We start from the raw sequence: 72,089 nt of genomic DNA, 5'->3' as shown, positions 1-72,089 counted from the left end.
TTTAGGACCATAATCTTAGGGCTAGATGTACATGACTTGTACACAAGCTTTCCCTATGATCCTTAATTTCTTGAATTAGGGTCATCTAGGTACAAGGACTATGCACCTTGATCCTAACTCATGATCCTAATATCTCACACACATCTAAAGTGTATCAAACACATCCAATTCAATTTTGATATGAGATATGAGTTTAGGTATCTTAGACTAAGGTCTCATGCATTTTCTAAACACAAATTTGATCTTAATATCAAAGTGTGTTTTTCATCCTTAAATCAATTCAATTGATTACTAATGCAAGAGATGATGACATGGCATAAAATGGTATCATAAATGAAAACATGTGCCAATGTCATGATGTCATGGCATAAAGTTTGAAACGAAACTAACACATGACATATAGATAACCTAAGCATTATCATGACATTTCAAATGATAATAAAATAAATATGATGTCATGGCATGGCATATGGCAACCAATCATGGCAAGTTAGCACAAATAAAATACCTAAATTCCCTATCTAAGTATCCTTAGCCTTAGCTAACTTAGAATCTAACCCTAGATTGCCCATATATCCCTAAGAGACAACCAAAATCCCAATTATGGTATTTCTCTAGGTTTTCTTAAATTTTGCCAAATAAGATTAAAATCGATATTTTTCAAATATGGCACAATTTACTCTTTAAGGAGTAAATAATAATCCTTTTTCATTTTCAAAAGTTATCAAAACCTTGAAAGTGCTCCTTGAGTGTCAATTTCCTCAAAGTTGGGTTAACTACCCTTCTAATTGGAGTTGACACTCTCTAACCCATCTATGGGGTAGAGAAGATGCTCCTAGGAACCCAATACCTATTAGAGCTCATTGGGTTCACTAAATATTCACTAGGGATAACTTCCCTAGCAACCCTCCTAATGACCCTCTTAGGCTTTGAAGCCTTGGTCATTTGGGTCTCATCAAGGTCAACTATAGGGGTGACTCCCCTTGTAACCTTGGTAATGGTCTTCCTAGCCCTAGGATTTGTTCCATAATCAAATGGAACATTGTGGTAAGTGGGCTTGACCATTTGGGACTTAGGTTTGTGACCCAAACCTTTCTTGTCCTTGGACTTGGGTTTTTGACTCTTAAACCCTAGAGATGACTTCTCCATGTTTTTAAGAGTCTTTTCTAAATTATCAAGTCTTGACCTCAAGACTTGATTTTCCCTCTCCAATACCTCAAGTTTTAATTTGTCATTTTCTCTTGAGATATTCCTAGGCATGTGTCTAGTCTTCTTGGGATTTCTACCTAGGTTTTCCTTAACTTTAGAAGTGTTAATCCTAGGGTTGGTATTTCTAGTGTTATCCTTACCTAGGCTAACATGTTTAGCTCCTAAGCACATGTATTGGTTCCTAAAGTTAACATGCTTATCATTATTAACAATTGCAACAAAACTACTAGCATGAGTTTTATTAGAATTGCAATAATGAACCTTAGAGGTTACCTTAGGGTTTGCCTTAGCTCCCCCTATCGATGTGCCCGGTCTCTTGCCCTTGTGAGGTTGCCTCCCCCTCGGACATTGGCTCCTATAGTGTCCCCTTTGCTTGCATTGGAAGCACACCACGTGCTCCTTGCCTTTGCGTATCGGGACTCCGGCTTCCTTGACCTTTGGCGCCGGTGGAGTCTTTCTTACCCTCTTTGGACACTTACTCTTGTAGTGCCCAAATTCCCTACACTCAAAACACATTATGTGCAATTTACTTGAACTTAAAGTGTTTGAGTTACCTAGGGTTGAGGATGAATGGATGCTCTCTTCTTCATCCCTCTCGGAGGTAGAAGCTTCTTCTTCGTGCTCCGATCTTGAAGAAGAACTCACTTCCTCTTCTTCTTTAGATGTTGAGTAACCCTCAACTTCCAATTTGCTCTCTTCATGATGTGAGCTACTTGGCTCACTAGGCTCCTCTTCATGGCTTGAAGTGGAGCTCTCTTCATGGTACTTGGCCAAGTTATCCCATAATTCCTTGGCATTGTTGTAACCTATCTTACACAAGATGTTAGTAGGCAATGAAAATTCAATTATTTTCGTTACCTCTTTGTTGATTTCGGATTTGTGAATTTGTTCTCTTGTCCACTCCTTCTTCTCAAGTGGTTTTCCTTCCTTATCCACCGGAGGAGTAAATCCTTCTTGTACACAAAACCAATTCATTATGTTAGTCATAAGAAAATACTTCATCCTTACCTTCCAATACGCGAAGTCGCCGCATTCGTAGAAGGGTGGAATGGTGACATCTTCTCCATAGAGATCCATTCTCTAGCTTTGCTCCCACGGGTGTTGATCCGATGAAGAGCAACCCGCTCTGATACCACTTGTTAGGATCCTTCGTACGCGGCTAGAGAGGGGGTGTGAATAGCCGACCCCAAATTACTCGCGTTTCTTCCTACGATTAGGTTAGTGCAGGAAATAAATAGAAAGAAAACAGGAGAAGAAATCAAACCTCAACGCAAGGATGTAACGAGGTTCGGAGATTAGGGCTCCTACTCCTCGGCGTGTCCGTAAGGTGGACGAGTCCAGTCAATCCGTCGGTGGATGAGTCCCCGGAGAACCGGCTAATACAATATACTCCTTGTGGGTGGAGAAACCTCGCCACAAACGTTTGCAACAGCAAACAAAGAGTACAAGTACAAAGAATAAGCAAGAAATACAAATAAGAATACTCAAGCACTCTACCAATCTTGCTTTCTCGTCGACTGGAGTCCGGATGAAGCAGCAGCTTCAAAAACTCTAACAGCAGCAGCTGTTCCAGTCGGGGAAGCTCACGCGAAGCTTTCGACGAGCTCAACAAGGCTCAAGCAAATAGATTTGAAGGAGGGAGGAAGTTGTTGCCAGAGACAGAAAATTTCAAAAGAGCTAAGAAGACATGAAAGGGCCGCGCTATAGTTCGATCGGTCGTAGACCGATCGGGAGGATGCCTGATCGGTCTCATCAGGTACAACACCTAATTCGGTGCTCACTCGACACATTCCTAGAACAGAGTGGAGGAAAATTGAGCTCGATTGACCTTGAGGTCCGAACGATTCTGACCGCGGATCAGGGAAATTGTTATTTACCGATGAAAAGAGCTTGTCGGTCCACGGTTGCTATGCCAACTCCAATCGAGCTGGAGGCCCAGGATGGTGCCGACAGTCTAGTTTTCCATACCAAGCTAGAGGCCCAGTCGGATAGTCATGTTCGATCGATTATGTAATCTGATCAAGCAGCCCATAGCGTTTGCAGGATCCTTTGACCCCTATTGACTTTGACCTCTACATCAATCGATTTTCACTACTTTTGACCCACTTTTGGTGGGTATGTCTTTATCACTGTATCACAAGTCTTTCCCTCAAATCTAGTCGAAGGAGACTGCAAGTCCGACCAACTAAACAATTAGTATTCTTTGCAACTCTTCTTCCTAGTTAGGCGTTCTAGGATTTAGAACCGCCACTCCGCTTGGACTTTCGTGCCAAGCTCCTGCTTGGACTTTTCCATACCAAGTCTCCATACTTGGACTTTTCGCGCCAAGCTCCCGCTTGGACTTTTCGAAGCCAAGTCTCCATACTTGGACTTTTCTAGTGCCAAGCTCCCTGCTTGGACTTTTCCGTTGCCAAGTCTCCATACTTGGACTTTTTCCCGAATCAGGTCAACCAGGTCAACCTTGACCTACGGTTGCACCAATAATCTCCCAAACATCTATTCTTGTCCCATATCAAGAATACAACTCTTCCACGAGTGTCAAACATCAAAATACAACTCAACTAGGTCAACCTTGACCTAAGGTTGCACCAACAATCTTCCTAAGTCAAACATCAAAATATAACTCGAGTCAGGTCAACTCGAGTCAGGTCAACCAGGTCAACCTTGACCTAAGGTTGCACCAACAGCGAGTGGTTGTCGGATCTTGGGAGAATTTTGCCGGAGAGCCTCTGCACCGTGGGCGGCAATAAATTCTCTAAAGACAATCGGCACGCCGATGCTTTAACCGGAGATACCAATTTCTTAACCTTACTCATCTATTTACCTGTTTATTGCATGCTTGCTATTTTGATGCAATTACTGTGTTAGTGCTCTCTTTAAACAACAAAATACTCCCAATCATACATTCTAATTTCTATCAATTAAATTTTATCCTTTGAATGAAAAAATTACTCTCATCCATGTCTTTATTCTTATCCATTAATGGGTTGGTATTGATCTTTAACACTCCCTCTCAACACCAACCCTTTGTACTGTGCTGAGTTGATAATGGAACATCTTAAATTTGTTGGCGCTCAATCCTTTTGTGAACACATCTGCAACTTAATCATCTGTACTGATTTGTCTCATCTCAATTTCTTTTTGCAGAACTTTTTCTCTGATAAAATGATAATGAATTTCAACATGCTTAGTTCTTGCATGAAAGATCATATTTTCGGCCAAACGAATTTTGATTGATTATTACAATATACTGGAACTGCATAATCTACTAGTTAATGTAGACTATTCATTAGTTGTATTATCCATGTGCTCTCTTGAGCTGCCATTGCTGCTACCCGATACTTAGCTTCAATAGTTAACAATGATATAGTTGGTTGTCTCTTACTGCACCACGAGATCGTTCCAAAACTAAGCTTGAATACATAACCAGTTGTTGATCTTCTGGTGTCACAATCTCCTGCATAGTCAGCATCGTAGTAGCCAACTAACTTGTAGTCTTCATTTCTTTTGTACTAAAGGCCATAATCAATTGTGCTCTTTACAAATCTTAGTATTTGTCGAGCTGCTTCCAAATGAGGCTTCTTTGGATTTTGAATGTACCGACTTATCACACTGACTGCATAAGAAATATCAAGTCAAGTTAAGGTTAAGTAGATGAGACTGCCTACCAATTGTTGATACATAGTTGCATCTTCTAAGCTTTTTCCTTCATGTGCACACATTCTGACATTTGGTTCCATAGGTGTCGAGATCAGCTTGCATTCGAGCATTCCAAACTTTTTCAACAATTCTTTGGAGTATTTTTGTTGATAAAGAAATATTCTATTTTGTGTGCGATCAATCTCTAAACCAAGAAAATGCTTAAGTTGCCCAAGTTCTTTCATTTGAAATCGAACTGATAAATTCTACTACGTTTGAAGAATTTCTGCTTTGTCATCGCCTATAATGACTAGGTCATCCACATATACTAGCACGATAGCTAATTTTCCTTTATTTGTTTTGATTAATAAGCTGGAATCTGCAGATGTTACTAAATAACCACTTTGAGTTAGAAATTCAACAATCTTACCATACCATGCCCTGAGTGCTTGTTTCAATCCATAGAGCACTTTCCGTAGCTTACACATATATTCAGGATGATGTTGGCTCTGAAAACCTATTGGTTGGATCATATAAATTTCCCGATCCAATTCTCCATGAAGAAAAGTATTTTTCACATCCATCTACCATAGATTCCAATCTTTGTTGGCTACAAGTGAAGTAGGATTCGTACAGTTGTAAGTTTTGCTGCTGGACTAAATGTTTCATTATAGTCTAGTCCATTATGTTAAGAGAAACCATGAGCTACCAATCGAGCCTTGTACCTCTTGATTGACCCATTTGAACGACGCTTTATTTTGAAAATCCACTTGCAAGAAATGAGTTTCACATCTTTTGGTTTTGGTATAAGATCCCAAGTTTGATTTTGCTACAGTGCATCAATCTCTTCTTTCATAGCTATCACCCACTCAGGACTTTGCGACGCTTCTTCAAATGTCTCAGACTTTGTTGCTTCTTTAGCTATGGCTGCATTGGCATATTTTGGATTTGACCTTCATGTTCTTATTGACCTTCGGAGTTGAAATTGCGGAGTTAATTCTTCCATTTCACTAGGTCTCTCTTCTTCATTTGGTTGTTGATATATGATGGTTTGCCAAGGACTCTGAGCCACTCTTTGTTCAATATCATTGTCATTTGGATCTCCTGATTCATCTGAACTTGGTTGAAGTTGAACAATATGCTCTCTCATCTTTTGTTGCACTTTGACTTCGAGATCTTTAGAATCTAATAACACCTCCTTAATTGGATTCCACCAAGAAGATGCTTCATCGAACACTACATTTCGCGAAGTGTAACATCTTCCACTTGTTGGATCGCAACATTTCCAACCCTTTCTTTGGCTATCATATCCCACAAAGATACATCTAATATCTTTCTTGTCGAACTTGGTTAGTAAGTGATCAGAAACAAATACATAACATACACAACCAAATACTTGAAAGTAGCTAACTGTAGATTTTATGTTCCATAATTTTTCAAAAGGTGAAATGAATTCTAACCTTGGTTGAGGAAGTTTGTTAATGACAAAACCTACAGTCCTCATTACTTTAACCCAAAATCATCCAGGTACATTCTTGTTGTGCAACATGCTCCGACAAATTTCTACAAGATGTCAATTTTTTCTTTCCGCTACACCATTCTGCTGTGGTGTGTTGGCACATGTATACTGATGATATATTCAACTTTCTCTTAAGTATTAAGAGAACTCTCTTGAGCTATATTCTCCCTCGTTGTCTGTGCGTAGACAACAGATCTTTGTTCCCAATTCTTCTTCGACTGACTATTGAAATATTTAAATTTGGAAAATGTATCATATTTTTCTTTCATAAATAAGATCCAGACATACCTTGAGAAGTCATCAAGAATGTCACCATGTAATGACTCCTTTGCTTTAAACTTTGACTCTTGATATGGTAATTGGTGTGCTTTACCATATTGACATCTCACACATACCGTGTCTATTCATATGTCTAGTTGAGGAACCCCCTTAAGCATCGACTTTTTCATTATCATGTTTAACTTGGAATTGTTAACATGACCTAATCTCATATGTCATATGTTTGATGTTTCACTTTTCCTTGTCTTGTCTATATATGCAGACTCTACTGACATCATGTATACCGACTCTAGTCGTTGCCCCTCCATTGTCGGTGTTTCTGATATTTTGACATTTCGATATACCTTTACATTTTGAGGACCAAAAGAACATAGTGACCTGATGATGTTAATTAAGCTACAGATAATAAATTTTTCTTCATTCTTGGGACATGATAGACATCTTGAAGTGACACCTTGTTAGAATTATATCGAGGCGTAATTATTGTCTTATCAATGTGAGTTTTTAGTAACCTTGAGTTGTTGGCTGTCACCACCATACGAACTCTCTTGTATTCAGACAAGTTTTGTAATTTTTCTTTGTCACCCGTCATGTGATTTGAGTAGCTTAAATCTACGATCTAGTCATCTTTGTAGTTAATCTTGTTTGGCATTGTTGTGAAAGTTATTTCATTTTCCTCTGCAACGAACAAGGCTTCGACATCCTAGTCATCTTCGCTATTTTCCTTAAAATTAGAGGTAGCAGTATTACCCTGAACAAACTTTTTCTTGGCCCAACAATCTTTTGCTATGTGGCCCACCTTCCCATAGTTATAACACTCGTCAATAAACTTTTTATTATTGACATGATTATTTGGGGCTCTCCTTGGATGATGGACTCCATTCCTTGATAACTCTTCACTTTGTCATCATCCTTTTTAGATCCATCCCTAGTGTGCCGCTTGAAGTTGCCCTTACTTTTATTGGTGTAGAGCGCTTCCTCCTCACCCTCTAGCGAGACTTCTCCCATTTGCTTAGCCATAGCTTCTTGGTCCACAAGTAAATTTTAAAACTCAATAAGCGATGGTTGTGTTGGCCATCCTTGTATAGCAACAACAAATTCTCGATATTCTGGTTGTAAACCTTGAATAATTATTCTCTTTATCCTGGTTTCCCAATAGGAGTTGTTGGATCTAATTCTGAAATTTTACGACCTATCGACTTTACCTTGTGGAAGTATTGGACAATTGTTTTGTTGCGTTGTCTTATTGCTAGTAGCTCATTCTCCAGGAGTCGCAATCTTGCACCATTCTTCTTTGAAAAGAGTGTAGCAAAGATATCCCATACTTCTTTTGGTGTTTTGGCATCTCGGATGTGCTCCAACATTTATTCTTAAATTGTGATTTTTAAAGTAAACATTGCTTTACCTGCTTTGATCCTCCATTTTCGCAAGATGCCATTGGCATCTTCTGTCGGTTGCATGGCTTCACTACCACTAACAACCTCTCAAAGATCCTAACCTTGTAGGTAGGGTTCCATGCATGTTGTCCACGTATTGTAATTTTTGTTGTTGAGCTTCTTGACTCCTCCTACCACTTGAAGGTCACCCATCGTGTCAGAAAGTTTTTGATTATACTAAACAAGTTTGATTAACAAACTTGTACAATATAAACCTCCTCACGATTCAAGATAACTCCACTAAGAACAATCCGTGATCGTTCTGCTCTGATACCAATTGTTGAAAAAATTAGACTATAAACAAGTAAATAAATTACTTGTATTATATCCACACTTCAAAGATACTACAATACTTTTGAAGATTACTCATAATTTTAGAGAGAGAAAAAAAAGGAAGATGAAGAACAACTTCAATTTGAAGACTACACTTTTATTTTTCATTGGATGATTGAACATGAATACAGGGGGAGTATTTTGTAGTACTCACCATGCAAGATACATAGTTATTAGAAAACTAAATTGTATCCACAAAGAAATTTTATCCCTATCTATTGAATGAGAGAAATACTTCCAACCATACATTCTAATTTCTATCTATTAAATTTTATCCTTTGAATGAGAAAATTACTCTCATCCATGTCTTTATTCTTATCCGTTAACAGGTTGATATTGATCTTCAACACCGTAGCTGAGATTCAAACTGTGGGTGCTTCGAAAATTACTTGAGCGCCTTGCACCATGACCCGAGGGCATGTAAAGCGGGGCATAACTGAGATGGTAAGTAGATGAAGATTTATCACTTGAGGTTGAGGGGTCAAACTTTGAGGCTGGCGGGGTATAAATTCCTACATCCCATATATTTTATCTTTCTATCCACTTGTCTTCTCAATCATCATGATTTATCTCTTCCATATTAGTGTTAGACGAATTGATGAGAGTGCTGCTATGAGTACTTCGTCTTTTACCATAGGGGCATGTAAAATGTATCTATGTATACTAAGTTGATGTACCTATTTGTATTAAATTAGCTCACATGCATTAATTAAAGGTAAAAAATTGTTTTTGTCGAGAGAACATTCCATTTTGTTTAATGTCAAAACGATGTGCTTCCTTAAAATATTCTTATTCTAAAGTTGTTAAAATAGCTTTCATTCCTAGCAAAGTTACTCTAACTATAGTGTGAATTGTTATATCAAAATACTATAACAGTTTTGAAGTGACCCCCAGGGCGTAGTACAGACGATGGACGCATGACATCTTTAGCGTAATGGCTAGGGGTCAATTCTTAGGAACTGACGACCTAGGATTTATCCCACCATGCGCCTGACATCTGTGTATCTACATGTACCTCTCTCCATATCCGTAGGGCCGACACTAGAGCGACTGTTAATATAGTAGATTTATATTTTTTTTGAAGTGATTTTGATAAACTTAAAATTAATTTGATCAAAGCAAGTTTGACCGCAGATCCTGTCCGAGCGTTGAATCGATGGACGCTGGGCACGTGACGCTCTCCGAACCGGTGACGTGGATCTCTGACTGGCCGTATGGAGCTCCGACGAACCTGCAAAGAAGTCGGGCTGGGAAGGGGTTTCCGGCGACGACCCTCCGACGCTCAAGTCAGGCAAGAGGAAACTAAGGAATTGGCTTCGAAGATATGAGATTGTGTACCTCCGGCGAAATATGAGGACCCTTATATAGAGCTATGAGGAGGAGGATGCACACATACCGAGGTGAATACGTGTCCTCTTACCATACCTCAATATGGGCTTGTCAGAGGAGCTTGCCTGACACCATACCGCTACAGTCCAAGCATCTCTCTGATGGGACGTCAGAACCTTCTGTCGTAAGGTTCAACATAGGGCTTGGTCACTGGACATGCTTGTTGTCAGAAGATGTTTCCCGATGTTGCCCTTGCCCTTTTGTCTCTTCTACTCCTGCGCCGAGCGTCCGGCCGCTCAGCATTCCCATCGCGTCCGACCGGACGTAGGTACGGATCTGCTCGGGAGATTCCAGGTCGGGTGCTCGGGTGCCCGGATGAAACTATTCACAACATTACTGCATTATGCCTCGGCCGAGCAGGCTACTTATACCCGCTCGGCCCGGCGACCTAGCTTACCATGAGCGTCGGAGACCCGACTCCCCGTCAGGTTATCTTCGCTTCTGCTTATACCCCGTTCGGCCGGTCGGCCCCCCTTTTCCGGTCGGCCTTTTGACTTTTGACCTCCACGTGGCGTTGACTTCCCTCAAAGGGGGGTCCCCCGTCCTTACTGCCGGATCACTTGCCTCCCCTTTAAGTCTAGTCGAAGGAGGCGATTAGTCCGACTGACTGGACTATTAGTTGCACCGAGCGGCGTCTCCGTGAAATTATCTTCCGCTCGACCACCACGTGGGTAGCTACGACGTTCAGTCAACGGCCACATTCCTCGGATCTCTTCGGAATTTGCGCCAATCTTCGACATTAAGGTCGGGCACGCGCTCTGTGCCTCGTTAAGGCGCTCATTAAATGCTCCCCCGTGATGGAATGCCACGTGGCCTTGCTATCGTCATCGTACGGCGGCGATGCCGCGGGTGACGAGACCGAGGCGATTCGAAATGGACGGCGCGATGCGCGCTCCGATTCTCGCGACATGAATCCGACGGTGGAGGCCGCTCGGGCTCCACCCTATAAAGGCTTCTCTTCTTTCCTTCGCCTCACTTCTGCCCTCGCGTGCCCCCCAGTTCCTTTTCCTCAGCGCTCCGGCGATCCTGCTCCTGTTCTCCGACGATCTTCGGCGTTCTTCCCTCGATCCTCCTCTTCGTTGTAAGGTTCTCCTTTCTCCTTTTGGTTCTTGTGTTTTCTATGCATTTCTTTCCAGTGTTTTGGTCCTCGGGGCACTGTTTCGTTTGCTGTCTTCTTTCTTCTATCCTCTACCTTTCTTCGCCTTTTTTGATTTGGTCCGTTCGGATAATGGCCCATTCCTCTCAATCCCAAGACCAAACTCTCGGCCCATGGTATGTTACCATGGAGTCACGCTTCGATCGGCGTGACGCCGATATTCTGATAAATAACTTTGACATCCCTTCCGACCTCGAAATTATCCTACCCACTCCCTCCGCTCGGCCACACAAACCGCCGCGCGAAGCCTTTTGTGTTTTCCGCGACCAGTTCACTGCCGGTCTGCGACTTCCAATTCATCCCTTTATCATTGACGTTTGCAATTTCTTCGGCATTCCGCTCGGAAGCCTAGTTCCCAACACTTTCCGCCTTCTATGCGGCGTTGTCATCCTATTCAAAATCCATAACATTCCCCTCCGACCGGAGGTTTTCTTCTATTTCTACTACCCTAAACAGTCTGAGCCGGGCACTTACATGTTCCAGGCTCGGCCCGGTTTAGTTTTCTTCAATAAACTACCTTCTTCCAATAAGCATTGGAAAAAATTCTACTTTTATATTCGCCTTCCCGAACGGGCTCCCTTCCGAACCCAATGGCAGACCGGACCGCCAGTCTCCCCTGAGCTCAAAAGGTTCAAGACCAGACCGGACTACCTTCATGCTGCCAACATGCTGGCCGGTCTGAGGGTCGACATCAACAAGTTCTTACCAGAAGGGGTGATGTACATATTCGGCCTGAGTCCGATCAGGACCCCCCTCTCGAGCGGCTTCGGTAAGAATCTTACTTGTACATTTGCCTTGATTGCTAACTGATTTTCTTCTTTTTCCTTTGCAGCGAACATTGTCATGGAGTCGGTGATGACTGACATTTTGAAAAGGAAGGCGGCGGCGCTCGAGGCCGCGACGGCCAAAGAGATGGAGACGCTTGGCATCCAGCCGGTCGGCTCTAATGAAGAAGAGAGCGAGACAAATGCCAGGGAGTCGGCCGCTCAAGCTTCTCTCCCGGAGCCAGCAGCTGGCACAACTGCTAGTCGAGAGCCTTCCGTCCGGGAGGGAGGCTCTGCTCAAGAGGAAGAGCGACCCCCACGACAAAAGCGGCGCCGCACGGAGACACCACTCCGCTCGGTTACATCTGCTGCCCATCCTTCCGAGCGAACCACCGCTGATTCTCGAGGCAAAGCTCCAGCGGTAGAGGCGATATCGTCCAATCGGACCCCATCGCAATTGGACGTGTCGACGGACCCTCTTGAGGCCGTTCCAGTCAGCGTCCTTCCGCCCGCTCCCCGTCAAGTCCATCGTTCAACAATTTTGTCCCAGTTCTCTGCGCCGGCTTCCGATCCTTCTCCCGCTTCCGCCCAAACGACCCCTGGTCGGCGCCGCACCGTCTGGGTCTCTCTTCACCTCCCAACTGAAGAACTGATGCCCGAGGCCGATTGACCAACTGCGCCCGAGCACACAATCACCTTAAAGGGGCCCCTAGCCGAAATGTGGGCCGACGCTCGGGCCCGCGTCGCTATGATTCCGCTGAGGAACCTGGCCAATATCCACATGCAGCAGGGCACCGGGGTAAGTGCATTTTCTTCCGAAATTTTTTATGCATTCTTTCCGATCGGCTATTAATGAATTTGTTAATTGCAGAGATGGGTAGAGGAGATTGCTATCTCTAATCGTCTAGCGATGGTAGACGAAGAATTGAGAAGGCTGAAAGCTCCGGGCGGCCCGTCCGGCTCCCAAGGCCCTTCCTATGCCGAGCTACAGAAAGAGCTCAAAAAGGCCCAAGACTTGCTGGCAGCCGAGCAGAAGAAGACGACGATCAGGCTCACAATCTGGCCAAACTTAATCGCCTGAACAAATCACTGGATTGCAAGATAAGCCTAGCCACCGAGCGGAAGAAAATGGCTATATCCGATCTGAAGAAGAAGAACGTAGAGGCTCGGGGCCTGGAGCAAAAAGCTAAAGAGCTGATGGACCAGCTGGCCGGCGAGAAGGTGGCCAGATCGGACGAAGTTAAGAAGCTTGAGGCTGCCTTGCAAGAACACCAGGCCACCGATGATACCTCCCGAGCGGCCTTCAAAGAATAGCAGGAGGCTGAGCCTGGTCGGGTCGCCGCCCTTCTACAGAATTACATCCGTTCGGCCGAATTTTTGGAGAAGGTTTGCGAACGGATGTACACTGCTTTTGATCTTGCTATGACAGCTACCACAGATTACCTGAAGTCCAAGGGTCATCTTTCCAACTCTGTCCTCATCCCGACCCAGGACCAAGCGGCGCTGCTCAACAACATCCCGAAGGACCTTTACGATTATCTAGAGTAGAAATTTTTATGTAACTTGGCCGCTCGGCTAGAAACTTATCCATTTTTGTAATTCGGCCGCTCGGCCGTAATTTCTTTAATGCTATCCTTTTACTTGTTTTTTCTTTTGCTAATCAATATGAGTGCTGGCCGCTCGGCTTGCCAACTACCGTTCATATTCCGTTAATTCTCCTCGTTATTCGCCTCTTTTCCCACCTTTCTTGTGTTCGAAAGGGATTTTTACAAGTGTTTTGCATATCTAGTCCGCTCGGGTCTTCTTCCGGCCAGAGGGTTTATTGTCGCCGGCGCGACTCAATTTTTAATGTCGGAGCTCAACGGTCTTCCGCTCGGAGGGTTTATAGTTGCCGGCGCGACTCTCGATTTTTAACGTCGGAGCTCGACGGTATTCCGCTTGGAGGGTTTATAGTCGCCAACGCGACTCTCGATTTTTAACGTCGGAGCTCGACAGTCTTTCTCTCGGAGGGTTTATAGTCGCCGGCGCGACTCTCGATTTTTAACGTCGGAGTTCGACGGTCTTCCGCTCGGAGGGTTTATAGTCACCGACACGACTCTCGATTTTTAACGTCGGATCTCGACGGTCTTCCGCTCGGAGGGTTTATAGTCGCCGGCGCGACTCTCGATTTTTAACGTCGGAGCTCGACGGTCTTCCGCTCGGAGGGTTTATAGTCGCCGGTGCGACTCTCGATATTTAACGTCGGAGCTCGACGGTCTTCCGGCCGGAGGGTTTATATTCGCCGGCGCGACTCTCGATTTTTAATGTCGGAGCTCGACGGTCTTTCGCTCGGAGGGTTTATAGTCGTCGGCGCGACTCTCGATTTTTAACGTCGGAGCTCGACGGTCTTCTAAGGCTAATTTCAACATGGCCGTTCGGCGAAGATTGGCAAATGCCTCAAAATCATTTTTCTTCCTGCATTACAAGGACATAGGCGACCAAAAGATACATAAAATGAGTTGCATCAGCGCACCTCTCACCCAGCTCGATACGGCTGGAGATGATTTGCGCTCCATGGTCGATCCAGCCGCCGTCCGTCTTCCTCCTCCAAATAATAAGCACCCGAGCGGAGCTTTTCGGTTATTTTGAAGGGGCCCGCCCAAGGAGCCTCCAGCTTGCCAACGTCCTCGACCGGCTTTACCTTCTTCCAGACTAAGTCGCCGACCTGGAACGCTCTGGGAATCACGCGCCGGTTGTAATTCTGCTTCATCCTCTGCCGGTACGCTATCAGCCGGATGGACGCTTTGGCTCGCTCTTCGTCGATTAAGTCCAGCATTATGTTCCTTCGCTCGGCATTGTCGTCATCATAGTTCTGGATCCGGACGGACTCGACGCCGACTTCAACCGGGATAACCGCTTCACTGCCGTACACTAAATATAATGGCGTGACGCCCGTTCCCTCCTTTGGAGTCGTGCGGATGGCCCATAGGACGCCTGGCAATTCGTCCACCTAACTTCCTCCTATGTGGTCAAGTCGAGCTCGAAGAATTCTGAGTATTTCTCTGTTGGTTACTTCCGCTTGGCCGTTACTTTGTGGATACGCCACAGAAGTGAAGTGTTGTTCAATGCCATAACCTTTGCACCATTCTTCGAGCTGCTTCCCGACGAACTGCCGTCCGTTATCAGATATGAGTCGGCGCGGGATGCCGAACCGACAGATTATATGCTGCCAGATAAACTTTTTGACCATCTGCTCGGTGATTTTGGCCAGTGGCTCGGCCTCCACCCATTTGGAAAAGTAGTCGACCGCCACCCGTAAAAACTTCCGCTGATCGGTCGCCATAGGGAACGAACCCACGATATCCATTCCCCACTGATCAAACGGACAAGAAACTGTAGATGACTTCATTTTCTCCGCCGGTCGGTGGGAGACGTTGTGGAACTTCTGACAGGAAAGGGACGTCGTGACGGTCCGAGCAGCGTCTGCTTGCAGGGTTGGCTAGAAATATCCGGCCAGCAAGATCTTCTTGGCCAGGATCGTCCACCCGGATGTCCTCCGCACGATCCTTGGTGCACTTCCTGGAGGATGTACTCTGCGTCTTCCGAGCTCGCACACTTCAAAAGTGGGCGGGAGAAAGCCTTCTTGTAGAGTTGGTCTCCAACAAGTGTGAACCGGCCGACTCTCCTCCTCAATAGCTGGGCTGCCACCTGATCGGACGGTGTCGCACCCGAGCGGAGAAACTCCATGATGGTTGTCCTCCAATCACTCGGAAACTCGAGGCCCTCCATCCGATCGATATGCGCCACCAGGGATACTTTCTCAATTGGCTGTTGTATGACGACCGGTGATATTGAACTTGTAAGTTTGGCTAACTCATCTGCAGCCTGATTCTCCGCTCGGGGTATCTTCTGGATAATGACCTCTCTGAAGTTGGCCTTGAGCTTTTCGAAGGCTTCAGCGTAAAGCTTGAGCCGAGCGTTGTTAATCTCAAAAGTGCCCGAGAGTTGCTGAGTTGCCAACTGGGAGTCCGAATGGATTGTCACCCGACCGGCTCCTACATGGTGGGCTGCCTGCAAGCCGGCTATGAGGGCTTCATACTCCGCTTCGTTATTTGTGGCTCTGTAATCCAGCCAGACGGATAGGTGCATCCTTTCTTCTTGGGGAGAGAGTAATAGCACGCCAATCCCGCTCCCGAGCCGAGTGGACGATCCATCCACAAATATTTTCCACACAGCTTCGGGCTCTGGCCTTTGCACTTCGGTGATAAAATCTGTCAAGGACGCGCATTTATTGCCGAGCGGGGTTGAAACTGGACGTCAAATTCACTCAACTCTGTTGTCCATTTGATGAGCCGGCCGGACACTTCTGGGTTCAGCAGCACTCTTCCCAATGGGCTATTCGTCCGGACTATGATGGTATGTGCTAGGAAATAATGACGAAGTCGCCGAGCGGCGAGGACCAAAGCAAAAGCCAGCTTCTCGAGCCCAGTGTAGCGAGATTCAGCATCTTTTAAAATATGGCTCAAGAAGTACACGGGTTGCTCTTCTCCGCTCGTCCTCACTAATGTCGAGCCTATTGCCTGCTGGGTTGAAGATAAGTAAATACAGAGCGGCTCACCCACAGCTGGCTTGGCTAGCACGGGCAAAGAGTTCAAATATGTCTTAAGTTCTTCAAACGCCCGATCACATTCTTCATCCCACTGAAACTTAGTATCTTTGCGCAAGATTTTGAAAAAAGGGAGACTCCGATAGGCCGTCTTCGAGATGAATCTGGACAATGTTGTTATCCGACCGGTCAAGCGCTGTACTTCCCTTAGATTTCTTGGGGGCGACATGTCTTGTAATGCTTTCACTTTGCTAGGATTGGCCTCGATGCCCCGCTCGGTCACTATATAGCCCAAGAAACACCCCCCTTTTGCCCCGAACAGACACTTCTGAGGGTTCAGCTTAACTCCATACTTCCTCAGCGTTCGGAAAGTCTCCTCCATGTCTTTAAAGAGATTGGCCGCTCGGACGGATTTGATGAGAATATCATCCACATACACTTCCAAATTTCGTCCGATCTGCTCCTTGAACACTTTGTTCATCAAGCGCTGGTAAGTTGCTCCAGCGTTATTCAGTCCGAACGACATCACATTTGTTAGAGTGTATACTGAAAACCTAAGCTTTTGTAAACATTTATTTTGAATAAAGAATCACATTTGGTCAAATTATCTACATTTGTTTGTAGTTGTTCAATTAATTTATATTGTAGATAACATAGTATGTGGTGTCACATACAGAAGATGATGTTATCAATACCTTATAAATTATAAACAGTAGCTCATGACCAAAATGGAAAGGAACAAGCTATTAGAAGGTTGTAGTGTAATTAGGTATTAGTTTATCTTAACTATATAATTACACTAGTACACTTAGAGTGTATTGAGTAGGACCATCAGAGGTCGTTTTCTTTTATACTGACTTTATAAAAGAACAAAGACCTCAGTTATTATGGAAGTGTGTGCTCTTAATCCTAATATAATAATAAACGCATATATTTGATATATATTTCTTTAATTTATCAAAGGGTGAGATTTAGTTCGATGAATCAATAAGCCTGATAAGTTGGGAAATGATATCACTTATAGTGTGTGTTGTTGATTATAGAAGGAAACTGTGTCCTAGTAATTTAGGTTGATAATGCCCCCAAGATGAGCTCATAAAGATTGTCATGTTAAACCCTGCAGGTGGACTTAGTCCAACATGACGATAAGGTTGAGTGGTACTATTCTTGGATTAAGATATTAATTAAATGAGTTGTCAGTAACTCACTTAATTAGTGGACATTCGACATCTTAAACACAGGGAGACTAACACACTCATAATAAGAAGGAGCCTAAAAATGTAATTTGGGATTGGTGCGGTAATTCAATAATAGTTCTCTAGTGGAATGAATTATTATTGATAAAATTAAGTTGTGTGTTCAGGGCGAACACGGGATGCTTAATTTTATCGGGAGACCAAAACCAATTCCTCCTATCGGTCCCTATCGTAGCCTCTTATTTATAGAGTACTATACCCACCTTCATACCCATGATAAGGGGGCCGACCAAGCTAGCTTGTGGTTCAAGCTAGGGCCGGCCAAGCCTTGCTTCATGGGTGGCCGGCCCTAGCTTGGTGGCCGGCCCCCATTAAATTAAAAATAATTTTAATTTTAATTTTTATTATGTGGAAGATATAATTTATTACAGAGAATTAAAATTAAAATATCTCTCTTTAAAGGATCTACAAAAGATTAAAAGAAAGATATTAGATCTCTTTCCTTATTTGTAGATTGGAAAGATATTTTATTTTTTCTCTTTGAAAATTATTCACATGTTGAAAATTAAAATTATAGAAATTTCTTTTTATCAACCATGAAGGGGTTTTAAAAGGAAATTTTATTTTTTAAAAATTTCTAAAGACAAATAAGGAAGTTTTTATTGTTGATTGAAACTCTCCTAATTTGTCTATTTGAGGTGGCCGACCATGATTAATTGATTAAGAAATTTTATTTAATTTTTCTTAATTAATTGTTGTCAAGGAAAGTTAAGGAAATTTTATTATAAATAAATTTCCTTATTTGCCAAAGCCAAGGAATATAAAAGAAGGGGTAGGGGTGCCTTCATGGGTTACAACTTCTATTGTTCTCTCCCTCTTTTCCTTGGTGGTGTGGCCGGCTGGTGTTAGCCTTTTTGCATGTCACAAGGCGCTCCAAATTAATAAAGATTGGAACCCATTTAAGCTAAAGAAAATGCGTGTAGTAAGGAGTCCCAAGTCGTATTTTTCCAAGGATAACTAGTAATGCGTGTAAATCCTAAAATTGGTTCCAATCAAAGTATTACATCACAAGAGCAAAGAATAAGATCAAATAAGGTTCATTCTCATCTAAACATGATCCATTTCCTTCTCATCAAATAAACATCAATTAAATTCAGATTTAAATGCACCATTGAATCAATTAATGCAATTCCCTCATCTTCAATCAACAATTAATTCATAATCGTATTCAAATTCAACACTTAACTCATCCACCAAGTCTTCACTTCTCACTAACAATCAACCACATTCTACAAAGGTGAACAATGAAAAGTTTAAGTGATTCATTCACCCTCTCAACTAATTCACAGTCACTAAGATCAAGAATCAAATCAACACTAATAAAGGAAAACTAAATTAGTAGCTGAATATCCAAAACTAAACAAAACTAAACACTAATTAGTAACCAAACATTAGTTGTGTGTTATATATAAGGCAAAAGTTTCATCACACATCCAAGAATTAAAATTAAAATCTAACACAAAATTAAAACTCAACAATATCAGATTTGCAAGTTAAAACATTCAGAAACTAAATCACAAAGGTAAACTCCATCACAAACCGAAATATGAAATGCAAACAAGGAATTAAGTGCAAGCTATCTGTCAGATCTGAGCAATTTGATGAACAATTCAAGGACAAGATAAAGAAAACTAAACCCTAACATTCCACATCCAGATCCAAGCTCAAACTTCTCCAATCTGCTGTAAAACCAACAGAAATGCTCTCGGAACCCCTTAAGCATTCAACAAACAATCTCTAAGCCTACAGCTATTACCAGACGATGATCATAGCATCTTGGAAACCTCCTCTCAGCTCACATCCGCCTGGTAATCTCATCAACCGAGAATCAGAGCAAGAATTCTATGGATTGCAAAACTAAGTCGATTGATCAGATCTACTTAGCTTCACTTCGGAATGGAGATCGGAACAAGATCAGAAGCTCTCAGGAGACCTCCCTAGAAGCTCTGGTGGATGCGAAATTCGCTGATCGGGAAACCTCCCCTCAGGAACGCGACGGCGGACAGAATTCAAGTCGCCATCGGGAAACCTCCTTCAAAGCTCTCTGGTCATCGGAAGATGAACGCCGGCAGCTGGAGATCGTCGTCGTTGAAGAAGAGGAAGAACTGGATCTGATTTAAGGAATGGGAGCGTCGGCGCCGCAAGGAAGAAGAAGACACACTGTAGCTCAAAATCGCGAAGCCGAGCCCGATCCACTGTAGCTTCTCACGAAGCTTTTAAATCCTCCTCAGATTAAATCGGACGGTCCTGAACAATTTGGGGCTTGATCAACGGCTGGATGAGTTCAGATCTGGATCAAAACTTCTGGATATTCATCAATGGACGAGATCTGTTCTTCATTAGGTCGGATGGACCAGATTCTCAACGGATGGCTCAGATCTTTCTGATCTTCAACGAACGGTCCATAATGCTCCCAGGTATGATCGCCTCATTAAGCCCTTGATTTGAGCCCAAATACGGTCTGATTTGATCGGGTTCATGACCCTTTTGATGCCTATAAAATAATAATCAAAGATTAGCATCAAATACCATGATAATTAGCTAGATTGCAATTAAGTCCAAGATCACATGCAATTTATGAAATGTAATGTAAATGTGAGATTAGGCTATGAATAAACCATCAAAAGCATGCATTATGAATTAAAATAATATAGCTAAATCATGGTTATCACCGGCCATCCTCTCTTTCTCTCTTCTTCTTTGTGGTGGCCGAATTCTTCATCTCCCTTGGAGCTCTTGTGGTGGCCGGATACTACTTGGAGAAGAAGAAGAAGAATGAGAGAAAGCTTGCATCCCTTGGAGCTTGGTTGGTGGTTTTCTTCATCCTTGGTGAAGCTCTTGTTTTGGCCGAATCTAGCAAGGAGGAGAAGAAGGTGTGTTGGTGATTTCTCATCTCGGAAGATCGTTGCCCACACAACGTCCGAGGTTAGAAGAGGAATACGGTAGAAGATCAAGAGGTATTTCTAAAAGGTATAACTAGTAATTTTTCCTTTCCGCATCATACTAGTTATTTTTGGAAATAAATACCAAATACAAGAGGCTTACGATTCTAGTATTTCGAATATATTTTTCAATGTTGTGTTCTTTTGTTTTTACTTTTCCTTGTGATTTGATTGTTCCTTTCAGTTAACCTAAAGTTATTTTAGGAAATTAAATATTAGCTTTCCTTAAAAGGTTTTGTCTAGTCGGTGGTGGTTGCTCCCATATCCAAGAAGGCCATGTGCCTCGCTACGTCAGTACTGGGAACCAATTATGGAAATTAATATTTAATGTAATTAATAACTTAGGTGATTTAGATCGAACGTGTTAAGTTCCGCAGGAGATCCAAGTCTAAACCTAAAAGAACAAATAAATTAAGTTTTGGATCAAACGTGTTAAGTTCCGCAGGCGATCCGATATTTAATTTAAAAGAACACATGGTAGCTAGGAAAAGGTTCAGACCTTTGTACAAAATTTTTGTATTGTGGAACCTCTAGGTTTTCCGAGTAGCAACCAACAATTGGTATCAGAGCTAGGGTTTTGCCTCTGTGTATTTGGTATTAGTTTAATTATGCACATGTCATACATAATTTAGGCAGGTTAATAGTAGGATGTGCTAACTTTGTGGATGCAGGATCCAACTATTATGGCTTATAGTTTTCTTTATGTCTGTGATTGGACCCTTGGACATGTCAAGGGCAATTATATGTGTGTGCATGATTGTATTATAAAATACAGCAGGAGCTGTATTTAGTTTTTATTAGGATTTTATTTTTGATCTAGTTACATGTACATTCCTTTTATGGAATATAGGATTGATGGGTGTAAATTTTTATTTTATGTTCGATCTAGTTTACATGTACATTCCTTCGAGGAATATAGGATCGAAAAATGTAAAATTCTATTTATGTCGCGGAACGAATCTTGCAAGGCATGGAACTTTTTTGAGGACCAGAGGCGCAGCGGAACAAGGAGCAAGATGGATGCGGCAGCTAGACCCGGTGGCGGTGGCCAAATATTGCAGCAGCTTGGGATGACAACACACGGAGGACAACAATAGATAAAAGTCATAATAGTTGAAAAATAGTTTTTCATTTATTGCTTTTATATTGTGCTGTGTGTGCATGTTAGTATACATGTCCAGTAGGCTAGCATAATTAAAATTTCTCATTCATAAATAACTAAGTGGGAGAGGAATTTTAAATAAATTCCATGGTCTCCATTACTGGTTTGTAAGTGATGCAAACAAGCTTGCGCGTTGGCTCTGAGTGCCTTCCTCCATATCGGATGAGCTTGTTTGTGGATCACTAGAACAAACTTCCATTTAGGATGATTATAGGAAATTAATTAAGAGCGTGTGATCTCCCCCATCGGAAGGGGCACAATCTTATTAATGGACTTAGTGTCAAGTAATGGTATACACTTAGGCACATCTAATAGTATCCTCCCCATCGGAGTCACTGCTATTATTTGTGTGACCAAAAGATACCAACTATTAATTTTATTTGTCAAAAAGTTAGGTTGACAAGATAATAAAATTAATGGGTTAAAACTCTCCTTTTACAAATGCTGAATTTGTATACGTCCACACTATCGTGGCATACAATATTCGCGGTGTTTTGAGGTGTTGGTTAATTTAAAATAGTATTGTTTGATGAATCAATATTATTCTAAATTTAGAGTTCTGACCAAAAGTTATTTGTGATTCTTAGGATGACTTTCAACCCACTGTCCATCATACTACAACAGAATAGACTTACTGGACCTAACTACATAGATTGGAAAAGGAACCTAAACATTGTTCTTACTGCTGAAAGCTATAAGTTTGTACTGACTGAGCCTTGTCCTGATGCACTCACTGGTGAATCTACCCAAGAGGAGATTGAATATCATAGGAAATGGGTAAAAGCAGATGAGATGACGCGGTGTTACATTTTGGCTTCAATGTCAAATGTATTGCAACATCAGCATCAAGATTTACCAACAACCTATGATATTATGAACAATCTCAAGGAACTCTTTGGTCATCAGGATCGGGCTTCTAGGCAAGAAGCCATGAGAAAGATAATGACAGCCACCATGCAAGAGGGTACTCTTGTGAGGTATCATATCCTAAAGATGATGACTTATCTGAACGAAATACAGATCCTTGGAGGAGAAATTGATGGGGAAACCCAGATCGATATGATCCTCCAAACACTACCTAGAAGTTTTTCGCCTGAATTACAATATGAACAAAAGGGTATATTCATTGGCGGAACTCCTGACAGAACTTCAGGCAGCAGAAGGTTTGTTTCATATTCACTATGCTGAAAACGGTTCTACTTCTAAACCGAAAGGAAAGAAGAAGAAGAAACAAGTTGGTTCAGCAAAGAAAGTGAATAAATCTCAGAGTACATGACCTAAAGCTAGAGTGAAGAAGCCGAAGGGCAAGTGCTTCAACTGCAAGCAGTCAGGGCATTGGAAGGCGGACTATCCTCGTAGGAATCAGAATAACAAAGGTATATCTCATGCTCTAGTTGTTGAAACATGCTTAGCGGTGTTATCTACCAGCACCTGGTGTGTAGATACGGGAGCCACTGATCATGTCTGCAATTCCTTGCAGGGGTTCTAGGAAACCCGACGACTATCTGAAGGAGAGATTACCGTCTACATGGGCAATGCTACTAAGGTGGCGACTGTTGCAGTGGGAGACGTCTACTTATCTTTTAATAGAAATAGAAATTTGATTTTAAGAAATTGTCTTTATGTACCCAGTTTTAGAAAGAATTTAATTTCAGTTACTCAACTGTTTTTGGATGGATATTCAGTTTTTTTTAGTAATGATGTAATTATTAAGAGAAATAAAGTGATTATCTGTTCTGGTGCATTAGTTGACAATTTGTATACTTTAAATCCAATTTCTCCCACAAAGCAAAACATGGAAATTTATAACTCATTTTCTAACTCTAATAAGAGAAAAGAACCTTCAGAAATAAACCAAGCATATCTTTGGCATCTAAGGCTTGTTCATATTAACTTAAGTAGGATTCAGAGGCTTATAGCCGATGAACTTTTGAGTTCATTAGAGTTGAAAAATTTTCCAACTTGTGAATCTTGCTTGGAAGGTAAAATGACCAAAAGGCCTTTCAAGGCCAAGGGGTATAGAGCCAAAGAAGTGTTAGAATTGGTTCATTCTGATTTGTGTGGTCCTATGTCTGTCCAGGCAAGAGGTGGTTTTGAATATTTTGTCTCTTTCATAGATGATTATTCAAGATACGGATACATTTACCTAATGCACCGCAAGTCCGAGTGCTTTGATAAGTTCAAAGAATACAAGGTTAATGTGGAGAAACGACTAGGTAAAAGTATCAAGACACTACGGTCTGATCGTGGTGGCGAATACCTCTTAGGAGAGTTTAGGAATTACTTATCAGAGGCCGGGATTCAATCCCAACTGTCTGCACCTGGTACACCCCAACAGAATGGTGTGGCAGAACGAAGGAATATGACTCTTATGGAGATGGTTAGATTGATGATGAGTTACTCAGAATTACCAAATTCGTTTTGGGGATACGCTCTAGAAACAGCAGTGTACATTCTGAACTTAGTACCTTCTAAATCAGTTTCTTCTACTCCCACAGAATTGTGAAATGGGCGAAAACCCAGTCTAAGACATATTCAGATTTGGGGTAGTCCAGTACATGTGCTGAAACCAGATGCTGATAAGTTAGAATCTCGTACAGAAGTTCACGTGTTTGTGGGGTATCTCAAAGGAACGAAAGGTGGTTTATTTTATAGTCCTAAAGACCAGAAGGTCATTGTTAGCACCAATGCCCAATTTTTAGAAGAAGACTATATAATGGATCACAAGCCCAGTAGCAAAGTTGTTTTAGAAGAACTTAGAGAGGATACGTCTACTTCAGTACCAACAGTACAAGATGAAGTACCACAAGAGACTGCAACACGTGTCACACATGATACACAACCACAGACAGTGCCTCGTCGTAGTGGGAGGGTTGTAAGGCAGCCTGAAAGATTCATGTTTTTGGGAGAATCTTCGGACTTGATCCCGGGTAAACATGAATCTGATCCCCGAACATATGATGAAGTACTCCAAGATATAGATGCAGCATATTGGCAAAAGGCAATGAATTCTGAAATAGAGGCTATGTACTCTAATAAGGTCTGGGAGCTTGTAGAACCACCTGATGGTATAAAAGTTGTTGGATGCAAGTGGATCTACAAAAGGAAAAGAGGGACAGACGGGAAGGTAGAAACCTTCAAATCTAGGCTTGTTGCGAAAGGGTACACTCAGAAAGAGAGAATCGACTATGAGGAGACCTTTTCACCAGTAGTCATGCTTAAGTCTATCCGGATACTCTTATCCATTGTTGCTCATATGGATTATGAGATTTGGCAAATGGATGTCAAGACAGCTTTCCTTAATGGAAGTCTTGAAGAGAACATCCATATGAAGCAACCAGAAGGATTTATTGAAAAAGGCAAAGAGCATCTAGTGTGCAAGCTCAATCGGTCCATTTATGGACTAAAACAAGCTTCAAGGTCTTGGAACATCCGGTTTAATGAAGTAATCCAGTCATATGGATTTATTCAGTGTCCGGATGAGTCTTGTGTATACAAGAAGTGTAACGGAAACGTGGTGATATTTCTTGTACTGTACATAGATAATATTTTGTTAATTGGCAACAATGTCAAGGTATTATCGGACGTAAGGGTATGGTTGTCCAAACAATTTGATATGAAGGACTTAGGAGATTGTGCACACATTCTTTGGATCAAAGTAATAAGAGATCGCAAGAAAAGAATGTTGTGTCTGTCCCAAGCTTCATATATAGATACAGTCCTTGCTCGTTTTAGCATGCAGGATTCCAAGAAAGGTTTCTTACCTTTTAGGCATGGAGTAACTCTATCTAAAGAGATGTCTCCGAAGACATCAAAGGAGATAGAGGACATGAAAGCAGTTCCTTATGCTTCGGCTATAGGAAGCCTAATGTATGCAATGTTATGTACGAGACTCGATATCCATTTTTACAGTGGGCATGGTTAGCGGATATCGAGTAACCCTCGACAAGGACATTGGATTGCGGTAAAGCATATTAAAGTACCCGAGAAGGACTAGAGATTATATGCTAGTTTACCAAGCAGACGATTTGCTCGTGTTACATGGATTTTGATTTCCAATCGGATAGGGACAACAGTAAGTCTACATCGGGCTATGTGTTTACTTTAGGAGGTGGAGCCATTTCATGGAGGAGTGTTAAGCGAATGCGTTTCGGACTCAACCATGGAAGCGATATGTTGCTCTGAGGCAGCTAAAGAAGCAGTATGGCTCACGAACTTTCTAATGGACTTAGATGTGATTCCTGGTTTGCCCAAAATCATCACAATTTATTGTGATAATAGCGGTGCAGTTGCAAACTCGAAGGAACCACAAGCTCATAAGGCAAGTAAACATATAGAGCGCAAGTACCACCTGATACGAGATATCGTGAAGCGAGGAGAAGTTGTCATCGCCAAGATTGCATCAGCGGATAACCTGGCAGATCCTTTCACTAAGGCCCTTCCGGCGAAAGCTTTCGATCGGCATGTGAAGGGAATGAGAATCAGATGTATGGCAGAAGATATGGTAGCTTAGTCATTAGTATAAGTGGGAGATTGTTAGAGTGTATACTGAAAGCTTAAGCTTTTGTAAACATTTATTTTGAATAAAGAATCACATTTGGTCAAATTATCTACATTTATTTGTAGTTGTTCAATTAATTTATATTGTAGATAACATAGTATGTGGTGTCACATACAGAAGATGATGTTATTAGTACCTTATAAATTATAAACAGTAGCTCATGACCAAAATGGAAAGCAACAAGCCATTGGAAGGTTGTAGTGTAATTAGGTATTAGTTTATCTTAACTATATAATTACACTAGTACACTTAGAGTGTATTGAGTAGGACCATCAGAGGTCGTTTTCTTTTATACTGACTTTATAAAAGAACAAAGACCTCAGTTATTATGGAAGTGTGTGCTCTTAATCCTAATATAATAATAAGCGCATATATTTGATATATATTTCTTTAATTTATCAAAGGGTGAGATTTAGTTCGATGAATCAATAAGCCTGATAAGTTGGGAAATGATATCACTTATAGTGTGTGTTGTTGATTATAGAAGGAAACTGTGTCCTAGTAATTTAGGTTGATAATGCCCCCAAGATGAGCTCATAAAGATTGTCATGTTAAACCCTGCAGGTGGACTTAGTCCAACATGACGATAAGGTTGAGTGGTACTATTCTTGGATTAAGATATTAATTAAATGAGTTGTCAGTAACTCACTTAATTAGTGGACATTTGACATCTTAAACACAGGGAGACTAACACACTCATAATAAGAAGGAGCCCAAAAATGTAATTTGGGATTGGTGCGGTAGTTCAATAATAGTTCTCTAGTGGAATGAATTATTATTGATAAAATTAAGTTGTGTGTTCAGGGCGAACACGGGATGCTTAATTTTATCGGGAGACCAAAACCAATTCCTCCTCTCAGTCCCTATCGTAGCCTCTTATTTATAGAGTACTATACCCAAATTCATACCCATGATAAGGGGGCTGGCCAAGCTAGCTTGTGGTTCAAGCTAGGGCCGGCCAAGCCTTGGTTCATGGGTGGCCGACCCTAGCTTGAACCCAAGCTTAGGTGGCCGACCCCCATTAAATTAAAAAGAATTTTAATTTTAATTTTTATTATGTGGAAGATATAATTTATTACAGAGAATTAAAATTAAAATATCTCTCTTTAAAGGATCTACAAAAGATTAAAAGAAAGAGATTAGATCTCTTTCCTTATTTGTAGATTGGAAAGATATTTTATTTTTTCTCTTTGAAAATTATTCACATGTTGAAAATTAAAATTATAGAAATTTCTTTTTATCAACCATGAAGGGATTTTAAAAGGAAATTTTATTTTTTAAAAATTTCCAAAGACAAATAAGGAAGTTTTTATTGTTGATTGAAACTCTCCTAATTTGTCTATTTGAGGTGGTCGACCATGATTAATTGATTAAGAAATTTTATTTAATTTTTCTTAATTAATTGTTGTCAAGGAAAGTTAAGGAAATTTTATTATAAATAAATTTCCTTATTTGCCAAAGCCAAGGAATATAAAAGAAGGGGTAGGGGTGCCTTCATGGGTTACAACTTCTATTGTTCTCTCCCTCTTTTCCTTGGTGTTGTGGCCGACCATCCTCTCTTTCTCTCTTCCTCTTTGTGGTGGCTGAATTCTTCATCTCCCTTGGAGCTCTTGTGGTGGCCGGATACTACTTGGAGAAGAAGAAGAAGAAGAAGAGAAAGTTTACATCCCTTGGAGCTTGGTTGGTGGTTTTCTTCATCCTTGGTGAAGCTCTTGTTTTGGCCGAATCTAGCAAGGAGGAGAAGAAGGTGTGTTGGTGATTTCTCATCTCGGAAGATCGTTGCCCACACAACGTCAGAGGTTAGAAGAGGAATACGGTAGAAGATCAAGATGTATTTCTAAAAGGTATAACTAGTAATTTTTCCTTTCCGCATCATACTAGTTATTTTTGGAAATAAATACTAAATACAAGAGGCTTACGATTCTAGTATTTCGAATATGTTTTTCGATGTTGTGTTCTTTTGTTTTTACTTTTCCTTGTGATTTGATTGTTCCTTTCAGTTAACCTAAAGTTATTTTAGGAAATTAAATATTATCTTTTCTTAAAAGGTTTTGTCTAGTCGATGGCGGTTGCTCTCATATCCAAGAAGGCCATGTGCCTCGCCACGTCAGTACTGGGAACCAATTATGGAAATTAATATTTAATGGAATTAATAACTTAGGTGATTTGGATCGAACGTGTTAAGTTCCGCAGGAGATCCAAGTCAAAACTTAAAAGAACAAATAAATTAAGTTTTGGATCAAATGTGTTAAGTTCCGCAGGCGATCCGAAATTTAATTTAAAAGAACACATGGTAGCTAGGAAAAGGTTCAGACCTTTGTACAAAATTTTTGTACAGTGGAACCTTTAGGTTTTCCGAGTAGCAACCAAAAACATTGTAGCAGTAAGTGTCGTCGGCTGTAACGAAGCTGACCTTCTCTTGATCTTCTCGGGCGAGCGGCACTTGATGGTAGCCCTGATAGGCGTCGAGCATGCATATCAACTCTCAGCCGGCTTTGGAGTCCACCAGTTGATCGATCCGGGGTAGAGCATAAAAATCCTTTGGGGATGCTTTATTGAGATCCCGGAAATCGATGCAAACTCTCCACTTGTTGCCCGGCTTGGAGACTAACACCACGTTCGCCAGCCAGCTCGGGAACTGGACCTCGCGTATGTGGCCGGCCTCCAGGAGCTTCTCAACCTCCGCTTGGATGATGACATTTTGTTCAGCGCTGAAGTCCCTCTTCCTTTGCTTCACCGGCCGAGCGTCCGGTCGGACGTGGAGCTCGTGCTGCGCTATACTTGGCGAAATTTCGAGCAGCTCATGCGTCGACCAAACGAAGACATCGCAGTTTTTCTGGAGACATTTGATCACTTCCTTTTTCTGGCTTGCCTCCAGATCGACTGCGATGAAGGTGGTTGCTTCCGGTCGGGTCGGGTGAATCTGCACTTCCTCTTTTTCTTCATAAACCAAATAGGGTGGTTTTTCGGTTATGGCGTTCACCTCGATCCGTGGCATTTTCCGAGCGGAGTTAGCTTCTGCTCGGACTATCTCGACGTAGCATCGCCGAGCCGCCAGCTGGTCTCCTCGTACTTCTCCTACTTTATCCTCCACCGGGAACTTGATTTTTTGGTGGAAGGTGGAGACAGTCGCTCGGAACTCGCTGAGCGCCGGTCGCCCCAAGATAACATTGTATGTTGAAGGAGAGTCGACCACGACGAAGTTGGCAGTCCTCGTCCTTCTAAGCGGCTCTTCTCCCAGTGAAATAGCCAGTCGGACCTGTCCGACCGGCAGAACTTCATTGCCCATAAACCCGTAGAGGGGGGTTGCCATGGGCAGCAGCTCGGCTCGATCAATTTGCAGTTGGTCGAAGGCCTTTTTGAATATAATATTGACCGAGCTTCCTGTATCGATGAAAACGTGGTGAATAGTATAGTTAGCTATTACCGCTTTGATGAGGAGAGCGTCGTCATGTGACACTTCGACTCCTTCCAAGTCCCTGGGCCCGAAACTAATTTCGGGACCGCTCGCCCGTTCTTGGCTGCAGCCGACCGCATGGATTTGAAGCTGCCTGACGCTCGCCTTCCTTGCTCTGTTGGAGTCGCCTCCGGTCGGCCCGCCAGCGATGATGTTGATTTCGCCTTGGGAAGGGTTACTTCTGTTTTCTTCTTCCCGAGCGGACGGCCTAGGTCTCTCCCTAGACACCCGGGGATTGTTCTCGTGCCTCTGAGGGTGATACCGCTTGGGAGACTGGCGTCGATCGACTTCATGGTATCGCTGTCGCCTGTCGGACGATGACGATCGACGGTGGCCACCCCGAGGCACGGGGTGGGCGATCAGGGGAAGGCTCCGACAATCCCTTGTATTATGCGTGTCTGTCCGGTGGAATGAGCAAAACATTGGGGTCTATACCTTCTTTTTAGGTTTGGGCCACTCGGCAGATACTTCTTGAATGGTGTGGGATCTTGCATGTTGCTAGGGGCGGGCTACTTCAGCTCGCGGTCCTCTGGGTGGCTGATGAGCAGTGTGCGGCTTCCGCTCGGCAGGGGGTGGACGCTCGGTTGGAGCTTCCTTCCTTCGGGCCGCCTGAGCTTCCTTCATATTGATATATTCATTAGCTCGGTGTAACATATGATCGTAGTCTCGGGGCGACTTTCGAATAAGTGAACGGAAGAAGTCACCGTCCACGAGGCCCTGTGTAAACGCATTCATCATCGTTTCTGAGGTGACCGTTGGAATATCCATGGCCACTCGGTTGAACCGTTGGATATAAGCTCTGAGCGGCTCCCTAGGCTCTTGCTTGATGGCAAATAGGCTGACGCTAGTCTTCTGATAACGCCGACTGCTTACAAATTGGTGGAGGAAGGCCGTGCGGAAGTCCTTGAAACTTGTGATGGATCCGTCCGGCAGCCTTCGAAACCACCGTTGCGCCGATCACGAGAGAGTGGTAAGTAATACCCGGCACTTTACTCCATCTGTGTATTGATGTAGGGTAGCCGTGTTGTCGAACTTACCCAGATGATCGTCCGGGTCGGTGGTTCAGTTGTATTCACCGATCGCCGGGGGCACATAGTGCTTCGGCAGAGGGTCCCGCAGGATGGTCTCTGAAAATTGCCGGTTGATCCGCTCGGGGGAAGCGTCCGTTCGGGGGGCCTTGCCTTTTCTATTGTCTCGCATAGGCGCCTCGTCGGATGAAGATCCTCGGTCAAGATTGACTGCTGCGGCTTCGAGAGGCTTCCGAAATAGGGCCCGATGAAATGGAACTGTGGCGGGGGGTACTTCCGCTCGGCCTCCCGATGCGGACGTTGCTTGTTGCTCGATCCGCTCGGCTTGTGCCTTCTGTTTTTGTTCCACAAGCTTAGCCGCTCTTGTCTCGATCAGAGCGTCGAGCTCCTCCGTGGAGAGCATCACCGTATGCGGTCGTCCAGCTTCATCCATTGCTTCCGCTCGGATGCAGGTGCGTTCCCACAGACGGCGCCAATTTGATCCTGTCCGAGCGTTGAATCGATGGACGCTGGGCACGTGGCGCTCTCCGAACCGGTGACGTGGATCTCTGATTAGCCGTATGGAGCTCCGGCGAACCTGCAAAGAAGTCGGGCCGGGAAAGGGTTCCCGGCGACGACCCTCCGACGCTCAAGTCAGGCAAGAGGAAACTAAGGAATTGGCTTCGAAGATCTGAGATTGTGTACCTCCGGCGAAGTATGAGGACCCTTATATAGAGCTATGAGGAGGCTGATGCACACATACCGAGGTGAATACGTGTCCTCTTACCATACCTCAGTATGGGCTTGTCAGAGGAGCTTGCCTAACACCATACCGCTACAGTCCAAGCATCTCTCTGATGGGACGTCAGAACCTTCTGTCGTAATGTTCAGCATAGGCTTGGTCACTGGATATGCTTGTTGTCAGAAGATGTTTCCCGATGTTGCCCTTGCCCTTTTGTTTCTTCTGCTCTTGCGCCGAGCGTCCGGCCGCTCAGCAGTCCCATCGCGTCCAACCGGACGTAGGTACGGATCCGCTCGGGAGATTCCAGGTCGGGTGCTCGGGTGCCCGGATGAAATTATTCACAACATTACTGCATTATGCCTCGGCCGAGCGGGCTACTTATACCCGCTCGGCCCGGCGACCTAGTTTACCATGAGCGTCAGAGACCCGACTCCCCGTCGGGTTATCTTCGCTTCTGCTTATACCCCGTTCGACCGGTCGGCTCCCCTTTTCCAGTCGGCCTTTTGACTTTTGACCTCCATGTGGCGTTGACTTCCCTCAAAGAGGGGTCCCCCATCCTTACTGCCGGATCAACCGCGTTTGTGAAGACCATTTTGAAACACTCTACTCTATAAGTAGTAATTTAGATTAAATTGAGTCGATTTATTTCAACATATAACATCGATATCCTAATTACTAAATGTGTAGTAGCTACAACATGATATTTTAAAGATGAGAATCATTGATTTTTGTAAAAATAATTACTTCAAAATTGAAGGTACCATTACCAAATCGTGGATGAAGAGTCCTTCGTCATCAAGTTTAATGCCCACCAATCCATTAAATTCATACATGTTGGTGAGAAGATCATGCAAGTAAAAATATTGGTGTCCTGTCCTGGTTGGGTGAGGAAGGAGTTGACCAGTAACCCATGAAAAAGAAAGCAAACCACCAATGCCTCCACTTGATCTCTATTATATACCACTAGGATGCTCGATCGCCTATGGATGAATCGACCAAAAGATCCTTCTTCCAGAAAATTTTCCCCTGAAGCACCATCAATTTACTGTTTCATTATCTCTTCTTCCTTCTTCTCATGAATACCTGATGATGCCTGGTTTGGCCATCAGTCTCCTCCTCCTGGCAACATGTGCCATGTCTCAGATGATGTCTGTTTCTTCATGGTGCCCGAGACAATCAGAAACAAAATTTGTACAGAAAACCAACAAGTTTTGGGAGTTCGAGGAGCAAAGGAACACCTGGGTGGAGATCAGTCTGCCTTATGATCTCATCTCCTGTGTCGATGATAACTGCAGCAAAGTTGCATCCATTGTGGACATGGACCAGAAGCAATCTGGGCTTGCGTCTCAAGACGAGCCAGAGGACCATGATGCTGCTCTGCCTCTAAGAAGAAGAATCTCCCTAACCAGGATGTCAGAGGCATCTGTTTGGGTGACAGGGCAGAGCGGATCGATCTTCGAGAGGTTCTGGAATGGTGTGAAGTGGGTGATTGCTCCACATGAACTCCCAGGTCCAACTGCTAGAGCTATTTCAGTTTTCATAGTCAATCAGACTATTCTTGCTCTATCAGAAGCAGGGCAGCTATATCAGGTGCTTGCCATGCACCACCTGAACTCTTGTTCTCAGCATACTGTTCTACAATTAATTAATTTCCATTCATGGCATGGTTTCAGCTGCAAGTGAATGAGAATTCTCAGCCGATTTGGATCGAGTTTATGTTTGCGTCTCTAGAAAGTGGAAGAACTGAAGAGGAGTTGAGTTCAAATGTTCAGATCAAGTCTGGTGTTGTATCCCATGATGGAGAGTAAGAATTCTGCCATAGATTTTAAGAATATTTATGCTTTCTTCTTCCATAAATCATTTTCTTGGTTATACTTCAGGAGGCTTTACTTGTCGACAGTAACTGGGACCTTGTTAGAGATCAGTGAGTTCCATCCCTTGAGGTATGGAAGAACTCAAAGTAAAGAACCAATGCAATAATTTTAATGAAATTTTGAACTCGAATAGGTGGGAGGATCATGGTCGACCGCAAGGCGGAGATAATTCGGCTATAGCAGACACAGGGGCTCTCAGACCAGGCATTGTTTTCACAATAAGGTACGAGAATGTGATTGTTGAGCTTAATCGAAACCTCTTTAATCTCTGTTATGACAGAATTGGTATAATTTCTTACCCTTCAAAGGAATTCCAAGCTGAATTTTGGCTTGCAGCTCTAGTGGAAACTTGTACGAGTTCGACAAGGGGTCGAAGCCATCATGGAAGAAACACATTTGGAGTGACCCTTCTGTCAATCAAACTTCTTTGGAGACAACAGGAGGGTGTGCTTTACATGGCCTAGCAGGAGCACACTCATCATCTCTATTTCTGTTAACTAAGGTCGAGTATCGGTTTGTTGAACTTTTGCCCGACTAATCTAACAAGCATAGTAGTTAAGTGTTCATCCATGTAAAATTTCAAAAGTTTGATGATCAAGGTACTAATAGGATTGCAGGAGGGCCTTTTGGTAGAGCGGCGATTGCACAAAAGGAAGTGGAAGTGGGAAGTCCATGGAGCTCCTAAGGGACATCACCTGAGTGCTTTCACAAATGTTCAACGAAGTGAACTAAATGAGAAGTCATATTCATTGTTTGTTACCACAACAACCGGCTGTGTGTTTGAGTATCAGCTTAGTAGCCATCCAGGTAGGGTATGCTCTTTAGTTCTCTCTATTCTTTTGATCAGAACTAAACTCGCAATGATGCATCAACAACAAAAAATAATATGCAAAACTTTCATAGTGTAAGAAAGCATTAGAAACTCTTCAATCAGATACACAATACAATACTTAGGGCTGTAAAGGAGCCCAGCTTTGTGTTGTTCAAGCTTATTTAGCCAAATCAAATTGAGCCTAAAATGAATCAAGTGTTGAAATGATTGTTAAAGATTAGTTTGGTTCAATTTAAAACTTTTACATTTTAATCTTGTTTGATTAGTTTGTGAGCTTGATCATAGAAGCTTATTTGTTTATTTTGAAAGTTTCTTTATCTATTTACCAGTTCAATAAGAGTTTTATTGATGAACATGATTTACAAACTTTATTTGTGGGTGTTGTTCGTTAACATTCTTCATGAACAATTCACAATTCTTGTTTATGAACATTAATGAGCTGAATATACATGTGTTCAAGCTTATCCATTTAATTAAACTTATGCAAATTGAACTAATATAAACAAATGCTTAACAATCTTGATCAGTTTGATGTTTCAAAAATATGTTTTGATGTAGAGATGTTTCCCTGAAAAGAACAAATCGATTAACAATTGCTTTTTAATGGTAGGAGGTGGCAGTAACTGGCACAGAATTGAAGGGACTTGGGAAAATCATGCGCATCCAAACAATGCCAAGATTGCAAGAGGAGTGCCAGGCATAGAGACACAGAGTGGGAGGATAATTTTCGCACTGGATGATGGTCGACTAGGGGAGCTCCATTTGCCTGGACACGGAGGTGAAGCGTCTGGTCCAACTCAATTGAGCAGTTTAAGAAGGAGAACTTCACACAAGTATGAATGGTCTCTCTTAGATAGCCCCGAAACCGAAGGATGGAACGCTGAGTATTGCACCGATGAGCGTGGACCATTCAATTGTATGTTGGGAACAAAAGCTGTGATATCAAACTTTAAACTGCGAAAAGTGGAAGAACACCAGCACTATATACCTCTGAGCAAACACAAAGCTAGCCGGATCGAATCCTCCAATTTTCTAACAAGTAGCATTGATAAGAACTTCCGAATGCGACTGATGTACCCTGATAAGTCCTTTTTTCTGATAACAGACACAGGCTTGACTTTTGAGTATCTATATACAGACAGGGATTGGATATGGCTAAGGCATGAACATATAGAAGCTATAAGAGGGGCAGTAGGAAGCTACAATGGTAGTTTATTTCTAGTCGATGCGAACGGAAACTTGCTAATCAGAGAAAGAACTACAAATGAACTGTCATGGATCAACTGCACTGCCATGAGAAAGGGAAGGCAGGTAGTGACAGGAGCTCCATGGGATGTAACAATCGGTAGAGCTCACAAAGCGACGATCGAAGATAGTCTCTTCTTTGTTAGCAAGAAAGGGAGGTTGATGCAGTTCATGGTCTCGCTACGAAAATTCCAGTGGAAAGATTGCCACAGTCCTCCTGATACCAAAATTGCATTCATTGTGGATCAAGAAATTTTCAGGAAGAACATCATATTTGTTGTTGGGCACAATGGTGGCCTATATCAGTACAACAGAATCACAGAGCTATGGCACAAACACTACCAGTCCCCTCATTTAGTCCTCTCAGGAGCCCCTGGCACGGCAATCAGACCGTCTGCACTAGCATTAGCCGGCTCGATATTTATGATTTCGGAGGCTGGAGGATTGGTCGAGTACAATTGGGACTCACTGGGCGGATGGGAGTGGGTCGAGCACGGGACACCGTATCGAGACGTGTTGCTTGTTGGTGCACCAGGTCCATGTTTTGATGGCACTCAGTTGTTCCTCATTGGATCAGATGGCCAGGTTTACAGAAGACATAGTGATCAACAGACTTGGAAATGGACATGCCACGGCTACCCATATCACGAACATTCAGCATCGGAAGAAGATCGAAGGTCGAAAGTCGATGCTAACTGTGCCATTGATGACCAGAACAACCTCCATCACTCACACATGCACAACAGAAATTGCAATGAGAAGGTTAGGAAAAATGGTTGCTGAATGAGTTAACGATGTTACAGAAATGGTTGCTAAATGTATGTTCCCATTTTTCAGGTGGCACCAGTGAGACCGATGCCATTCTCTGAAGATTCAGTGATCTTTGAATTACAAGATGGCAGGGTAAGCAATTCTAGACCATGTTCATAACTGCTCGTATCAATAAATGGCATTCGAAACAACACAATTGTTACTAGCTAGCTTCTGACTGAGCAGCTAGCAGAACTGAGGAGGTCACTGAGGACAGAATTAGCAACAGAAGAAGGCTGGGAATGGGTGCGTATCATCGGCACGCCGACAAGCTCCTGCCTCAGAGATGGTTACTGGACTACCATGGCCTCATAAAGACCACCAACATGAAGGCAAACACATAGGTGCTTGTAAATTCAAAAGGTTGTTACAGGTTATGATACTTAGAAATACAATATCAGAAAAAGGGATATATGCAAAATCTTGCATCTAAAGAAGGCTATCGAAAGCTAAATGTTGCCTATGACTAATTCAAAACTATAGCATAAAGGAAGTACATTTGTTACCGAAAGCAAGGTTAAGAAAAAAGATAGAGAGATCATCTCCCTAGAGTTTTGCAACTATTTTATAATAGTTAACTCCCGATTTGAAACTCAATAGTATTCGACTTTCAAAAGTATAGAGGCAAGACAAATGGGCTATTGGATAGGAAAATAGCTGCTAGGATAATGTAGCAATATGGTTAGCAATAAAAGGGTTAAGTAGTAAAGCATACTATATGAAAGCAACAATGAGGTATTATGAGTGTTGTAGCTCGACAACCTTCACACTCACCGAAGATGAGCTTCTTGCAATCCTTCGAGATCAACATACTGCCCCAAAGGTACTATCCCGTAGACCAATCTTAGAGTTGAGTAGTAGTCATCAACCAGCAAAACAGGTTTTGGATTCAAATCTGAGTCAAGACACTTCAATGCCAATACATCATCCACACCATTTTGTCGATACGCAAGGAATTTATAGGTACAAAGGGGGAAAAGTCTAGTAAAGATGTTTGCTGAAAGTAGCTTGATTGAGTATATTCTCTAAAGCTAAAACTATGCCAAAACACAACATGTTACTCAAATTATTTACTCAAAATTGATTAACTAGTTGTTTTAAGTTAAAATAGAGAAATAAATTCAGATTTTACCAATATGCATCAATTAAAGACATCGTCATTAGTCAAATAACCATCAACATTATTTCATTTTTGTAATCCAAGTGTTCAGGCTTCACGTGACTAATCCCGAAAGTAGATGATCTTCTCTTAGTTTGCATACTAGGTAAATGATATTTGTCCCATTTGAAATTCAAACTTTGATCTTTTTTTTTCTCGAGTCTTAGCTATGACACACTGTAAGAGATTTTTCCTCAGAAGCGGATCTAAGAATGCTGGTCATTTGAATGAACCTCCATTAGTGCTTCCTAATTTATCCTAGTGGTCGGTGTGAAACTTCTATGGAGTCAGGCCGGTCAACTCTATGATTAGTGGGTTTGAAGAGCTGGATACCTGGATTTTCAAAAAAAAAAAAAAACTTTGATCTTCTGATTATTTTTTTTAAGTGTTTTATCATTGTACTACATCTAGATAATCTTTCACATCATTTCATTTATATCTTACTTTGCCTACTAGGTAAATGATATTTGTCCCATTTGAAATTCGAACTTTGATCTTTTGATTGTTTTTCTAAGTGTTTAACTCAATTGTTTTCAAGAAGGAAGAATTAAATAATTGATTAAGTACTTAAAATCAAATAAGAGGTTGAAATTAAGTGAAATAATTGAGAGTCTCACTACAAGAAATATAGTTGATCCCGTCTGAAATCGAGAAAGATGGTGCGCTAGGTAGGTGGCTTCGTGGGTAGGTGGCTTCGCTGTTGATAATGAGAAGACTTTTGTATTGGGAGCCTAGGCCGCCGAACGATCCCACGTGTCAAAATAGAATATGGAGTGAAGAAAACATCAGTAATCGAGCCAGGGAGGGGTCCACGGCGTAAGTATTCCGACGCTCAAGTCAGTTATGTGATCGAGAGGAAAAATAACGTAGTGAACAGTAGAAAGGAATAGTAAGTTTTGAGTACGTAATGTCGCGTAGCGTAGAATACCTGTGCCTTTAGGAGGAGACCCCTTATATAGTGTCAATTTTCCTTTGTGCTCGAATATTGATGCATTTTCAGAAAGGACCGACCATTCTGACGCTCTGAGACCTTTCCAAAAATAGATCCACCACCTCTGTGCTTTACAGGGCGGAAGATTCCATCATAAAGACTGCATAGGGAATATTCCTATGATTCTCTGACAACCATTGCACAAAACATCAAAAAGAAATATTAGGTTATTGGGTTGGTAGGCCCTTGACATGCGCTAATAGTAAGTCAACCGAGTCTCCTCTATCGCCCTATCAGCCCCTGATGCGTATAGGGTCGAGTCGGCTAAAGAATGATGACCCTTTCAAGGACTTGGTCTTCCCTCAACCACTCTACTAGGCGAAAGAGTTCGATCGGGCCATGTGCTTAGCATGTCCAATCGGACAGTAGGCTTGATCGGCAAACCACTCGGCCAAGACACCTACCCGTGATGCCCCGTGTGACCCAGCAAGTTCGACTCCGAATGATACTGAAACAACTCGAGGTTTTACCGAACCTGAGGGACTAGGGATTCGATGGGAACAAATATCCGATCGGCTAGACCACTTGGCCGAAACATGTGACCGTACTAGTCCCAAGTGCTGACTGCTCCTTGACTTTGACCGCCACGTTAGCCAACTCTCTTAACTTTATCCTCGACTTCAAGGCCCCTGCCTTATTCGCCGTATCAATAGTAGTTAGCGACCAAAATTTTGCTCGCTAATCGGTCTCTAAATGCACTTCACCATCGATTAGATGTTATGCAGGATAACACAACACAACATGTTATGCAGGATAATATTACGCAAACAAAAGATAAGATGGAGTCGGTCAATCCAGATTAGTCCTGAGAAAGAGAAAATATTTTTCCATCTCCAAACACATGAAGATAAGATTTAAATATCACATCTAATTAGTGACAAAAGAAGCACCTCAGAAAAATGCATCTACACCATAGTCTTATTTAATCTACTGAACCGGCAAAAGTATAAGGAAATTTATTAATTGATTAGTGTCAATATTTGCTGATTAAGAAAACATGTATTACAATGCACAAAGTTGGTAGCCACTTCAAAAAATATTAAGAAGCCTGAAGAAAAACTACAATAGAAACACTTGCTTTGCTGAATATTAAAGTCAATGTATCTCAAAAAAGAAAAGCAACAAGAGAGCAAAAAACATGCCCACTAGTTAAACAACAAATAAGAAAGAGGTAAGTTACTGCATATCTATGTCAAAGCATAAACAGACAAAAAGCATGTGCCGGAAATAAGCAAGCATATATGCCACTCTTAGAAATTCTGTTTGGCAACAAAAGAGACATGTGTGGCAAACTAAGTGTACAATATTATGGGGCCAGAAAAGTCTAAGAAATTTGCTTTGTATTATAAGTATGAAACCAATTCTCTATAAGGCCCTTTCAGGTTTGTGTATGGGACAGGGCATGATAGATGAAACGAATGCTCTCCACTCTAATAGTACATAAGAGTTAAATCCACTTTCTCTAGTGAAGTCTATTGATAAGCTACAAGTCTTCGCTTTAAATATTTTCTTAATGGTCATGTAGAGTTACTCAGGAGTCATTTGATGACTAAAGGATATCTATGTACTTCCTTGAGACTTAGATTGCTCACTTAATATGTATCAACTAAATATGTGCTTGATGTGTTTAAGGTGGTTGCCAGTTTAAATCTAATGTTTCATGAGGAGATACAAAGAGATTGGCACTTATTATAGAATGCATAGAATGCAATTCAATTGAATCCAACTCAAATATAAACCTATAGTCTACTTTCACTTACTTCGTTTTCAAATATAAACCTACAACAATTGTATAGTCGACTGAATTTATATTTAAAAGCAAACACAAGGCATGCAGGTGAAGGTTTTGACCAAATCACATCATATATAATCCAAGTGAAATCAAATCAAATATATAAGAAATATTGATCTCCTTCTTGGTTGAGACTAGCAACAAATAAAAGGAGAATTCTTTTAGAACAATTTAAACATCTCTTTCAATAATGTTATTATATGGATTTAAACCATCAACTTTTGCGGAAGCTAAGGAGATCGGAGAAACAAAAAAAATTCGGAATTGCATCACTTCTTGACAAAGTCCCAAATTTCAAAGCAAGCGACTACCGCGAGAACCTACAAGGAAAAATCGCTCCATACCTTCCATGTTGGAGAGAACCCTAGAGAAGGGACCGGAAGTCAGGACGAACCAGATGAACCAAGACACCATTAGCTCCCGTTCCACTCTCGTCATTTTTCCCAGCAAAGGGTCTGCTCCGTCCTACAGCAACCCCAGCTCCAGAAGAAACAACCCTGAACTAGTGACCGGAATGCTCCAGCGTTTCTCGAAAGAACTTCGACAGGCGATCGATATGCAACCAGGAAACGGGATGGGCTAGACCCATGAGCCTGAAGACGAGCTCGTATCTCCTTCCCCCTTCCCCCTTCCCCCTTCCCGTAATGTATCAAATTAAATTTTAATTATTAATTTAATTATTGATAAAATTTTAATTATTAATTAGTGACGGAATTAAAATTTATTGACTAATTAAATATTAAATATTAATTTTATCATTAAATTAATATCAAATTTAATTTTGTCGCTATTTGAGAATTTTATTGAAAAGTCTAATTATTGATAAATGTTCATATAGTATTTTATTATTTAAAAAAAAATAGAAAAAAATAAGAGCTCCAGCTTAGGTTGAATCATATAATTTGCTAATTATCGGACACTTAGGGTTTCTAAAGTTGTTCCACCTTTGAGCATTTTTGATTCAGCTTAGTTAAAAATATTCTAAAATAGTGTAGGAGGATTTAAGGCTAATCTTGTATGCATGTGATATTTGAATCACTTGTAATATATTGTCTATTTAAAATTTTTAGATTTATTTTGATCATCAATATAAAATTTTTATAAATTTAAATTAGTCTATTCGAAAGTTATATATATATATATATATATATATATATATATATATATATATATTTTATAAATTTAAATTAGTCGATTCGAAAGTTATATATATATATATATATATATATTTTGATATTATATATATATATATATATATATTTTGATATTTGAATCACTTATAATGTATTGTCTATTTAAAATTTTTAAATTAGTATATATATATATATATATATATATATCAGAGATATTTATTTAATATTTAAAAAAAAACATTTTTTTAACCATGTGAATAATTAAATAAGTTTTTTCTTCTTAATTTGCTTTTAAAAAAATAATTAATCAGATTAGATAATGTGAAATTTAGGATGATCAATTTAATTTTATGAAAAAATTTTATCGGCCACTTGAATAAATCGGGAAAATACGTATGAAAGTTCATCCTAAAAATTAATATTCTTATCCTGAGAGTATAGCGCAGACGATAAATACATAATATCTCTGACGTAATGACTAAAAATTAATTCTTTAAAATTAATGATCTAAGGTTTACCTTATGAAATGCCTAATTTCTATATGTTGGTCCCCGTGGTTGTTTTGATGTGATCAACCAAGTTAGGTTAGGTCCTGTTTGGTTTTGATCCATGTGTCTAAGTCTGCAGGAGTTTAGGAGGACAAGAAGTCGAGCGAAAGACGCAGCTAGCGAGAAGGACGATACGGGAAAGGAGCTGACGGGCTCGGTACATCCGAAGGACAAAAGAGCTGCGGAAGAGTACACTGGTGGACGAGAAGCCGGAGTGGAAGCCTATTCGAGGAGAAAACCAGAAATTGGGTTTGGGTGAGCCCTATTTCGGTTGGCTTCAATCACCCAATCAAACGGAACTTCGGAAGCTGAAAAGGAGAGGAAGAAATGCTGTAAAATCAGCTGGAGGCGCCCTCAACAGTTGTTGGAGGTGCCTCCGACTTCAGCACGCTGAAGGCACCCTCAATGGCATTGCGGGCGCCCTCAACAGCCTTGGAGGTGCCCTCAATGCCTTTGAGGGCGCCCTCGACCTGGTCAACTTGGTCGTTGACGAGCGGATAAAGTTTTATCCGCTCATCCTCTTGGAGGCGCCCTCAACCCTTTTGGAGGCGCCCTCAAAACTCGAGATAGGATTTCCAGGAGCTATATAAAGACCCATGGAGGTAGGAATTAATCATTCAACTCTTGTACTAACTTTCTAGCAATGCTTAAGAGCTTTCAGTGTGTAAAAGGTTTCTCCGCCTTCAATGAAGGAGATTCGTAGTGTGCTTTTTTAACCGCCTTGGATTAACAACCATCTAGGTTGTAACCAAGTCAAAATTGCTGAGTCTTCTTATTTTCTGTTACTTTTATTTTGTTATTATCTTACTGTTGCTATTTTAAGAGTTGAAAGCACGAGGAGAGTATATTTTATTTTGCAGGCAATTCACCCCTCCCCTCTTGTCGGCCCCACTACACCAATAAGTGGTATCAGAGTTAGATCGCCGACTAAAGCATCAAGATCAAGACGATGGCCGGCGCAAGTATTCATCCCCCGAAATTCGACAGAGACTTCGCAACATGGAAACGCCGAATAGAGGTATTCTTCAAAACAGAATTTGATATTCTTCTAATTATGAAATACGATTTTGCAGTCCCTAAAGACAAGGAAGAATACAACTGGATGAGAAAGGAGCAAGTTGATTTTATGGCCAACGGAAAGGCAGAGTTCCATCTGCTCATTATCCTGCCACCCCAGGAGGTATGTGTTGGAGCAATCCCAATGGTCCGCGGGACCATGTGTTTTGGTATTTGGGTAAAGGGTTTAAGTTAGGTTTACCCTCGTTATTTGATATGTGTACTTGATTTGTGCAGGACTGCAGGTGACACATGTGACTCAGGTTGACGGCTTCGGGTTCGGTGAAGGATGGAGCATCCGAGGGACCGTGGACAAGGCAGCAAGGACAAGGGCCGATGGAAGCGACTTCGAGGCATACGCGAAGGATGACATAGGGGACGAGCCGCGGGCTTGGATGCATCCGAGGGACGAGAGCCAAAGGAAGTAGGCTTGAAGGCAAATGGTCAAAGCTGCAAAGAAGAGTCAAGTGAGTCGTGAGGGTCAGAGTGCTGAGAGAAATGTACTCGGGATGGGAACCCTAAGTTTAGGGTTGTACCAGTCGACTGGCATTAGGACCAGTTGACTGATGGTGAGCACAGAGAGCTTCTGTGCCCAAAACGACTGGGACCAGTCGACTGGTCCAAGGACCAGTCGACTGATAGATAGCCGTTGGAGTGCCGTTGGGTTGGCACCAATCGATTGGTGCAAGGACCAGTCGACTGGTAACGGGCAAATCAGCAAGGCTAATTTCCTCAAGCTCTATAAGAAGGAGCTTGGGATGGCCAGCAAAGGTTGACGAAATTAGACTTGGTTAAAGCCTAATTAGTAGTCACTAAGTGCTCAAAGGTTCCCTTGTGTCCAAGTGTTTTTTGGTGAGTGTTGTGGTGAGGTTTCTCCACCCACAAGGAGGTTGAGCTAGCCAGAGTTTGTCGAGGACTAATCCACCGACGGATTGAGTCCACCTTACGGACACGTCGTGGAGTAGGAGCAAGTTATCTCTGAACCACGTAAACGAACATGTTAGCGGTTTGCATTTCCATTCTTGTATTTGGTGTTTAGCTTTCTATTTGTGTTCGTTTGTATTCCGCTGCGCTAACATCGTAGGAAGCAAGGATTTGGGGGCGCCGTCCATTCAAACCCCCTTCTAGCTGGCCACAAGATCCTCCAACAAGTGGTATCAGAGCGAGACCGCTCTCCGTCGGACTAACCGCCGAGGAAGCAAAGATGACCGGCTTGATAGATCCGCCAAAGTTCAAAGGAGGAAGCTTATGGGGCATCACCTTTTGGATGGTGAAGATGAAGAACTTCTTTGAGATGGATTGGGACACAATGATGGTGGTGGAAGAGCCATTTGAAGTCCTTAAAGATAAGAAAGGGAAGAAGCTCCGACCACGACATTGGACGGAGGAGCAAACCACACGATCGAAGGCAAATTCAAAGGTAATATCAATATTGATTGAAATTTTGCCTTCTAACGTGATAAGTCGTGTAGGTGAATACATGAACGCCCATGAATTATGGAGCAAAGTGAAGAAATTTTCATGGGAAGAATTTTTGCCTACACAAGAAGAAGAAGAAAAATCCAAAGAAAGTGATGAAGTGGTCCAAAAGGAGAAGAAGGACCAATCGGATGTAGAGCCCAAGGAGATGGGCTTAGTAGCTCAAGAAGAGGAGGTGGAGCAAACGGAAGTTAAGTCACGCTCAACATCCTGTTGGTGCAGCGGAGGCCGGCAAGAGGGGGGTGAATTGCTGAAAACACAAAGTAAAAATACCCTCCTCGGATTTCAACTCAGAAAAGCAATAGTAAAAGAATAACAATTAAATTAACAGAAGTAAAAAGAAACTCAACAATTAACTTGGTTACAACCAAGGAGGTTGTTAATCCAGGACAGTAGAAAAGAGCGCAGTAAGAAGAATCTCCTTTGCTGAAGGCAGAGAGGCCTTTTATACACTAACGGCTCAGAACTATTGCTAGGAATTAAGTACAGAGTTGATTGTCAAAGTTGTTGTTGAATTCCTAGGCCCAGGGGCCTTTATATAGCTCCTGGAAAGTTTATCCCGAGGGTCCAAGGCGCCTCCAACAAGGTTCAAGGCGCCTCCAGCTCGGTTAGCGGATAAAACTTTATCCGCAGCATAAACGGTCAAATTTGACCTGTTGAAGGCGCCTTCAACAAGGTTGAAGGTGCCTTCATGATGGAGGCGCCTCCAAGCCTGCTGGAGGCGCCTCCAAGCTGGCAGCTCCATTTTTCAGCTTGGTTTCTTCAGCTTCCGATGCTCCGTTCTTTTGGGTGATTATGGCCAACCGGAATAGGGCTCACCCGAACCCAATTCCCGGCCTTCTCCTCGAGCAGCCTTCCGTCCCGGCTTAACGTCCCTCGAACGCCGCACACGCTCTTCACACCGCGCACGCTCTTCACGCCCACCGGAGTACTCTTCCGCAGCTCTCTCGTCCTTCGGACGCACCGAGCCCGTCGGCTCCCTTCCCGTGCCATCCTTCTCGCTAGCTGCGTCTTCCGCTCGACTTCCTGTGTTCCTAAGCTCCTGCACACTCAGACACAGGGATCAAACACAGCAGGACCTAACTAACTTGGTTGATCACATCAAAACTACCACGGGGTCCAACAATCTCCTCCTTTTTGATGTGCATCAACCCAAGTTCAAGTTAGGGTTAAAAATAGACATAAACAGTAATTTTAAAGAAAAAAAATTACTAAACTAACAAGTTAAGTATAATTTTTTTTTCTGACTCCCTGTAAACTTGTACTTTTCTCTCCCCCTTTGATCACAGCAAAAACGGGGTTAATAAAAATAGAGAGAATGAATGGTTCAAAAAATATTCCAAGTAAGAATGAAATTTTGAAAAAAAATTCTAGGTAAAATTTTGCAAGTCAAAAAGTTTCCACAAAAAATTTTCAAGTTAAAAAAAAATTTCAATAAATTTTAGTAAAATGAATTTTTGAATTTTTCAGAAGAATATTTAAAAGAAATTCTAAGTTAAATTACTTTTTAGAATTATAGAAAAGACTTTTAACTTAGGCGAAAATAATAATTTTTTTTTTATTATTATTAAAACAAAATTCATTCTCAAGTTATTGTCATTTCTCTAACCTTATTATGATATCTAAATTCCCACTTTAGTTTATCATAATTTTTTAGATTTAAGGAAATCAATATTAAGTATGCGAAAAATTGTTTTGACAAAATAATTGATAAAAGATCTTTTGATAATTTGTTCGACAAATTATTTTGTAACTCACAAGAATCTTTTGGCAATGTTTTTAGTTTCAGAAATTCTTTCAACAAAATAGTTGGTAAAAAATATTTCGACGGTGTTTTTAATTGGAAAGATTCGTTCGACAAAATATTTTCTAATCCAAAAAATTATTTCAAAGATTTAATTTTTGTTTCGCAAAAATTTTCAGGCACCTTCTCGATTAATGTAATTAATTGTTCAGAAGGTGGAGATCATACCTGACTTACCTTGTCAGCTGTTGATTCTCCCCCTGTCGAGTTGTTTTCTTCTGAAGTCTCTTCCCCTTCATCGATGCTCATCTGGGATGAGCTTTCTGTGGCTTCAGGATGGAATTCGGCTGTTGGGGCTGTTGCGACATTTACCTTGGATTCGGACTCTTCATAGATCTTTAAGAACTTTTCCCAAAGTTCTTTTGTGCTATTGTACTCTCCGACTTTGTCGAGATCTTCATTTGGTATTGTGGTTAGAAGATGAAATTCAGCTCGTGCATTTGCCATAAACTCGTTACGTTGCTTCTCGTTCCAGAGGTATTTCTCGAGCTCTTCTCCATTTACTTTCTTTGGTGCTTCATAACCAGATTTCATTATTAAATAAATAGAAAAATCAGAGTTAAGGTATACCTCCATCTTTTGCCTCCATGAAGCAAACTCCCCCTTGAATGTAGGTGGGTAGTCACTGTCTCTGGCCATCGTTTTGATCGTTGTGCGTCAGTCGGCGGTTAGTTCTTCTGAGCAACCTTGCTCTGATACCAATTGTTGGTGCAGCGGAGGTCGGCAAGAGGGGGGTGAATTGCTGAAAACACAAAGTAAAAATACCCTCCTCGGATTTCAACTCAGAAAAGCAATAGTAAAAGAATAACAATTAAATTAACAGAAGTAAAAAGAAACTCAGCAATTAACCTGGTTACAACTAAGGAGGTTGTTAATCCAGGACAGTAGAAAAGAGCGCAGTAAGAAGAATCTCCTTTGCTGAAGGCGGAGAAGCCTTTTATACTCTAACGGCTCAGAACTATTGCTAGGAATTAAGTACAGAGTTGATTGTCAAAGTTGTTATTGAATTCCTAGGTCCAGGGGCCTTTATATAGCTCCTGGAAAGTTTATCCCGAGGGTCCAAGGCGCCTCCAACAAGGTTCAAGGCGCCTCCAGCTCGGTCAGCGGATAAAACTTTATCTGCAGCACAAACGGTCAAATTTGACCTGTTGAAGGCGCCTCCAAGCCTGCTGGAGGCGCCTCCAAGCTGGCAGCTCCATTTTTCAGCTTGGTTTCTTCAACTTCCGATGCTCTGTTCTTTTGGGTGATTGCGGCCAACCGGAATAGGGCTTACCCGAACCCAATTCCCGACCTTCTCCTCGAGCAGCCTTCCGTCCCGGCTTAACGTCTCTCGAACGCCGCACACGCTCTTCACGCCCACCGGAGTACTCTTCCGCAGCTCTCTCGTCCTTCGGACGCACTGAGCCCGTCGGCTCCCTTCCCGTGCCGTCCTTCTCGCTAGCTGCGTCTTCTGCTTGACTTCCTGTGTTCCTAAGCTCTTGCACACTCAGACACAGGGATCAAACACAGCAGGACCTAACTAACTTGGTTGATCACATCAAAATTACCACAGGGTCCAACACATCCAAGGAGGAGAAGGAAGATGAGGCATCATCTACATCCTCAAGAATTGAAGAAGATTCCAAAACAAGTGAAGAAGAAGAAGTCTTGGAAGTCAACATAGCAAGCACCTCCACTGAAGTGAAGTCAAAGAACAACATAATTTGCTTCGGTTGAAATGAAAAAGGACACTACAAGAGTAGGTGTCCATTGGGTAAGAAAGAGGTAACTCCTAAACTCAATTCAATTCATTTTGAATCTAATTTGAGTTGTAGGAAGAAGAAAGAGAAGAAGCACACTAGATGCTTCACATGTGGAGAAATGGGTCACTACCACACCAAATGCCCAAGGAAGGGAGAACTCAAGAAATTGGCGCAATTGAAGATGTGGGAAGAGAAGAAAAAGAAGAAGAGCTCAAGTCAAGGGGGAGCTTCAAGGGTAAGGGAGGTATACCCTAATTTGAAATGCAATTCAAATTTTCATTCCTCCTTGCATGCTAGGAAAAATAATGTTAATCATTATATGCCCATGCAAAATTTTGGTTTCAAATATCATGATAGAAGTAGGGTTAATGTAGATCAAAATCCTAAGGTATCCATTCATGATAACTCTAGAAATGGTAAACCTAAGGAGACCCAAGGCATTAATCCCAAGAAGGGGAGACATATGCCTAGAAAGGGTAGGTCTAGGAATGTCCATGGTGGACATGTTGACTCTAGGTTTAGGAACCTAGAAAGGGAAAATCAAGCTTTGAAGGCAAAGCTTGGTAAGTTGAAGAAAATCCTAGAAAGATTCAATGTCGGATCTAAGGGTTTAGGTATGGTGTTGGGTAGTCAAAGCTCCAACAATGATAGATTGGGTATAGGATACCGATCTAGGATTTCCAATGCTAAGGGAAAGTCTTATGCTAGGGTTGCATATGATTGTAGCAAGGAGAAACCAATAAATGATAAGGGAAATCCATTTAAAGGTAAGAAAAAATTAACCAAGAACAAGGTGTCTAAGGTTAAGAAAGCTAGGTTTGTAGGCCAAGTGTCACCGGAGGTGCACCGATGTGGCCTAGCCATTGTGGATGGGTCACCTAAGGAGGTGGCTAAGACTAAGGGCTCTAGGGGGAGCTCAAAGAGTCAAATTGGGATCCATGGCCAATGGATCTCAAGTGGGTACTACTTGGGAGTCTAGAGGAGCCATGGAGTGTGCCAAATGATTTGGAGACGGACTTGAGTCTTAAACCTAGGGATTTAGCACACATGATTTGTGTTTCATGCAAGAAATATGATATTTTGGGGTGATATAACATGATAATTGGTTTTGGATGTATAGATGTCATATAAACCAATGCTAGGGATGCATTGCGGGTTGGTATAGGCAAATACATCAAGAGGAAGCCAAAACTAGAACTTTAGGTCAAGGTTCAATTGAACCATTTAGCTAGTTTTGGATTTTGTGTCAATATTGGGATTGGTGATAGATACATTTTGTAATATATTTTTTCCAAGTAGACAAGGATACAATAGACCTCTCCACAAAATTTGGGGATTTTTAGAGGTCTAGGGAATTTCTGGTACATTTCTGAAGTTGGCCTGAAAAGACTGATTTTTGTAGAAATAGGGTGCCAGTCGACTGGTGTAGATATCAGTCGACTGGTAACAATATTTTTGAGCATAGAATGTCTCTGTAAACTCATTTTTATGAGGGCAGTCGACTGGTGCCGAGACTAGTCGACTGGTAACAGTAGATTTCGACCACAGAATGCTTCTGTAAGATTCTATCGAAGGGGCAGTCGACTGGCACTCAGGGGCAGTCGACTGATACCAGCCTGATATTGTTTTTCAATGCTGTTCTTGACCGTGTCAACTCATTTAAATGTATGAAATCTATGAGAGATAAATACATGAGTTTGGGTCAGTTTGGATGATAAGTTTTCAACAATTGGGATATTGTTGGAGAATTTTTTGGATGTTAGGCAAAGGAGGAGAAGTAAGGTTTAGTTGGGAAAACCTTAAATGCCTTTGCATAGGGGGAGCCTTGTGATAGGTTCTTAAAAATCATAGGGGGAGCCTTGTGATAGGTTCTTAAAAATCCCTGTGAGAAAATCCTAGCTCCTTGGGGAGCTTAGGTGTAGGGGGAGCCTTGGGATAGGTTCCAATGCATGTTGCATTTTGTTTCAGCAGTGTAAGTCCAAGTGTGTAGCCTTGGCAACGTAAGTCCATTTGGCGGTGTAAGTCCAAGTGTGTAGCCTTGGCAACGTAAGTCCATTCGGCGGTGTAAGTCCAAGTGTGTAGCCTTGGCAATGTAAGTCCATTCGGCGGTATAAGTCCAAGTGTGTAACCTTGGCATCGTAAGTCCATTGTTTCTTTTTAGCATGTTTATTTGCTATATGTTTTCTCTAACTTAAACGCATTGCCAAACACCAAAAAGGGGGAGATTGTTGGAGCAATCCCAATGGTCCGCGGGACCATGTGTTTTGGTGTTTGGGCAAATGGTTTAAGTTAGGTTTACCTGTTGGGTTTTTCGGGCCGCGAAAACCGCTTTTCGCGTCGCGGAAACCCCGAATCACCCAAAGCCGTAGGATCCGTGCAAGGAAAAATTTCGAAAACACAAGTACGAGTTATAAACTACGATCTACAGTAGATCTACAAAGGAAAACACTTTATACCTTTTGATGCGTGCCCTCGCAAATCCCGCTTGTCCAAGGTACGTGTCGGATCTCCAAAGTATCAAGGTAGATACTTCTCTAGTGATATCCACACGAACAAGGAGTGCTCTCTAGCACTCAAGGATGGAGAAGAGAGCCCCAAGTGTGCTAGCACTTTCTAGGGCTCTCGGGTAGGATTTAAAAGGAAGAAAAGAAAGGATGCAAAAAGAATGTCTTACACTCAAGAAGTAGTATCCCTCCTTTGTGACTTTCACTCTTCCTTTGCTCTTGGAACTCACTCAACCACCTTCATCTTCCCTTGGAACCCACGGCAACAACAAGAGAAGAGGAGGAAGAATCAAGGAAGAAGATGAGACATTTACCACACATCAATCCACACTAAATGAAAACCATTCACTCTTTAGTGTGGCCGGCCACACACATAACTCCCTCATTTAATGTAGTCGGCCACATTAAATGGAATGGGAAGTGTTGTAACCTCCATGAGGTGGCATGTGATGTGGCAAGGATGAGTCATCCTTATGATGTGGCAACACATCAAGTCAAACTTGATGTTTCAACTTCTACTTGGTCAAGTCAAACTTGACCAATTGTCTTCCTTGTTGAGTTAAATCCAACCTTTGACTCAAGTCAATTTTAATTTAATGAATCTCAATTCATTAATATAAATTGACTCAATGAATCAAATCTAAATTAGACTCATTCAACAATTGAATATAATTGAGTCTAACTCAATAAGTCTAATTTGAATCCAATTGGTTCATCATATGAACCCAATCTCCATCCACTTGTTCTTTGTGTGTGACCCAATAGGTTCTTGTAACATTGGCAATGCTTCTAAACTCCTTTAAAAACATAAGCAATGAGCGGCATCTAGCAATACATCATTGCTACCCAAGTTACAAGAAATGTTGAGATCCAACATCACCTTGTGACTATTAATTGTGACTCCTCACAATATATGACAAGTGTCCTTCTATCCTAGACATCTAGATTGATCAATGTGAGGCATAGACCGTGTCATCCTCTGACCAATCTAAATCTTGAACTCCAAGTAGACTCACTCAATCAAATGAGCTCAATATCTCATATTGACTCATTTGGGTATGGGCATACACTTCGTGGTCTTACTCTATCAAGAATATCGATGTCACTCCCGTCATATAGGAGGGATAGATCCCATCTATATCACTCACATCCCTCTGCATAATTCGTTACATACCCAGTAATCGCCTTTATAGTCCACCCAGTTACGGGTGACGTTTGACGAAACCAAAGTACATAACTCCTTATGTAGGGATCCATGGTGACTTCAGGTCTAAGGATTAATAGTCATACTAATAGCCACATGAGAAAGTATATGACACTCATATAACGATCCATGATACTTTCTCATGGCGGGTCATTCAGTATAGATTCTCTAATGCATACCCATGTGTCAGCTTGATATCTCTATATCCATGACTTGTGAGATCAAGTCATCGAGCTGACCTACATGCTAGTCTTATTGTATTAACATTGTCCCTGAATGTTAATACTCGACTAGGAATGATTTAGAGTAGTGTTCCCTATATCATCTCACTATCGATTCAACTAATCGATTGATATAGGTATGAACCTTCTACTCAAGGATGCTATTATACTTAGTCTATTTGGCACTAATACAAATAAGTATAATAACCAAACAAATGTCTTTATTAATATACAAGAATATGATACAATGAGTCCATACAATCATCAAATGATTGGCTCTAGGGCTCTAACTAACAATCTCCCACTAGCGCTAGTGCCAATCAGTATAGGCTCTAAGGCCTAATGACCTAGTGTGACCATCATGTTTTCTCTGTGCCAAAGCCTTTGTCAAGGGATCTGCGATGTTAGCCTCTGTAGGTACTCTGCAAATCTTCACATCTCCTCTATCGATAATCTCTCGAATGAGATGGAAGCGCCGTAGTATGTGCTTGGTCTGCTGGTGTGAGCGAGGTTCCTTCGTTATAGCTCCATTGTTGTCACAATAGAGATCAACTGGGCGATGCTAGGAACCACCCCAAGTTCGATGATGAACTCATGGATCCAAATCGCCTCCTTCCTTTGCCTCGATGCAAAGAATATACTCGTTGTAGAATCAGCCATCGATCCCGCTGAACTCTTCGACAAGACCACCATTAATGCAAAATACGAACCCCGATCTTGAACTCTATACATCTAGCTCAGCATCGCCTCCAATCGTAACCCTTTACAGCTAGCTCATCATTGCCTCCATATATCAAGAAATATTCTTTAGTCCTTCTTAAGTACTTAAGAATATTCTTGACCGCTATCCAGTGACTTTCACCTGGATCTGACTGGTATCTGCTCGTCATGCTCAAAGCATACGAGACATCAGGTCGAGTACATAGCATGGCGTACATGATAGATCCTATGGCTGAGGCATAAGGGATCTGATCCATACGGTCTCTCTCCTCTCTAGAAGAGGGACCTTGAGTCTTCGAAAGACTCACGCCATGTGACATCGACAGAAATCCCTTCTTGGAGTTCTGCATGGCAAACCGAAGGAGTACCTTGTCAATGTATGTACTCTGACTTAGGCCAAGCAATCTCTTAGATCTATCCCTATAGATCTGTATCCCTAGAATGCGGGATGCCTCACCTAAGTCCTTCATTGAGAAGCAACTCCCTAGCCAAGTCTTGACAGACTGAAGCATAGGGATGTCCTTCCCAATGAGTAGTATGTCATCCACATACAATATGAGGAAGACAACTATATCTCCTACAACCTTCTTGTAGACACAAGGCTCATCTTCGTTCTTGATGAAACCAAACTGTTTGATTGCATCATCGAAACGAAGATTCCAGCTCCGAGAAGCTTGCTTTAGTCCATAAATGGACCTATGCAGCTTGCATACTCTGCTAGTATGCTGTGGATCTACAAAACCCTCGTGTTATGTCATGTACACATCCTCGAGCAGGTTTCCATTCGGAAAGCGGTTTTGACATCCATCCGCCATATCTCATAGTCATGGTATCGCAATAGCAAGCATGATCCGAATGGACTTAAACATCGCTCTTTGGAGAAAAGGTTTCATCATAGTCAATACCATGAATCGCTTGAAACCTTTAGCTAGCGACCCTTATAGATAAGTCCATCCATGTCGCTTTCTCTTAAAGACCCACTTGCACCCAATGGGTTTTACCCTTGGTGGATCAACCAAAGTCCATACTTGGTTGGTGTACATGGATTCCATTTCGGGTCTCATGGCCTCTAGCCATTTCTCGGAATCTGGTCTCATCACAGCTTCCTGATAGGTGGTAGGCTCATCCTCTATGAGTATAACGTCATCATGGTCAGACAAGAGAAATGAGTATCTCTCAAGCTGACGACGTACCCTATCAGACCTGCGAAGAGGTATGTCTACTTGAACCGGTTGTTGTTCCTCAACTACTTGTGGAACATCATCCACAACACTTTGTGGCTCCAGTTCAACTTCCATCGAGGCTTCAGTGCTAGTATTCGCATCTTGAATTTCTTCAAGATCGAACGTGCTCCCACTAGTCTTTCTAGAAACAAAGTCCCTTTCTAGAAAGACTCCAGTCTTTGCCACAACTACCTTGTGCTGACTGGGAATGTAGAAGTAATATCCCTTAGTTTCCTTGGGATATCCAATGAAAAAGTACTTGTCAGATTTGAGTCCTAATTTGTCTGAGACTTGACGTCTAACGTAAGCCTCACAACCCCAAATCATCATGAAAGACACCTGGGCATCTCTCCCAGTCCATATCCTATATGGTGTCTTTATCACGGCCTTTGATGGAACTCGGTTGAGGATGAAAGCTGCCGTGTCTAGAGCATATCCCCATAGATATGTCGGAAGATCTGTGTGACTGATCATAGATCGTACCATATCTAATATGGTACGATTCCTCCGTTCGGATACACCATTCCACTGTGGTGTTCCAGAAGGAGTGAGTTGGGATAGAATCCCACACTCAGCTAGATAGTCACGGAACTCATGGCTAAGGTATTCTCCACCTCGATCAGATCGAAGTATCTTAATACTCTTGCCAAGCTGGTTCTGTACTTCATTCTTGAATTCTTTGAACTTTTCAAAGGATTCAGACTTATGTGTCATTAAGTACACATAACCGTATCTACTGAAGTCATCAGTAAATGTGATGAAGTACCTATAATCGCCTCTAGCAGCGACATTGAAAGGGCCACATACATCACTATGTATGAGTCCTAACAAATCAGTCGCTCTCTCGCTGTGCCCACTAAAGGGAGTCTTGGTCATCTTGCCTCGTAGGCATGACTCGCATATCTCATATGATTCTAAATCAAATGAGTCCAGCAAACCATCCTTATGGACCTGGGATAAGCGCTTGTCATTTATATGACCTAAGCGACAGTGCCAGAGGTAGGTTTGGTTCATGTCATTTGACTTGAACCTCTTGGTATTTATGTTATAGATAGGGCTCTCAAGGTCTAGAATATAGAGTCCGTTTATTAGAGGTGCACTACAATAGAACATATCGTTTAAATAGACAGAACAACATTTATTCTTTATTATAAACGAGAATCCTTTCTTGTCCAAACAAGAAACTGAAATTATGTTCTTAGTCAAGGCAGGCACATAACAACAATCATCTAATTCTAGTACAAGCCCAGAGGGAAGAGATAGATGATAAGTTCCTACAGCAATAGCAGCAACTCGTGCTCCATTGCCTACTCGTAGGTCTATCTCACCCTTCGTCAACGCCCTGCTAGCGCTTGTACATTAGTACAAATGTGCGAAGCACATCCGGTATCTAATACCCACGATGAAGAAATAGAGAGGTTGACTTCTATAACATGTATACCTAAAGTAGAAATCTTATTTCTCTTCTTCGTAAGATCTTCCAGGTATTCTTTGGAGTTCCTCTTCCAGTGCCTTGCTTGTCCTTGATATAGGTGACAAAGATGTTCAACCATATCGTAAGCGCTCATCAACTCATGTTGCTTCTGAAGCTCAGAGTTCATGGTTGCGAGCATAAGACAGGACACATCTAATGCGTCATCTTAATGCTTCTTGTAAGCATCCCGATCACTCGCGTGGCAGTGGCGGAGGAGCCTCCGGAATGGGCTGCTCCAGAATGTACCCCGAGTGAGAACTATTCTCGTGTTCCTGTACCATCCAGAAATTTGCTCCGTTGAGCTTGTCCTTCTTAAGGACAGAACGCAGGGAGAAAGAGTTCGTATTCGACGTCATGGTTATCTACAACAGAAAATTTGCAGAAATAAATATCATGTTCTTTTAAAATCATTTAATTAGGCCTTTAATTAAATGATGCTCCCACTGAATTCTATAATTCTTGTGGGACAAGATCCACATCATACTAACCCTTGAGTTAGCTTTGGCTAATACGCCCAAGGCTTAGTATGATCGGTAGGTAATGATTACCAATTACATCTCTATGCAACTCTTGTTTATAAAATCAATATCCGTATTTATATTAAAACTCAAGTTAGCTTTGGCTAATACGCCCGAGAGTTAATATAGATGTGATTTTGACCTATCATTCCAACTATTGGAAGAATGCCTATAGTTGACTCGATCCAACCGAGTAACTAGGAATACTCAATCTAATTGAGTTTGTATTCACCCATGCGTTGATAGGCGGGACCAAGATTGTCCCTCCGTACCCTACCAAGATAATATGTATTGCTCTGCTTTGGCAGATTCAACAATACATGTGATCGAGGTAGTGATAGGTATCACAGCACGGTTAGGCATTTAGAGTTGGTTCGATCAAGATCTAATCTAATCGAAAAGGATGCATCTTGTGCACGACTTAGATCTAATCTAATCGCAAGGGTGCATCATGTGCACGACTTAGATCTAATCTAATCGTAAGGCACTAATTAATTAATTACTTATTAAACATGCATCATATACATAAGCAATTAACTAATTAATGTATTTGTGATTTAGTCATGACCCTATTACGATCTTCTCAAGCCAATGAGAAGATCGAATGGTCAACCTAGGGTCAACAACTTCTCCAAGCTCCTCCCTTTGACCACCTTGTGTTGCTCGTGCCCGCCTCGGAACTCCGTCTCGTGTGGACCCTCCACCGCTCCAATTTGTACATTACAATTTGAAACTCAAGTTACATTCGAGTCTAAATCTAATTTACAACAAGAATATAAGAGAAAGGCACGATGCGCAGGTCGCGGAAAAATAAAACATACAACACGCGCAAACACATAACGGCACGCAGGCCGTATTATGAATTACAACACAATCCAATCATATTGGATTTTGGGCCATGACTATCACAAAATTAATATATAATTCAAAATTATATATTTTCATAATTTTCTATAATTTTAAAAATAATTTTTACAATTTTTACGAGTAAAATTTCCCGGCGGTCCCGTTTAGCGGTTTCGGGCGCAATCGGGCCAGGGGCAGCGCCCCTACCCGCGATCTAACCATCGCGAGGGTTCCTTTGTGATCCAACAGCGCCTAAACCCGCTGTCCTAAAACGATTTGGGCCGAGACATTGCCGTTTCGGAAAAATATTCCCTGCGGGTTCGTTTTTAGCGATTTCGGGTGCAATCGCGGAGCAAATCCCCTTGCGGGGTTAGGGGCAGTACCTCTACCCACGATCTAACCATCGTGAGTTGCTCATTTGCGATCTAATGGCACCCAAACCCGCTGTCCCAAACGGATTTGGGGCAAAACGAAGCCGTTTTGGAAAAATCTTTCCGGTAGCCGAAGCCTACAAGTGCCGAGACACTTGTGCTTCGCTTCTACCGAAAAATTACCCATAAAAACTATAAAAACATAATTTTAGAGAAAATTACAGAAACTTTAGTTTTTATAAAACCAAAAATTAAACTCGTACAAGCCTTGCACGTGGCTCTGATACCACTGTTGGGTTTTTCGGGCCGCGAAAACCGCTTTTCGCGTCGCGGAAACCCCGAATCACCCAAAGCCGTAGGATCCGTGCAAGGAAAAATTTTGAAAACACAAGTACGAGTTATAAACTACGATCTATAGTAGATCTACAAAGGAAAACACTTTATACCTTTTGATGCGTGCCCTCGCAAATCCCGCTCGTCCAAGGTACGTGTCGGATCTCCAAAGTATCAAGGTAGATACTTCTCTAGTGATATCCACACGAACAAGGAGTGTTCTCTAGCACTCAAGGATGGAGAAGAGAGCCCCAAGTGTGCTAGCACTTTCTAGGGCTCTCGGGTAGGATTTAAAAGGAAGAAAAGAAAGGATGCAAAAAGAATGTCTTACACTCAAGAAGTAGTATCCCTCCTTTGTGACTTTCACTCTTCCTTTGCTCTTGGAACTCACTCAACCACCTTCATCTTCCCTTGGAACCCACGGCAACAACAAGAGAAGAGGAGGAAGAATCAAGGAAGAAGATGAGACATTTACCACACATCAATCCACACTAAATGAAAACCATTCACTCTTTAGTGTGGCCGGCCACACACATAACTCCCTCATTTAATGTGGCCGGCCACATTAAATGGAATGGGAAGTGTTGTAACCTCCATGAGGTGGCATGTGATGTGGCAAGGATGAGTCATCCTTATGATGTGGCAACACATCAAGTCAAACTTGATGTTTCAACTTCTACTTGGTCAAGTCAAACTTGACCAATTGTCTTCCTTGTTGAGTTAAATCTAACCTTTGACTCAAGTCAATTTTAATTTAATGAATCTCAATTCATTAATATAAATTGACTCAATGAATCAAATCTAAATTAGACTCATTCAACAATTGAATCTAATTGAGTCTAACTCAATAAGTCTAATTTGAATCCAATTGGTTCATCATATGAACCCAATCCAATTGGTTCATCATATGAACCCAATCTCCATCCACTTGTTCTTTGTGTGTGACCCAATAGGTTCTTGTAACGTTGGCAATGCTTCTAAACTCCTTTAGAAACATAAGCAATGAGCGGCATCTAGCAATACATCATTGCTACCCAAGTTACAAGAAATGTTGAGATCCAACATCACCTTGTGACTATTAATTGTGACTCCTCACAATATATGACAAGTGTCCTTCTATCCTAGACATCTAGATTGATCAATGTGAGGCATAGACCGTGTCATCCTCTGACCAATCTAAATCTTGAACTCCAAGTAGACTCACTCAATCAAATGAGCTCAATATCTCATATTGACTCATTTGGGTATGGCCATACACTTCGTGGTCTTACTCTATCAAGAATATCGATGTCACTCCCGTCATATAGGAGGGATAGATCCCATCTATATCACTCATATCCCTCTGCATAATTCGTTACATACCCAGTAATCGCCTTTATTATCCACCCAGTTACGGGTGACGTTTGACGAAACCAAAGTACATAACTCCTTATGTAGGGATCCATGGTGACTTCAGGTCTAAGGACTAATAGTCATACTAATAGCCACATGAGAAAGTATATGACACTCATATAACGATCCATGATACTTTCTCATGGCGGGTCATTCAGTATAGATTCTCTAATGCATACCCATGTGTTAGCTTGATATCTCTATATCCATGACTTGTGAGATCAAGTCATCGAGCTGACCTACATGCTAGTCTTATTGTATTAACATTGTCCCTGAATGTTAATACTCGACTAGGAATGATTTAGAGTAGTGTTCACTATATCATCTCACTATCGATTCAACTAATCGATTGATATAGGTATGAACCTTCTACTCAAGGACGCTATTATACTTAGTCTATTTGGCACTAATACAAATAAGTATAATAACCAAACAAATGCCTTTATTAATATACAAGAATATGATACAATGAGTCCATACAATCATCAAATGATTGGCTCTAGGGCTCTAACTAACATTACCCTCGTTATTTGATATGCGTACTTGAGTTGTGCAGGACTGCAGGTGACACATGTGACTCAGGTTGACGGCTTCGGGTCCGGTGAAGGATGGAGCATCCGAGGAACCGTGGACAAGGCAGCAAGGACAAGGGCCGATGGAAGCGACTTCGAGGCATACGCGAAGGATGGCATTGGGGACGAGCCGCGGGCTTGGATGCATCCGAGGGACAAGAGCCAAAGGAAATAAGCTTGAAGGCAAGTGGTCAAAGCTGCAAAGAAGAGTCAAGTGAGTCGTGAGGGTCAGAGTGCTGAGAGAAATGTACTCGGGATGGGAACCCTAAGTTTAGGGTTGTACCAGTCGATTGACATTAGGACCAGTCGACTGATGGTGAGCACAGAGAGCTTCTGTGCCCAAAACGGCTGGGACCAGTAGACTGGTCTAGGGACCAGTCGACTGATAGATAGCCGTTGGAGTGCCGTTGGGCTGGCACCAGTCGACTGGTGCAAGGACCAGTTGACTGGTAACGGGCAAATCAGCAAGGCTGATTTCCTCAAGCTCTATAAGAAGGAGCTTGGGATGGCCAGGAAAGGTTGACGAAATTAGACTTGGTTAAAGCCTAATTAGTAGTCACTAAGTGCTCAAAGGTTCCCTTGTGTCCAAGTGTTTTTTGGTGAGTGTTGTGGTGAGGTTTCTCCACCCATAAGGAGGTTGAGTTAGCCGGAGTTTACCGGGGACTAATCCACCGATGGATTGAGGGATCGTCCACCTTACGGACATGCCGTGGAGTAGGAGCAAGTTATCTCCGAACCACGTAAACGAATGTGTTAGCGGTTTGCATTTCCATTCTTGTATTTGGTGTTTAGCTTTCTATTTGTGTTCGTTTGTATTCCGCTGTGCTAACATCGTAGGAAGCAAGGATTTGGGGGCGCCGTCCATTCAACCCCCCTTCTAGCCGGCCGTAAGATCCTCCAACAGTATGTTGGATCGGAAGCTACGACTCCACCAAAGACCTCTGGGAAAAATTCCTGGAGCTCCACGAAGGCACCTCAGAAGCGAAGTTAGCAAGGCGCGACATCATCCGGACTCAGCTGACAAATCTCCGGATGAACAACGGCGAAAAGGTAGCGCAACTCCAAGCAAGAACTAAGGAGCTGATAACTCAACTAAACAATCTCGGAGAAACAGTAACAAACCGAGACTCGATGCAATATGCGCTCAACGCCTTCCTAAGAATTCCAGAATAGGCATCCTTAGTAGATGCATACTACATCTCTAAGAACTTTGAGGTAAGTACGCTAGAAAATTTATTTTCTACATTTGAACTTCACGAATCTTGAATTGCAGAACCTAAACAAATAGAGAAGTCAAATCATAATGTTTCCCTACAAGCCGAGATGGACGATTCCGACTCTGAAGCGTCAATCGACAAAATTGAAGCGACGCTATTGGTAAGAAAGTTAAATAAGTTTATTAAAACTAATAAATTTAGATCGTAGACGAGAAAGAATCAACGCAACAAAAGTACGACCCGATGCTACAACTACAATGAAGAAGGGCACATCAAAGATGATTGGCCGAAACTGAAGAACAAAGGCAAAGAAAAGAATAAGGAGGTGTTTGATTCTCTCCTAGGAATGGGAATGGGAATGAGTATCATAGTATTGTGGAATGGCAATGGGTATGAGCTTGAATATCATTCTTAAAAATAATGTTTGGTTAGTTGAATATTTTCAATCGGAATAAACCTAAATTTCCTTTTTTACCCTTAGAGAAAAATAAGAGAAAAAATTAGATGGAAGAGAAAGTTGAATGTGAGAGAAATATATGATGAGAGAGAATGATGAGAGAGAAAGTATGATGAGAGAGAAAGTATGATGAGAGAGAAAAGTGTGATGGGAAAAATGAATAGAGAGAAAGTGTGATGAGAGAAAATGAGGAGAGAGAGCGTGATGGAGAGATTGAGAAGAGAAAAAGTATGATAAGAGAGAAAATGTGTTGAGAGAGAAAGAGTGATAGGAAAAATGAAGAGAGAGAAAGTGTGATGAGAGAAAATGAGAAATTGAGGAGAGAAAGTATGATAAGAAAGTGTGATGAGAGAGAAAGTGTGATGGGAAAAAATAAAGAGAGGGAAAGTGTGATGAGAGATAGTATGATGGAAGAGAATGAAGAGAGAGAAAGTATGATGAGAGAAAATATGGTAAGAGAGATTGAGAAGAGAGAAAATATGAAGAAAATGAGGAGAGAATGAAGAGAGAGAAAATAATGAGAGAGAGAGTATGATGAGAGAGAAGATAGAGAGAAAATGGTAGAGAATGTGTGATGAGAGAGAATAAGGAGAGAGAGTGTGATGGAAGAGAATGAAGAGAGAGAAAGTGTGATGAGATAAAATATGGAGAGAGAGAGTATGGTAAAAATATTGAGAAGAAAGAAAGAATGATGAGAGAGAAAGTATGATGAAAAAAATGAGGAGAAAATAATGAGAGAGAGTGTGTGATGAGAGAGAATACAGAGAAAAAATGGTAGAGAATGTGTGATGAGAGAGAATGAGGAGAGAGAAAGTATGTTGAGAGAGAAAATGTGATGATAGAATGAGGAGAGAGAATAAGAAGAGAGAGTGAAATGAAAGAAAAATTGAACAAATATACTAAGGGTATTTTCGTCCAAAACTTAATTTTTATTATCATTCCATCAAAACCCAAGGGAGAGGGTGTGTTTCATCTATACCCAAGTTTTTGGGTTTCATTCCAAAATTTTGATTCCATTCCCATTAATCAAACACAAGATTTGGAAATGAATTCATTCCTTCATTCCCAAACCTCTAAACTAAACACCACCTAAGAAGCCAACTCGATCCAAACATAGCCTCAAAGCAACGTGGGATGAGTCGTCATCCTCCGAATCTGAAGTTGAAGCATACGCCGAACTAGCTCTAACGACAATTCATCAAGAAGAAGATAAGATCAGCTCAGAAATGAGCATAGATGAAGGGGGAGGATCAGAAGAAGAAAGCTATGATGAAGGGGGAGCATCAAAAATAGAGGTAAGTCAGGTACATGTACTAACCCCTAAATAGTTCTTTCGCTTTATCAAAGTACTTACTAAAGACTTAGTCAAATCAGAAAAAGAAATTGCTGATTTAAAAATACCATTAGATAATTTGAACTCTGAAAATGAAAAGTTAAAATTGGAAATTGAAAAATGATCATGTATGCTTAAATAAATTTCAAAAATCAAAGCTTAGAATTTATGGTAAATTAAATTGGTATATTAAAAAAACATCATGGACAACTTAGAAAAGTTATCAGAATTTATGTATCCCTAAGTTTTTGATTAATCCAATAGGAAGGAACCTATACTGGGTTCTAAAATTTTTTCTAGATTAAAATTTTTGTAAGTTAGCGCTTTTAGCAAGAAAAATTAAACAGTTAATTTCTTTATGAGATTTTGTCTAAGAAAGTAGTTGTTGCTCCAATAACCAAGAAAACCTAGTGTCTCGCCACTGTCTGGAAGTCAAAATATTGAAATAAAATATTTAATTAACTTACTGATAAAGCATGAAAATAGAAATTAGATAATGCTTTAACAAGTTTTTTTTAAAACATTTTTTGGAAATTTCTCAAAAATATTTTAAATTACCTAAAAGTTAGAGTTCTTTGTTATCTTCTAATTTATTTTAAAAAATTCCTATCCTGTTTTTACTGTGATCAAAGGGGGAAAGATAGGAACAAGTTTAGAGGGATTTAATATTTTTAAAATTGGTACATAATTTTTTTTTTGATAGGAACAAGTTAATATTTTTTCTTAGAAAATTACAAATTTTATAATTGCAATCTTTATGCTGAAAATGTTAGTTTAGTAATTTCTTTAAATTACTACTTGTCTATTTTTTTCCTAACTTGAACTTGAGTTGATGTACATAAAAAATGGAGAGATTGTTGGTCCCCGTGGTTGTTTTGATGTGATCAACCAAGTTAGGTTAGGTCATGTTTGGTTTTGATCCCTATATCTAAGTGTGTAGGAGCTTAGAAGCGCAAGAAGTCGAGCGGAAGACGCAGCTAGCGAGAAGGACAACACAGGAAGAGAGTCAAGGGACTCGGTGTATCCGAAGGACGAAAGAGCTACGGAAGAATACACCGGTGGACGAGAATAACGTGCGTGACGTTCGAGGGACGAGAAACTAGGGCGGAAGCCTGCTCGAGGATAAGGTCGAAAATTAGGTTCGAGTGAACCCTTTTTCGGTTGACCGCAATCATCTAATCAAATGGAACTTCGGAAGCTGAAAAGAAGATGAAGAAATGTTGTAAAATCAGCTGGAGGCGCCCTCAACGGTCGTTGGAGGCGCCTTTGCCCTCACCAGAGTGAGGGCGTCCTCAACTGGGTCAAACAGACCGTTTGCGAGCGGAAAATGTTTTATCCGCTTATCCCTTTGGAGGCACCCTCAACCCCTTTGGAGACGTCCTCAAGACTCAAGATAAGATTTCCAGGAGCTATATAAAAGCCCCTGGAGCTAGGAATTAATTATTCAACTCCTGTACTAACTTCCTAGCAACGCTTAAAAGCTTTCAGTGTGTAAAAGATTTCTCCGCCTTCAACGAAAGAGATTCGTAGTATATTTTTTCAACTGTCTTGGATTAATAACCATCTAAATTATAACTAAGTCAAAATTACTGAGTCTTCTTATTTTCTATTTCTTTTATTTTATTATTATCTTATTATTACTATTTTAAGAGTTAAAAGCATGAAAAAAATATATTTTATTTTATAAATAATTCACCTCTCCTTTTTTTACCGGCCTCATACACACCAATACTATGTACCTATATTTATCTTTATCCGTACTCATAGAGCTAAATGACCCTCTACCCATTCAAACAGGAAAATATCTTTCTGTGCTTCAAAATTATATTATAGGTGGTCCAAATTGTAGTATTAAATTTATATTATAAGTGACTGCTAGCAAAGCGACACGTTGGTTGATTGGTTGACAGTGTGTATTCCAATCCTAGTCGGAGATGAGAGGGCAATTAATTGTTTACTGTCTCAGTACCTGCGCTGTTCTTGCCACCTTCCTTACTCCTTGCTCAGCATCTCCACCTAAAATTCGCACCTACTCACAGTAAATTAACCAAAAGAAACCCAGAATTATTATACAATGAGACGTGAGCCATGCGCGATAAGCTCTGGCACACGCAATTTAAAATGGCGCACACGCATGACGAAATTCGTCGACCTCGTCGTCGTCGTCGGCGTGTCGCGACCAATCAGAACCTAAACCACTTCCGTGTTCCTCTTTCATTCGAGCATTATATAGGTCAATAGGAAAAAGCCGGGGTTCGCGGCAGTCGTCGTCTCCGGCAGGCTTTATCTGCTGACGACCGTTCCACTCCAGCTAGCTAACGGCTCGATCCACCCACCGTTTGTTTATTCTATTGAGTTTTATGGCGGGGAGATAATTAAGAAGCGAGCGATCGATGCGGCTGCGGAGAAGAAGAGGAATTCGTTGGCCGATCGAGGAGGATGGCAGTGGAGTTGCAGAGCGAGTCGATGGACTACCGGGTGGAGCTGCTGTCGCCGGTGAGGCTGGAGGGGGAAGCGTCGATGATGGCGGCGACGCCGAGTTGGAGGATCAACGTGAACGACTTCCCCGTGCCGGAGCAGCCCAGGGCGCCGCCGCTTGCTTCCAGAGTCCTACGCAGGTTCCAAGGTACTAATCATTCTCTTTCAGATTTCTGACTTCAAGCTAAGTAATTAACACGATCAGTTTATTGTCTATAATTTCTGACTTCAGGCAAAGAAAGGAAAGTAGCTAAATTCTACCAGAAGCAAGGGCAGCTCCTCGAGGGATTCAGCAAGATGGATAACTTGAACGAATTAGGCTACTTAAATGATGCTCCCACGCAGGTTTCTTCCTTAATTTATTCACTTTTTTTCCCCATCTAAAATAAGATTTTAGTCAATATATAGTTGAGACACACAATTACACAATATAATCTACAGGAAGAACTACAAGACTTGGCCAAGAGCGAAAGGTTCGCCATCCACCTATCCAACGCAGTCAACTTGATCCTTTTCGCATCCAAAGTGCTGGCTTCGATCGAGAGCAGATCCATGGCGGTGATCGCCTCCACTCTGGACTCTCTGCTCGACCTGCTCTCGGGCTTCATCCTTTGGTTCACGGCGCACGCCATGAAGAAGCCCAATCACTACCGCTATCCCATCGGCAAGAACAGGATGCAGCCTGTGGTATGCATATACCTAACTGTAACCTCAGTACTCCTTAATTAGCAAACTTTAACTAAACTAAACAAAAGCAGGGCATCGTTGTCTTCGCGTCAGTGATGGGCACTCTCGGCCTGCAAGTGCTCTTGGAATCCGGCAGAGAACTGGTCACCAGCGTACGGAGCCTGATTATGCATCTTAATTTGTCAATCGATCGATGGTTTGTAATTGTGAATCGCGCATGCAGGACCATCCTGAATTTGATCGCGTAAAAGAGTTTTGGATGGTGGGCAGCATGTCGTCCGTCACTCTGGTCAAGTTCTTCCTCATGCTCTACTGCCGCAGCTTCGAGAATGAAATCGTGCGCGCCTACGCGCAGGATCACTTCTTCGACGTCATCACCAACTCCATCGGCTTGGTCGCCTCGCTGCTGGCCGTCCGGTACGCCTGGTGGATGGATCCCGTCGGCGCCATCCTGGTAATTGATCCACGTACTCTGTTTGCTCTGTTTCAAGTCGAGGGGTGATTGGTTTTCTGGTATATATATGGATGTGTGCAGATTGCGTTGTACACGATCGGGACGTGGGCGAAGACGGTGGTGGAGAACGTGTGGCTTCTGATCGGCAGGACGGCGCCGCCGGACTTCCTGGCGAAGCTGATATACCTGGTGTGGAACCACGACAGGAAGATAAAGCACATCGACACGGTGAGGGCGTACACGTTCGGGGCGCACTACTTTGCGGAGGTAGACATCGTGCTGCCGGCGGACATGCCGCTGAGCGAGGCGCACGACGTCGGGGAGGCGCTGCAGGAGAAGCTGGAGCAGCTGCCGGAGGTGGAGCGCGCCTTTGTGCACGTCGACTTTGAGTTCACGCACAGGCCGGAACACAAGCTCAGCCTTAAGCAATAATGATAATCCTTGTCCCCAATTATATATTATGAATATAAAAAGATAATTAATATGATTAAAAAAATAGAATAATGAGAGAATTCAGAAAGAATTCCTTTCTAAAATTAATTGACATTTTTGCAAATTAATCTATCAAATTTCTAAAATTACAACAACATTTTACGCCGCTAAAATTGATGGTATTGGACTCATATTTCAACTTTTTCCCCCAAATTATTTTTGAGTTTATACAATAAACCTTTCAGTTAGTATTCGAAATTGAATTTAGACTAAGACACATTAAATTTTAAAATCCTGCAGCTCCACGTAACTCTATAGTTAAAAGTCGTGCTAAGCTATCACTCAAAATTAAGGTGAGTTAGACCAGATTCAAAAAGAATCAGAGTTGACCACGATGAGATTCGAGTTTGATCTAACTTACTCGGTGTCTTCAACCCAAGGATTTAACCTGAAGATAAGACAACTATTAAGATTTAGTCTTAGATTCTGACATCATCCATACCTCAACTTTAGATCTTGACATCCCTCTATGTCTCAGTTTAGACATCTCTTGGCCTCAGTTGCTGACATCCTCTATGTCTCGGCCTTAGACGGCAACATCCTCCATGTCTCGGCCTTAGACGTCAACATCCTTCCTCTCTAGGCCTCAGTTGCCGACATCCTCCACACCTTAGAGTCAGATCCTAGTATCACATCTCTCTCGATTTTAGTCGTCGACATCTTACTCAAATTAAGGTAAAAGTTGTGCTAAACTATTAGTCAAAATTAAGATAAGTTAGGACTAGACTAAAAAAGAATCAGACTTGATCGGACCTAGATGAGATTCGAGTTTGATCTAACTTACTTGGTGTCTTCATCCCAAGGATTTGCCTGAAGATAAGACATCTATTAAGACTTGGCCTTAGATTCCGACATCATTCATGTCTCAACCTCAGATCCTGACATCCCTCTATGTCTCAGTCTTAGATCTCAGCATCGTACCTCTCTTGGCCTCAGTTGACGACACCTTCCATACCTCGGCCTTAAACCCCAACATCCTCCCTCTCTGGGCCTCAGTTACCGACATTGTCCACACCTCAATCTCAGGTCCCAGTATCACACCTCTCTTAGCCTAAGTCGTCGACATCCTCCATACCTCAGCCTCAGATCCTAGCGTTCTCCTTCTCTCGACCTCATTCACTGACATCCTCCACATCTGAATCTCATATCTCGACATCACATCTCTCTTGGCCTCAGTCGCTGATGTTAGGGTTGATTTGTGCTGGGGGTAAATAACTTGTCGCACGCTCGTTACTTACTTGATGATGATAATATGTAGCAGAATGAACTCGAAGTAAACTTACAACACTAACACAAAGAATTTACTTGGTATTCACCTCAAGAAGAGGCAACTAATCCAAGGATCCGACCCTCACTCACTCATCCACTATGAAAACACTCATTTACGGTAACTATCGAAGGCGGAGAAGCCTTGTATAAACTCACAATACAAGAAGAAAGAAAAATAAGCTTATACAATACAAATCTTACAAGATTTACAAAACCCTAACTTGCTTCTTCTTGCTTGAATACACCTCTTGACTTGCTTGGAAGTGCACCAACACTCCTCTCTAAGCCTCCAAGATCTAGTGTATGCCTGTGAGAATGATCACAAGAAGTGGAGAGAAAGCACTATGGATGAAGATGTTTGCCAAAGCTTTATCCTGCGCAACGGTCATCTCCCAATCTATCGGTTGATCAATTGGGGAGGCTGAATCGATCGGCTGATCGATTCAGCCCTCTTTTGTGCTCTTTAGAAAGTGCCTGAATCGATCGACCGATCGATTCAGACTTTATCACGATCGTGTGAGAAAACCAACCCCAATCGATCGACCAATCGATTGAGGAGCCCAATCGATCGACTGATCGATTGGAGAGCCCAATCGATCGGCTGATCGATTGGGGAGCCCAATCGATCGGCTTATCGATTGGGGAGCCCAATCGATCGGCTTATCGATTGGGGAGCCCAATCGATCGGCTTATTGATTGGGGAAACTTCTGTGCCAGCGATAATTACTCTCAATCGATCGGTTGATCGATTGGGCTGCCATTTGTCGCAACACTGTGCCCAATCGATCAACTGATTGATTGGGCTCGGTCCAATTTGATCACTTGATCAAATTAACCAACCCTAGCTTGCCCGAGTCAAGTCTAAGGTGTCCCAAGCCCAACATCCAGTCAACCATGACCTGTTGGGACTCCTCGTGCCTAGCATCTGATCAACCTTGACCTGCTGAAACTTCTTCGCCAAGTGTCCAGTCAATTCTTTGACCCACTTGGACTTTTCCCTTCGTGCCAAGTGTCTAGTCAACCTTCACCCACTTGGACTTACCGTCTCGTGCCAAGTGTCCAATTCTCCATGACCCACTAGGACTTCCACCAGATGTCCGGTCACCCTTGACCCATCTGGATTTTCTCGTGCTAAGTATCCGATCAATCCTTTGACCTACTTGGGCTTCCAGTAGATGTCCGGTCACACTTGACCCATCTGGATTTTCTCGTGCCAAGTATCCAGTTAATCCTTTGACCTACTTGGGTTTCCCAGCACCAGGTGTCCAATCAACCTTGACCCACCTAGGTTTTCACTTGCCTGGCTTCACTCACCAGGACTTTCACCTAGCTTCACTCACTAGGATTTTCACTTGACTTCACTCACCAGGATTTTCCCACTGTCGGCTTCACTCACCAGGACTTTCACCTGCCTAGCTTCACTCACTAGTTCTTTCACCTAGCTTCACTCACCAAGATTTTCCAACTGCCTAGCTTCACTCACTAGGTCTTTCACCTAGCTCCACTCACCATGATTTTCCAACTGCCTAGCTTCACTCACCAGAATTTTCCCTTGCCTAACATCCAGTTAGGACTTTTCCAGTCAAGTATCTGGTCAACCTTGACCTACTTGATTCTTCTTTACATCAAACTGGTCAGTCCTTGACCAAAAGAAAATTGTATCAACAATCTCTCCAATCGGACGATTGCACTTGTAATATCCATGTATTGTCAAACATCGAAATCCAAATATCAAGACTCAAGCTTAAGCCAACTCAAGCTTAGTCAAACTAGTTCAACCTTAACCTAGGGAATATTGCACCAACAATCTCCTCCTTTTTGATGTTTGACAATACCTTTAAGTTAGGCTAATCTCATAGCCTCAACTTTTCTTCATGCCAATGTATGAATGAATGTTTCCTTCATTCTCTTCCTTTCCTAGACGACAAACTCCCTCTTAAACCTTTCATTCTCCCTCTATTGGCACACATCAAAAACTCTCCCCTTGAAGAGTTACTCAACGTTGTTCACAACCTCACATGTTGTTCACAACACTATAATGAAGGTCTCATACCCTTCATTGTAACCAATGCTCACCCTTGAGCATTAACCACTTTACCATGCTCATCCAAGAGCATTCATCGTACCAACAGTGAAGGTCTCATACCCTTCACTATATTAAATGTCTATCCTTGAGCATTAATCCACTTCAACATGCTCATCCTAGAGCATCCACAACTTAACAATGAAGATATCCACTCTCCATTATTTTTCAATGCTCAACCTTGAGCATTTACTCTAAAGAAGGTTAACCACCTTCCAAGGTGAATGAAAGATTAGTTTTCATGTCTTTAAAGAGTAACTCCCCCTAAAGACATACTCTAAACTTCTGTCATTGCATCAACAATGACTTGGAATCCCTAAACCTTTAGGAAACCCAAAATTTGAAGTTTTGAGGTTCAAGTATCAATATTTGAAGGTAAACCTCAACCTAACTTCAATCTAGTGGTCCTTAACCAATCCATCCTTATTTTCATCATGAAAACTTCCCCTAAATGTATACAAATGTGTTTCAAGGGGTTAGGAATGGTTTCCTAGATTAAGAATGGTTTAAAGTCTTGAAATCAGGCATTTACAAAGTAAACAAAGTGTAATTTTAAATATTCAATATTTAAATAAATGCATACAATTCACTTTTACACAGTTGTTTCTTAATTGAAATGACATCTCATAGCATTCAAAAACAACAGTAGGGATATCGCAACACTAAATTTGAACGGTCCTGATGGCTAGAGAACCTTCATCGGACGACGGTGGATGCGACCGCGTGCGCCCAACTCCTCAATTGATCTTTCATGCTCACCCCGTCGCCGCTGGGAGGCTGAAATCGCCAATTGTTCAGCAGATCCACCTTCAGCCTCGCCTCCCACGCCTCAGACAGGTAAGGCCTGGCGAGGGAGGTAGTTCCCGATTCTCCCCCGGCCCTGCTCCTCCTTAGGCCCGACATGATCTTCAGCAATCGAGGGTCGTTCTCCTCGTGGGAGAAGGCGAAGCCCAGATCGATGAGCCCCATGAGCTCCTTGAACTCCAGGTCTGTCAAGCTCTTGCTCTTCGTCCTCCTCAACCTCCTCCCCCTCTGCCTTTGCTCGTCGTCGCTATTGCCGTCGACGGCGCAGTTGGCGTATTGCCAATAGGGCTAACTTGTTTGTGTATTTCTGAACTTAGAAAGGGGTGAGATGCATAAGCAGATTGCCTAAGACTTAAGATGCTTATTTCAGTACATTGACATAAGTCTAGGCGTTAAAAACAAAACACATATTAATTAGGTTAAGTTATTCAGCTTAGTCAAAAACTAACTGATTACAATTAACTTAATCTGACTAACTAAGTAAAAGCTGATATCCTCTGATAGTTAGCAAGTAACTAATCGGTTAGACAGTTATTTTTTGATGTTAGGTTCAGGGGGGGATTAATTCAACTTATTTTCATACTTAGTACCAAAATTATTTTCTCTGCTTTAAAAATATCTTTGAAAAATATTTCCTTAAAAATATTCTTTTTAAATCTGACCTTATAAACTTATTTTTGTAAAATCTAATTTAATAAATCTATTTTTTTAAAAAACTAGCCTTTATAAAACTAAGTTCTTTAAATTTGGATCTTAAAAAGTTGACTTTTATATAAAAACTTAGTTTTGATTTTACAAATTTAGTTTTTGAAAATTGAATTTTATAAACTTAATTTTGAAAATTGATTTTATCCACTTAGTGTTGAAATTTGGCTTTGATAATCTTACTTTTGTAAATTGGTATACTTGCAAATTAGTCTTTATAAAACTTATGTTTGAAAAGCGTTTTGAGTTTTCAAGCTTATTTTGAAAATTAGGTTAATTTTGCAAAGTTTATCTTTAAAAATTACTCTAAAATTTTTTCAAAGTTATCTTTCTAAGTTAACTATTTTTTAAACATAGCTATTTTTGAAAAAACTAAAAGATAAAGTTTAAAGTAAAATTTTCAAAATTTTCTACTTTCAACTCCCCCAAGTCAATCTTATTTTAATTCGGATTCTCTATTACGTTATTTTTCTTTACCGCTTATTTTTTTCTATCCTATATTTTTTTGATGAATGTCAAAGGGGGGGGTTAGGTGATTTAAGTTAGTTAGCAACGAAATTACCAAAAATAAAACAAGACTAACTTAACATCATTGCTTGCAAGTGCTTGTAAGTGTTTATTTATTGCATATTTTTTCACTAACTTAACCAGATTGTCATTGCATCAAAAAAGGGATATTGTTGGTATGGTTAGCACTAATGTTCTAACTCAGGTTTTGATGAATGACAAACTAGGTTAAGTTAGTTTCATTGTGATCTAACGCTTTGACCAAGTGTGTAGGAGAAACCCAGCTATGTTGACGGGCCGATCGGATAGCTGGCACGAAGTCCA

The 72,089-nt window shown here is 41.7% G+C and overlaps 2 protein-coding genes across 5 annotated transcripts; both read left to right on the top strand.

The window, feature by feature from the left end:
* The first annotated feature begins 32,308 nt into the window (after nt 1–32,308).
* Nucleotides 32,309–36,689, top strand: LOC121975167. Of its 3 annotated transcripts, none has more exons than XM_042526623.1 (9): nt 32,309–33,026; nt 33,110–33,240; nt 33,317–33,379; nt 33,444–33,533; nt 33,647–33,812; nt 33,928–34,117; nt 34,753–36,149; nt 36,225–36,290; nt 36,365–36,689. In XM_042526623.1, the coding sequence occupies exons 1-9, from the start codon at nt 32,523–32,525 to the stop codon at nt 36,377–36,379; spliced, it is 2,622 nt and encodes an 873-aa protein (XP_042382557.1). In that variant the 5' UTR covers nt 32,309–32,522; the 3' UTR covers nt 36,380–36,689. The 3 variants fall into 3 exon arrangements, with proteins under 3 accessions (XP_042382557.1, XP_042382555.1, XP_042382554.1); XM_042526621.1 differs by having other exon boundaries at nt 32,310–33,026; nt 34,756–36,149; nt 36,384–36,665; XM_042526620.1 differs by having other exon boundaries at nt 32,311–33,026; nt 36,384–36,665.
* A 27,744-nt stretch (nt 36,690–64,433) lies between these two features.
* On the top strand, nt 64,434–66,449 carry LOC121975166 (metal tolerance protein 7-like). 2 transcript variants are annotated; one of them, XM_042526618.1, is made up of 6 exons: nt 64,434–64,912; nt 64,997–65,109; nt 65,206–65,451; nt 65,520–65,603; nt 65,675–65,905; nt 65,987–66,449. In XM_042526618.1, the coding sequence occupies exons 1-6, from the start codon at nt 64,726–64,728 to the stop codon at nt 66,335–66,337; spliced, it is 1,212 nt and encodes a 403-aa protein (XP_042382552.1). In that variant the 5' UTR covers nt 64,434–64,725; the 3' UTR covers nt 66,338–66,449. The 2 variants fall into 2 exon arrangements, with proteins under 2 accessions (XP_042382552.1, XP_042382553.1); XM_042526619.1 differs by having other exon boundaries at nt 64,437–64,912; nt 65,523–65,603.
* Nucleotides 66,450–72,089: the final 5,640 nt, after the last annotated feature.

This window comes from Zingiber officinale, chromosome 4B (genome assembly GCF_018446385.1).
Source record: "Zingiber officinale cultivar Zhangliang chromosome 4B, Zo_v1.1, whole genome shotgun sequence".
NCBI classification, from domain to species: Eukaryota; Viridiplantae; Streptophyta; class Magnoliopsida; order Zingiberales; family Zingiberaceae; genus Zingiber; species Zingiber officinale.
Note: the sequence above shows the minus strand (reverse complement) of the source record. Positions and strands in the feature narration are given on the sequence as shown.

Bases quoted from the DNA above. Each gene is read 5' to 3' on its own strand.
- LOC121975167 (XM_042526620.1), top strand. From the start codon at position 32,523: ATGATGCCTGGTTTGGCCATCAGTCTCCTCCTCCTGGCAACATGTGCC. The intron at 34,118-34,752 runs GTAGGGTATGCT...TTTTAATGGTAG, and splicing joins TCAGCTTAGTAGCCATCCAG to GAGGTGGCAGTAACTGGCAC. The intron at 36,291-36,383 runs GTAAGCAATTCT...CTGACTGAGCAG, and splicing joins TTGAATTACAAGATGGCAGG to CTAGCAGAACTGAGGAGGTC.
- LOC121975166 (XM_042526618.1), top strand. From the start codon at position 64,726: ATGGCAGTGGAGTTGCAGAGCGAGTCGATGGACTACCGGGTGGAGCTG. The intron at 64,913-64,996 runs GTACTAATCATT...TTCTGACTTCAG, and splicing joins AGTCCTACGCAGGTTCCAAG to GCAAAGAAAGGAAAGTAGCT. The intron at 65,452-65,519 runs GTATGCATATAC...ACTAAACAAAAG, and splicing joins AGAACAGGATGCAGCCTGTG to CAGGGCATCGTTGTCTTCGC.